The sequence below is a fragment of the Pongo pygmaeus genome, chromosome 5 (genome assembly GCF_028885625.2).
Source record: "Pongo pygmaeus isolate AG05252 chromosome 5, NHGRI_mPonPyg2-v2.0_pri, whole genome shotgun sequence".
NCBI classification, from domain to species: domain Eukaryota; kingdom Metazoa; phylum Chordata; class Mammalia; order Primates; family Hominidae; genus Pongo; species Pongo pygmaeus.
Window position 1 is genome coordinate 42,748,385 of NC_072378.2, and position 72,089 is coordinate 42,820,473.

Consider the following 72,089-nt stretch of genomic DNA (forward strand, 5'->3'; position numbering starts at 1 on the left):
CATCAGGGCTTTCATGTCTTAAACTTGGGATTTGGGGCTAAAATAGGAAGCTTTCCTCTGCACTGAAGGACGTTTAGTAGCATCCCTGGCCTCCACCCACTAGATTCCAGTAGGATTCTCCTTCCTCTCCATCTCCCAGAACACGGCAACTGAAATGTCTCCGGACATTGCCAAATGCCTCTTGGGGCTTGCGGGGTGGGGTGGGTGTGGGGCAAAATCACTCCCAGTTGAGAACCACTGCTTTGTGTTTAGGGAGGCTGAGGTAGGAGGATTGCTTTAGCTCAGGAGGTCAAGGCTACAGTGAGCTGAGATTCTGTCACTGCACTCCATTGCACTCCAGCCTGGGTGGCCGAGTAAGACCTTGTCTTGAAAAACAAAAACAAAAACATATTGAGCATAGTTTTGAAAATGTAATTCACATACTGTTTAAATCCAAATGTATCCTATTTCTCCTGACTTCTTGGACACTGTGTATTTGAAAATCTCTAGTGTCACTATCACGTCTCTTTCCTATGAAACTGCCTAAATGCAAATACTCCATGCTCTGGATACCCCCTAACACCCCCTTCCTCCTCCCAACCCTGGCTTTCCTAGTCTCATTTGTGTCCGTCTCCCCACCAACCCTTCCTCACGTGTTCAACCCACCAGGAGGCACTTGCTCTCCATATGAGTCAGACTGTGCCCCGCTCCGACGAGCACTGCAGGGGTGAGGACCAGAAACCACCAAGCTTGGAGCCCCCAGCAGCCTCCAATGGAGCAATGGCCACACCCAAGAAAATGGACTCGTTTTCATCACCAGAGAGTTCATCCATCCCACTCACCAAAGCCTCATTTGAATGCACAGGCTGCCTCAGTCCCCAGAGTGGGCTACACCAAATACAGAAATGGGTCAAAGAGATACCAAATCTAAAAGACTTGGAAAGACCAACAACTCAACAGAAACATGGACAGACTATGAATCAAAAGAAAATACAAATGAATCTTAAACTTGTGAGAAGATGTTCAACCATACTCATAAAAGAAATACAAATTAAAACTGAGATACCAATTTTCATCCATCAGATTGGCAAAGATAAAAAAGTCTGATAACTTACTGGTAACTCATCAATGAATGAGACATCCTCACCAACACAGTGGTGAGGATGTCTCATTCATTGATGGTTTTGGTGTAAATTGCTACAGCCTCCTTGAAAGGATACTTAGTATGTCTATCAATATCACAAATGTAGAGAGGCTTTTACCAGCAATTCCACTTCTAGGAATTTATCCTACAGACATACTCCTATACATGCAAAATAAAACATATACAAGGATACTCACTGCAGTATGATTTATGACAAAAGATTGGAAATAACTACAATATCCACCATTTGGAGAGTTGCTTTAATAACTTATGATTCTTCTGTAAAATGGAATGTTATGCAGCTATAACAAAGAATAAAGGAAAAAATGTTCTAAAAGAATGAGGGCATCCTCTATGTCATAATATGGAATAATTTTCAGTGTATATTGCTAGGTAAGACAAGCTACAGAATAACATGAACAGTATGCCAACAGTTGTTGAAAAATAGTACATATTCATATACACGTTTATATGCATAGGTTATCTTTGAAAAGATACCCCAAAAACTAATAAAAGTGGTTACCTATAGAGAGGAAAAATGGGTAGCTGGGGGCAGAAAGAATTATTTAACCCACTTTAGACTCTTCATAACTTGCAAATTTTATATCATGTACACACCTCAACTATTAAATCAATCAATAGGAAGCAAGCAAAAAGAAAAAGTTTCTAAGTACCTGATCTAGTTCTACCAACACCACGTGTGCATGCATGCAACACACATTACGGTCAGCTACAATTTTAAATCCTCTATTCCTATAAGTATCCATACGCGTCAGTTCAAATGTCTCAGGGTTTTTTTTTTTTTATTTGTTCATTTTGTCTTTTGGGTTTTTGTGGTTTTTTTTTTTTTTGAGACAGGGTCTCACTCTGTCGCCCAGGCTGTAGTGCAGTGGCATGATCTCAGCTCACTGCAGCCTCCATCTCCTGGGCTCAAGCAATTCTCCCACTTCAGCTTCTTGAGTAGCTGGGACTACAGGCATTTGGTACCACGCTCAGCTAGTTTTTTCTATTTTTGGTAAAGACGGGGTTTCACCATGTCCATGCTGCCCAGGCTGGAGTGCAGTGGTGCGATCTTGGCTCACTGCAACCTCCGCCTCCCAGGTTCAAGCGATTCTCCTGCCTTAGCCTCCTGAGTAGCTGGGATTACAGAGTGTGCCACCACGCCCGGCTAATTTTTGTATTTTTAGTAGAGGCGGGGTTTTGCCATGTTGTCCAGGCTGGTCTCAAACTCCTGACCTCAAGTGATCCACCAGCCTTGGCCTCCCAAAGTACTGAGATTACAGGTGTGAGCCACTGCACCCGACCTGGTCCTGGTTTTCTGATTCAAAAGTAGGATGACCAACACAACAAGAATACACAAGGAGCTCACCAGCTTCTCTTCTTAACAGGGCTTTGAAAATGTTCTTCCTCAAAATTACCTTCCATCTGAAGCTACCATCATCTGAAAAATGTACAGTCACTGACACTGGGGCCACCACCACCCTGAAGTTACGTGGACAGGCAGGCAGAACCCTTTAGAAGGTGCACTGCGATAACAACTGCCAGGGACGCAGGGACACTCACACTTTCAATAATGCCTCCAAGTACTACCAGCTGAGACTGTGCATCACAAAGTGACCTGGACCCTGAAACCTATCGGGAGTGGCAAGCACCTCTAGAAGCCACCTGAGAATCCTCCCTGCAGCTCTGCCTGTGGCAGTGTTTTAATGGTGTATTACTCAAAGACACCACTGACATCACTTTTAAACCTACCCCACCACCACTGCCACTTCATCATAAAATAACCCTTATATTTTAAGCTGTAAATCAACATTTGTCAAGTTCTAAATTGGGCTACAGCAATATTTATTCATCAAAGAATAAATCTTCTCTGCACAGTCATAAAACTGCCTAATAATTTAATATGCTATCATTCTTACCTGAAACTTGTCAAAAAGTGGCCTGAAAGAGGTATGTGTTTTACAGTTGACTGGCGGTAAGCCTATAGTTTATCAAATAGTTCACAGTTTTAATTCTCTATATGGGGGGAAATGGCACACAGAACATATCCTATGCAGAATAACAATTCAGAGATTCATTAACCTCTGTTTTGAGATAGAAAAAAAGCAGATTCTGACCAGGTGCGGTGGCTCACGCCTATAATCCCTGCACTTTGGGAGGCCAAGGTGGGCGAATCACCTGAGGTTGGGAGTTTGAGGCCAATGTGGCGAAACTCTGTCTTTACTAAAAATACAGTGTCAGGCACTGTATTTTTAGTAGAGACGGGGTTTTGCCATGTTATCAGTTCAAATGTCTCAGGTTCTGACATACAGTGACTGTATTTTTAGTAAAGACTAGTAAAGTGCCTGGTGGCAGGTGCCTGTAGTCCCAGTTACTCGGGGACTGAGGCGGGAGAATCGCTTGAAACCAAGAGGCAGAGGGTGCAGTGAGCCAAGATCACACCACTGCACTCCAGCCTGGGTAACATAGCGAGACCCTGTTTCAAAAAAAAAAAAAAAGAAAGAAAAGAAAGAAAGAAAGAAAGAAAAAAGCAGATTCCCTAAAGAGGACCAACGACTCCCCCCCAATGGGTAGAATAGATAGAAAAGCAAAAAAAGCCCAAATTGTAGCACTTGGCTTGGAGTGTGGACAAAAGGCACTGGATTAGAGAATTAATGTTAGGGGACAGGTCTGTGTAGCAACAAGACATGATGGAGAAATGTTAGAAGGAAAAGGTGGAAACACCTCTAAGCTGCAAAATTATCACAGATGGATCAAGAGGCCAACTCCTGGGACCATTCTGGATCTTTGGTTGGGAAGCTCTCTGGGGCTGGGGGTTGCATTTCAGCAGAAGGATGTTCTTCTCACAGCCCAGTGCTGAGACACTGCTCTCTCTGAGGATGAGATGGGCAGCAACTAAGCTCTTAGGTCAAGATTTCACAACTATTGACATTCAGGCTGATCATTCTTTGTTGGAGAGGGGGTTCCTGTACATGTAGGATGTTTAGCAGCATCCCTGGCCTTTACCTATCACTTGCCAGCATCCCCTACCATCATCACCACCATCCCCAATTATGACACCCAAAAATGTCTGCAGACATTGCCAAATGTCCCCTGAAGGCAAAAACCACCCCAACTTGAGAACTACTGTCCTAGATGAATTAAGTCTAAATTTTTATTTATTTTGGGGATTTAAAAAATTTTTTGCTGTTGTTTTATACACAGGATCTAAGAATTAAGTCTAATTTAACAAAGGTGGGCCACTGGGGGTAAACCCACTCTGCCCCAACAAATGTAATCTATTTCCTTTTCACTGCCTTTTCTCAGAAGTTTCAAAATACAAATCTAAGGAAATGCAGAAACTAGAACATCAATATTTAGCTCACACGCTGCGAACTTCTCACTAGCGAAGTCCAAGCCTGCTTAAGGGCCGAGAAGCTCCAGCCAGACTTAGCTTTCTTTCCTTCTTTCTCTGTTCTGTAGCCCCTCCAACATATCCCCTACCTACCAGCCTTTACCTTTTACTATTAAGTTACCCCCCATGTCCTTTACGTTTTTCCACAACCTTGTGGTTTACTCTGGCACAAGAACATCTTTCAGGCTGGCATGCACTGGTGGTTAATGACAAGGTGGTTTTCTAAGCCACAAACTCTATTAATTTTATGTTCAAATGCACTCGCTCTGTTCATGGGTGAGTGTGGGAGGCAACGCCTCCCCAGTGCTGAACACTGAATTCATTATAGTACTTCAATAATCAAACAAAGATAGTGAATCACTTTTTAATTGGGGGGAAAAAAGCCAATTTCATATGTTCACATTCGGGGCCACATTTCCCACAAGAATTTTTACATCAGTAAACCAAGATGCTACCTTTTTTTTTTTTTTTTTTTTTTTTTGAGACAGGGTCTGGCTCTGTCATATAGGCAAGAGTGCAGTGGTGCAATCTCAGCTCACTGCAACTTCTGCCTCCCAGTCCCAAGCCATCCTCCCATCTCAGCCTCCCAAGTAGCTGGAATCACAGGTACATGCCACCACGCTTGGCTAAGTTTTACATTTTTAGTAAAGACAGAGTCTCACTTTGTTGCCCAGGCTGGCGATCTTCCCGCCTCCACCTCCCAAAGTGCTGGGATTACAGGCATAAGCCACTGCACCCAGCCCAAGACACTGCATTTACCATGAAAGATGCTAGCCAGCGAAGCTGCCTGGCTAACAGGGCATCAAAACCAATTGGGAGATAAGAGAACCTGGAGTGAACTCAAATAAATGTTGTTAAAAGATGCAGTTTTGATTTCATTGTCGTTTTTTTTTTAGGCAACTTTATTCAGGCAGTACTGGAACAGGATGGGAAAACGAATGTGAAGTTGGGTTCGAATTATTTTTCATCTGTTTTTAATCATCTATTACGCAGGTAGATGATGCCCAACCTTCAAAACCAGAAGAGCAGGAAAAATATGAGCTCAGCACACTTACACAGTCTCAACTCAGTGCTGGCTGGCCTGGCATCAAGTCCACACAGTTGCCGCCAACCACAGTCAAGTTGGTACAGCTTCCATAAAAAGCTGAAAATCAGACTGCCACGAGATCTGCCTGAAAGCTCTCCGTACATTCCCCCAAGTTTTATCCACCTGAAAAATGCCACTTACCACCACCTAGCACACCTTTAAACAGCTTGGTGGCACTGCCAGAGTAAGACACCTAAGGCTTGGGTTTTTCAGAAGGTGAGGATTCCATTAGTAAGTTGATTAGAACTCCCAGAATTAGCCCAGGAGTGTCAAACAGCCATGAGAGGCAATTGGCTTGGTTTTTAAAAATCGTTTCAGTCTCATGGACTATGTGTTCCATTCACTGTGTACAACTTCACTGAATTAGCAGACAGTCCAGCTTATGGCTTCCATGCCTCCACCAAACAAGATTAGAGAAAAAAACCAAACCAAACAAAACAGAAATGAAACCACAGGAAGGCAGGCAGGTATCTAAGTCATGGGCCCCAGTGTGGATCAGTTTGGATGCACTGTGTGCCTACAGGGTCTTGCAGGTGAAAACAGCCTCTGTTACTGAATCCTTCCACCAAGACTGGAACCTAGACACTCAGAGCAGGCCTTAAACACAATCTGAGAATGACAAAGCCAAAATACCATGGACATAAGATAGAATTGGAGAGAGGGGGTACTTAAAAAAGAAAAAAATCAAGACAAACCATAAGCTTTTCTTTAAAATAGCCCACTCCCTGGTGCACTATTCCAGTAGATACAGTTGACACTGAAATCTGCAAGGCTGTGGCACAGGCAAGAAGCGAGGTACCTCTGTGTGTCAGTGGCCAGTCTGCCTATCCATCAGCAAAGCTGGAGGATTCCTGGTCAGGATGTGCCCTGGACAAGGGAAACCTGGCCCTAGAGAGACAGTCTATTGCCAGGCTACAGACCGTACCCCAAGCCCAGCCCTCTCAGAAACTGATGCCAGTGAAGGCAACGTGGGAGACGCAGGCTGTGACAAGAGTGAACTAAGAGGCAGGACACTGCTCCATCACTTCGGGTCACTGCTGGAGGTCCCCATTGTCCATCTCTCCATTGGCATCCCTTAGTGTTAAATAAGACCGGACTAGTGACCCAGTACGGAGCCTCTGAACCCCAAAGAATGTGCCCAGCAAGCATGGGCTCACCATTCCTGTTTTCATTCTTTTATTATTAATATTATCCAGCCGTCATTGATTAAGCACCTATAATGCCTTCCCTCCCAACTTCAAACGCTTGATAGGAAGGTAAAATGAGGCAATTGAGGTGAAGCCCACACAAACACATAGCTCTTATCATTAGCACAGCTATTATTGTGAGCTCAAACCCACTCAAAGCCCCTACAGAACTAACTCAACCTGAGCTGAGTGAGCTAAAATATCCCAAGAGGGAGTGCCTATCAGAAGCTTCATTTCTCAGGACCACGTTTGCTCTTCAAACGAAAAGCTAGTTGTCCAAAGGAACAATCTCTCTCTCCATCTGGCCAGCCAGTGACTTGTCCCTTGTATGTGTGAAATGTGCCTTCCCCGACAGGAGGCATTTTAAGCTTGACGGGGTTTTGTTAAAGTTAATATACGTGGGCCCTTTACAATCCTGGAAACTAATTATTGAATCGCCTCTCTCTCCTTCTTCAAGTAATCAGGTGGAAATGAAAAACGGAGGTAGAAGCAGAGAAAGAAAAAGTGTCGGGGGAGAATTCTACTTTCCCCACATCTTCGAGTATAAGAGCTAATCTAGTCCTACAAACGAAGATATACAAGAGGCACAATTTAAATAACTTTCCCAGCCTTTAATTAAGCAAAGTAGAGTGAAAGGATCAACAGCCTCTGACATGAATTTGCATACCTTTTGCCAAGTTCTGTGTGTGTGGAGGGGGAGTTACATCTTCCCTAAACTTGTTTCACACTCACTACTCATTCTCTCCACAGGCCTCGTAAGAGGCACAACCATTTAAAACAAACAAGAGCTTCTAACCCAACCATTTGAGAGAGCTATGTGATTTTAAAAAGAAAAAAAAGGTCAACAGCGTTCTGAGTACATATCGCAAGCTTTGTTCTACTCGCTTCCCCACTTCCTGTTGCTTCCTCACCTCGTAACTTTTTATTTTTGAAGCCTATGCGTTCGCACTGGTATCACTGTAAGGTTTCAGTGGGAGGCCGTCGGAGACACCAGGATGAGGAGGCTCTGTACTGTTCTGAGACACACAGGACCATACGAAAGACAGAAATCACAACCGCCCGGCCCTCAGGAAAGTACAGCCAAAATTTCACCGCTCCCGTCAACACTGGGGGTGCTAGGAAAACAGTTGTGGGCGAGCTTTACTTTGTGGGGAGCGCACTGTGTGGGCAATGGTCACTTAACCACTAGTTAGTACCAAGTGGCTTACAGCTGGGGGCAAGGGGAAAAAACACTTGACACCCACAGACCAAGAAATACATGAGCCAGCTCTGCAGGTTACTCGGGCCTCTCCAAACACCTGCCCAAGCGTCGCACTCCAGGGAGGGATCACCACTGGGAAAAGGAACTGAAAGACTGAAATGCTTTGTGAGTGGGACCCTGTATTACCTCCAGCTTAGAACAGAGGTCAGAACAAAAGGGGGACATGGACACCATTTGGCCAGACCCTTCCTGTTACAGAGGACACCAGGACCAAGAGCTGTTATCACAAAGCTAATTTACTCACAGGAGACCAGGTACTGGATCCCAGTTCTCCCATCTCCCAGAACAGGGCTTTTCAAGATCTTCTCAAATGAACATGGAGCAGGTGCTCAATAAATGTTGGCTCAGCTACACTGGACTGCAATGCATGGGGGGCGAAGAGTGCAACCCTAAAATACTTTTTGTCTGATACCAGGAGGTCCCATCTTCCAGAAGATGTTTTGGGGGTTAAAGTAGCCTGTCCTCATAATCTACTCTGGCTCTTAAATGCCTAGGGTTAAGGACTGCCCTTCAACAGGTCCCTAAGCTAGATTGCTGCACCCATCTGCCATTATTTCCCAGCCGGGGGGAACAATTCTGGGAGACAGGGTGATGTTGCACAAGTCACAGGGCAGGGAATGAAAAGCTGGGCTCCAGCCTCTGGTGAACAGTCTCAGCTGATGGCCTCAGGGAGTCCTCCTGCCCACCCCCCACCGCCCCCATGCCTTCCTGCATCCACGTGTACCCTTTGAACACGATCTCTAAGAAGCCGCTGGTCCTGTGGGCCTCGGATCCTAAGAGCCTGTACTCTCCTATCTGCTGGCCACCACAGAGCTCATTCTTCTGCCCCCACCTTCACCCTCAGCCTTCTCGCCTACTCTACCTGCCTAGAACATCTGTGGGCCTTCAGAACATGGAGCAGTGGGCTGGAGGGTTCTATGTACATTTGTACCTAATTTGAGTTTACCATGAGCTCTCAATGTTGTCTTCTGGAATCCTCCCCACAGAGTAAAGCTTTGCTCCCAAAATAAAATAAAACTTAAAATGTGATGAAGGCCTGTATGTGCAAGGTGCTTGGCCAGGGTCAGGCTGGGCTGTGTCTCAAGGACTGGGAAAAAGACATCCAGAGTTGGAATCCAAACAGCCAAAGCCCAGCCTCACCCCATCAGCCTCTATCTCCTTCCCATGACTGATTTTCTTCGCAGACCTCATCGACACCTGACATTGTAGTAGATGTGTACATGTTTACTTATTATCTGTCTTGCTCATTGGAAGGAATGCTCCATGAGGGCAGGCGCTGGCTTTGTCTATCCTGGCAGCCAGGGCAGCACCCGGCACATGGCAGGGGTGTGATGCCTGCTAAATGAATGAAGAAATGAATGAGTGAATGAATGAGCAGTCGATCCTGGATGTGCCTCAATCATGACCAAGTCACATAACATCTTTAAGTTTCCTTATTTATAAAACAAGGATAATAATGTATTCTTTATGTGACTGGAGTGAGCATTAAACAAGAAAATGATCATAAGAGCATTTAGGACGTACCTGGGACACAGCAAACTATCGATAAACGTTAGCTATTACTTGTTAGCCATTATTATTATAGTCACTGATGGAAACATAGAGAAATAAAGCCTCTTTATTATACCCTGGGCAGTTTTTAGGCTAATAACCGAAATTCTGTGTGTGTAAGACCTATCCAGAAAGGATCATTAAGAGAGGCCTGAGCCATGGGCCTGCATAGATACTGTGGGTCCCTCAGAGCATCAGTCTTAGCAGAAAATCTTTTCATGTCCCTGAAAGTGATAAGCTCATTTGCACAAAGCCTGCTTTATGGGTCTCTGATAGCCATCATCCCAGCAATTAAAGTCTTCAAATACCTACTTCCTGCCCTCAAGAGCTTACAGTCCAGCTGGGGGAAATGAGACATTAACATATGAAAGGCGACCTATAAATTCAAACTCAAGACAACATATGTCAAATGTCAAATGAGTACACTGGAGACGAAGTCCTGAGAAACGCTGGTAAGGAGAATGTTTAACAAGCAGCTCACACACACACACACACACACACACACACACACACACACACACACAGCAGTTGTCAATTTCCATGGTATAAATACTCCCACTATGGCGTTTCAAGCTGCCGATGCGAGGGCCACTGGACGTGGAGTTGGGAAGAGACATGCACAGTTAACTCCCACGAGCTGGTGCAAGCCAGCTTCCACACACATCGCCGGTCTAGGGCCTATTGTCAATAATCTCTCAAACAGGTCAAGGGCTGTGGGCCAAGTGGTCAGTGCTAACAACCAGCATCTTTGTAGTACTTCAGGTTACGAAGCACATCAGAGGTCATTACTGTATTTCATCCTCACCACCTGGCCAGAAAGGCATTCCTGCCCTCATTTTGCAGATAAATAAACTGGGTTTCAAAAAAGTACCACAGATTTTTCACTGTCATTCTGCAAGTGAGTGACATTGTCAGGGCTTGAACCAGTATCTTCTGGGGCAGCCGAGGCCTCTCATCATCCCCTCTGCCCCTGAGAAGGAGGGCTTCTCAGAGAAGTGGTTGAAGGACGATGAGAAGTAAGTAAAGGGCAGAACGGAGATTCAGGAGAGGTACAGCGCTTACGCAGATGGTGAATTCCCTGCAGAGCGCAAAGGTCACGGGAGTGTGCAAGGCCTGGCAAAACCTGAAACTAATGCAACCATTTAGTTCAGTGTGCTTCACCAGAGAATGTCTTTCCTAAAACAGTGACCTAGCTATTAAAATCTGCATTCCCAAATCCACTGCAGCATTAGGTGAATGAGCAAAAGAAATGGAAGGCAATTTAGATGACTAAATATAGGGGAGCTGGTTAAATAAGTTATAGAACTTCCGCATAATAGAACGCTGTGCCACCACAGAAAGTCAGGTTTTAAAAGAGCAGTGTACAACTAGGAAATCCTCACAATAGAGTTTTTAAAGCACATTACATAACAATATGTGCAGTATGATTCCAGTTCTGTAAAAATGAACAAGCAGGCAAACTCTCCAATGTATATATGCAGGAAAAAAAAAAAAAAAGAAAAAAGACTGGGATGTAAACTTCCAAATCCTCACACTGGTTTCTTCCAGAAAGATGGATGTTTTTATTTTCTTCTCTATGATTTCCTATATGTTCTAACTTATTCTGTTAACAGGTTGCTTTATGATCATAAAACAGTAAACGGACCAGATTTTTAAATCTGGATTTTCAAAGCCTGAGAAGACTACAAAGAATCAGTGAGGTGATGCCCAGGAAGACACCCCTCTAGGGTGAAGGTCCAGGTGCTCAGGCCTCTGATGCTTTCCCCATATACTCCAAAGAGACAAGCCAGGTCACCCCCAAACTCCAACTCTCCCCCCACAACACAATAACAACAGCACATCCCTCCATACCATCCCCGTGCCTCCTCCGTCAGCAGGCTATCCTGTCTACACCCTCCCCTGATCAATGCCCACCTTGGTGGGGGGCAAGGCTTGGAAGGCACAGCAGAGAAGCCAGGCACAGCCAGTAATTCATGAGCACCCTCCATGTGCTGTGCAGTAAGCCAGGGCTTCACATACGGGACTGCAGATGTACACATTCATTCTAATACCTAGTCATTGCTTCCAACACTTTCCAGAGAAGAGACCGAAGTTCAGAAACAATATCCAGGCTCACTCAGCCAGCGAGTGTCCAGGATTGGGAATAAAAACCAAGTCTAACCAGAATTGGTCTATAGATGCTTAAGAGGCTTGCCCAACAACTGCACTTGGCCATTAGGAAATGCAAAATAATAATAATATAGCAATACTAATGCAAAAAACATTTCAATTCAACTTTTCATTTATACTCAGGCTGAAAGTGAAATGTACCACCAGTCCCGATTTGAGAATATAAAAAAAACAGATATTTAATCGTTTTAAAGGAAAGAAAAGGAAAGGGGGGGGAAAACCTCAGCTCTGCGCTCAACCCTCATTCAGTGAAGTAAAAATAAAAACCCAACCTCCCCCCCAACACATTGTGCTTTAATGAAAGCACCAAGCCAATCTTCTTCACTACCGCCCACCACAGCCCACTTCGTTTAAATTTAGGCACCCACCAGGCAAACTGTACCCAGCCGCATTCTCTGAAATGAAGTCATAAAATTCTCATCTGTAACACCGGCACTTGTTCCCAGGAAAACAAGACAGGTGGGGTAGACAGGGCCGGCATCCTTCTGGGGAGTCCAGGCTGTGCCTCAAAAGAGCCCTTTGCAAAGAGTTGGTTCCGTGACCAGGCTCAGCCCACATGGGGCTGTGTGACCTTGTGACAGCCAACTTCCCCTCTACAAAGTCAGGGTGGACTAACTAAAAGGAGCGCTAAGGCCCATCTAAATGTACAGCTCTATGGCTACAGCCCAGATTCCCCACCCACCTCCCAACACCCAGAGAATGATCAGCAACCCAAGATGGGGGTAGAGCAGGGCTAAATTTGTTTGTGTGACCTGGGGCTGCTGTCATTCTTAAGATCTGGCTCTTGCAGTATTCAGTTCTCAGGAAATGTCTGGCAACAGGAGGGGAACAGAGGATTGAGCCCGCCGGAAGGCTTTGGCAATGAAGGCTCTGTGGCCACCCTTTGGTCCCATTCAGGCAAGATCGGAGAGATTTTGCCCACTCGGACTCAACAAACTCTGAGTCCCTGATGCCATACCTGGCTTGTAAGTGTGACTGGGTCAGAGAAGAGACCAAAGAGAGAAGCTACTAGCTAATGAAAACTCTCCTCAGTTTTCTGGATGAAACTGAGGCTTGAGGGGCCTACAAGCTAGCTGGATTTTTCTTCCAACAACCTAGTCCATGGATTTTTTTCCAAGGTTCTCTTCCAGTGTTTCATGAGCGTATCTAAGTCCTTACAGTAGGTCCATAATCACCCCTCAAGCAGAGGAATGAGACACCCTAGAAAAGGGGAATACAATTACCATTCACAGCTCAAGGAGAAGCACGGCCTTAACAAATGCATAGCTCACATCTCTGTACTACAGATGCCATCAAACTACCTCACGCTCACTGAGACCTGTGGATTGACCACACTGTTCAACCAACATGTGATTCCAATTCCTGCAATCAGTGGACGAGCAACTGCCATCTGATCAATGGTCATGCACACGTGTATGTGTGCACACACACAATTCTGGTCTTCCCCAGGCCCTGCCCCCCTTCACACCTGGAATGTCCCAGGCAGGTCTGTTCCCAGTTCGTCATCTTCTGAGTCACCCTCTAAGGACTCCATCAGAATCCAGTAGAAAATCAGAAAGGGTCAGAAAAAGGAGATGTAGAGGAAACTGGAGGGAAACTGATGGCCTCTGCGCTCTGAAGCTCTCATATGTGTGACTTTACTATCCAGCTTCAGGAGCTGAGAAATAAACCTCCCAGACCTCTCCCCTTGCTCCGAATGACTGAAACAAGAACCCCAAATCTGGGCCCCCACCCGTCCTCCCACCATGGCCAACTCAAAGCCAGAACGCCCCACCCTCCAAAGGTAGTACTTTGAAGGCAAATAGAAGTGAGATATGCATATTACACTAATTTACACAGTGCTAAATTTACCCAGCCCATCTTCCCAAGAGAGGGAAATGATAGAGAATAATAAATATTTTTTATTGTAAAAGTAAATACAGTACTTTTATAGTAAAATACTTTTATTGTAAAAGTATGGCTGATGCAGGTAGTAGAGAAGATCATGAACTCTGAAATCAGGATCTGGATTCAAATATAGACCCTCTCACTTAGTAGCTGTGTGACCTCAGGCAAGTTACTCAACCTCTTTGAGATTTCTTGTCTGTACAGGGTGTATTATAAGAGAGAACATATATAACTTGGGATTTATTCATTCGTTTCCACAATGAAACCCACAAACTGTTTTCCTCAGCTGCCTGGGATGGTGGGAGGAGAATTACAAGTACCCCAAGAACTAGAAGGACCCAGACTTCAGAAGCAGAGTAAGAACGACAAGACAGGCACATCAGTCCCCTACACTATCTAGGCCCCTGTACACACCCATACACATACCCTGCAGGAGGCGCTGCGGCCCTCACCCACAAACCCCCTTGGGCCACCCTTGCAGACAAGGAGCACTGCAGAAATGATCTAGGCATCTGGTTTTCAAACTTTTTTTAGCAGCAGAATCACAGACCCCAATATAGAGAACAGAGATAAAAGGCAAGATGCTCTCAGAGCAGTGGATTCTAAGATTAACTGATCTGCAGCCCTGGAAGAAACTTACAAACTAAAATTACACTGTAACAGAGAAGGGGGAGAAAGAAAGGAGAGGAAGGAGACAGAGGGCATCATCGGAGTATGGAGACAAGAAATTCGATGTGTAACTGGGTTGGGACCTCATGAGGATTACACCTCATTTGTGAGACAAAAACCAACAGCCTCAGGCACTTTCCCCAGAAAGTATTCTCTATACAAACCCCTGGTTAGAGGGGTCAAATGACAGGACACAGGCACTGTCGGGATGTACTGTAGAATGACAATATTATATCATTGATTAATATTGATTAAGATATTATTCAATATTGAATTACTGATTAAGATTCAAACACTCACCCTACTCCCTGAATGGCTTTCACCTGCCTGACAAAATCCCCTATGTCCCAAGACATCTTCTGGGAAAATAGATACAAAATGCCCAACGCCTTTGCCCCAGGAAATGCCACCTCCTATTCAGCCACCACTCCTCACCTCACTCATCCTCGTTGTTTGTCTTTTCAGGTTTCATGGACAGCATTTGTTTTCCAATTAAAACCCCACTCTATTAAACAGAAGGACACCCAGCCAATAGTGCCAGCTCAGAAGCTTGTCTCCATCAGAAGTGCATTAACAACCCACTCAAGCGAAGTGTATGACTTGCTAGTTTGGGCAGGTCATAGGTCAGAAGATACCTGCTCTTAGAGAAATAATATATACAGCAATCATCTGATAAACCAGCCAAAGACCAACATTACAGAGGAGTGGCACTGTGAAGGGTCCTCCAGAAAGCATGGCCAAAATAGAATATTCCTTCCGCTCATCACAGAAAGTCTGAGTGATGTGAGTTAAGACAGCAAAATATTTTCACAAGCTTTCCTGCTGGTCAGAAGCCAACTCCACTTTGCAACCTGAATCCTATATTATTATTTGGGAATGACTGCTTAGCATCAGTGATTCCCAAGAAGAAGGTGATAAGTCAGTAGGATGGGAAGGGCAGGGGCCCTGAAGTCAGAGTCCTGAGTGCAAATCCCAGCTCCAGCACTTGCTAGCTGTGTGCCCTTGATTAGACGATGTATACGGACTGGATAAACGTACACAAAATATTCAATAAATACCAGCCCTCTCCTAATGCCCTCCTTCTATCTCCAACCCTATCCCCAAAGTGAAGCAGGTCTGAACATTTTGCAAAACCATTATAGGGCATGTACCATTTAAACCCAGGACAGAATCACCTCTGAGTTTGTGCAGTATGGTAATAAGGAATCCAGAGTGTGGCCATCACATGCCCTTGGTCCTTATTTTCCTAAGCACCTTTCCATAATTTGCCCAGTGCCAAAATTCTATTCATCCTTCAAAACTCAGATCCAATGCCATCTTTGCATCTCTCAACAAAAATTAACCCCCCGCTTCCACTACTCCATTTTGCCTGTATGCTTATTACAGTGCTTACTTTGTTCTCCTTGGTATTACAGTGATGTTATGGTTCTGCCCCTCCAACTCCAAAGAAAAGACTCTCCAGAAGTGAGATCTTGTCTCTCTCATTCCCCAAACCTTCTGGGCCTGGCACATTGCCTTGTGCATGGCAGATCAAGAAAGATTTTGGATGAACGGGTGAATAAATGGATAGATGGATGGATGGGTGGTCGGATGGACGAATGTATGGGGAAGGAATCCATTCAAGATTGTCCTGACACCATGTAAAATGCATGATCAAAGCAATTCTGTAGTGAGAGCTCATCTTAAGTAAGCCAATGAAACTACAAGGAGATCATGCACTGCTAGGGAGATCATCCCACAGATAACACCAATGCTCTGGGGAGCGGCAGATATACTGGCCTGGAACCTACATTGTGCAGGCCTGATTCAAGCCCTGATCCAGTGTGTACTTCAATCAATTCCCATTCCCTCTATGGGCCTCAGTTTCTCCATCTCACCTCCTGCCACCTGGAAAACTCATGGAGAGACTTAACCAGATGGAAGGAAGTCAGGCAGCATGGAGAGAAAATGCTACATAGTCCCCAGGGTCCAGTTTTATTTTCTAAATGGTTTTGTTGTTTGGTGACTTTTAAAAAGAAAACTCCAATGGAAGAGAAATGAAACAGAATGTACAGAATTTTTAAAAAATAAAACAAAAATCAGAAGAAAGTAGGTCCCTCCCATAGGTTTCTCATTAAACCAATACTGTAGTCAAATTATAGTAATGAGCTGGAGTTATCATTCGCTTTACAGACAAAAACATACTAAACCTAAAATGACCAAAGAGAAAGTATAGGCCCCATCCCACTAAATTCCACCCCAGAGCTCCCCTGACAGTGAAATCATTCCCAACTACCAAGCGAGGGACCTAGGTGTCTTCAGGTATCTGCTTGCATGAAAGGAAGAGGCCCTCCTGAATGGAAGCCAACACCCAAATGCCAGCACACAACCAGGAAAGAACCCAGACCTTGGAGTGGCTGCAGTGCTGGGGTCCCTAGCCAATGCAGTCCTGGTGTAGCTTTGTATCTAAAACACTGGAGCAAGCAAGTTCTTCCAGTTTTAAGGCTTTAGAAAAGTCACATGCATTGCTGTAGTCTGTTCCAGGCCTAATGCTGATTAGAAGTAACCAGAACTTGACCATGGGGACGGAGAGGGAGGAGGGAGGAGAGAAGACCTCCAGTGAGTCATTGAGACTAGAACTGTGGCATTCTGAACATGTCTAGTAGTAACTGAATGCTCTGGGAACAGAGGTCAGCTTCTCTACCCTAGTTCTGATTCCCATCCATACCCCATGGTTAGATCCTCTATGGTGTGGTAGTGAATGGAGAAAGTCACTTTTGTTGCTCACCATTAATCCACACTCTTTCTGTTCTCCAAGAGGGTCCCACAGAACCCTCAAATAGATGGAATTCTTGTATTACAGCATTCTGGTATTCCAGGAGTCAGTGTGAGGCTGTGGAAAGAACATGCTCTTTGGAATCAGAATTGTGTTAGAATCCTGATTGTCACTCAATGGAATGCACCCCAGAGGAAAACCTGCTTTTACTGGATCCAGTCGTCTCCAAAGAGGAGTCACAGGACCTGCATCTTTTGTGTGGAGAAAAATACTCCTGGTCCCAGTCACAGACCATAACCCTAACCTCAGCTAGCTACACCCTAAACTCAGCACCACTACTACACAATGGAGAGCCAAGCACGGGGGTCTCGTACGGCTCCATGTGATACAACCCAAATGACAGCTGATGACAGCTGCGCAGCCCAGCACGCAAACACATGCCAAGAAGGAGGAGTAAGGCAGCTAGAGAATAACAAATATAACTATCCTGTGGGGTGGGGTGGGGGCAGCAGTTTCACCCCGTCTCATTGTGAGGGGCTTTCCTTTGGCACTTCATTCATTCACAATTGCTTGACACTGGCTTGCTTATTGGGGGTATGCCTGGGGATGCAGTTGCAAACAAAACGCAACCTTCCCCCAACCCCAATCACCCACCACCAGCAGGGCCCATGCCCTTAGAAGGGCAGTAAACACTGGCTGGAGGAACAGCAGCATCCTTGTGAGACTGTGGGTTCCGGAAGCAAGGGGGCTCCACTCTAGGACAATCACCTCCCCACAAAGCTGGGGATGGGAGAAGACGAGGACTCACAGAGAAGACACCAGCAATAAAAAAGGAGGCAGGCGTAAGGGGTGTCCAGCCATGGCAACCATTATCCTGAATGTCCCCAAAGTCCCAATGTCAAATAGTCTGTCACCACCACCCCCATAAACACTGGCTGTGTCCTAGACAGCACCACATTTCAGAATCTCAAATAGATGTTCTTGACAGGTCTTGCTCCCAAGGAAGACACAAGATTGTCTAGGAGACCCAAGTCCCAACTGGGGCCTTGGAAAGGACAGAATTCAGCACCTCCTCTGCTTCACTGGCCACAGAAAGGTGGAGGGGTGTGAACTAAACTGCAGGGGCCCCTGGCCATCCTCCCAATGCACCAGAAAAGCACGGCCCTGTCAAAGCATCTGGGGCCAATCATTTGAGAAGCCTTCGAAGAGGAGGGCACAGGCCACAGAGGGTGGGAAGGGCAGATATTCTATGGGGGCCAGCAGCAAATACCTCAGTGGAGAGGCAGCAACCAGCCAAATGAGTACAGAGGCCAATCTGAGATACTGAATTAATTACCATAAAAAACCAGGCCGTCAACTACCAGTTACCCAGATGGACTATCTCAACACCCTTCTTTTCACCAAAGGCTCCCTCCACCATCCGTGCTCTCAAAATAAAAGATTCAAAACACTTCTCATCATTACAATTACCACCTTTTCAGCCCTACTATGCTGTAGGCCTACACTAGGTACTTTAAATATCTCATCAAATCCTTAAAACCACCCAGTTGAGGAAAATTGTTATTATCCCCATTCTACAGATGAGGTAACTGAGGCCGAGAGGCTACATAACTTAACCAGAGCTCCAAGGCACAGATAAGCATACAGACACGCACAAAAAGATTTTATCCGCCTCACCAGATTTGAAACTCCATGAGACCCCCAGGCCCTGCCACAGAGCCTGCTTGCAGAGAACCTAGCTCCCAGCTTGGTGCCAGCGTGTACGGGGCACTCCGTGGGTACCTCTCTAGCCACTTACCACTCTCCACATCCTGCCCGACCCCGCCCCACCTGCAAGAGGGAACATGCTGTGCCTAGGAGTCTTGTCTTTTCAGTTCTTCACAACTGAGTTCATCCCCAACGACTGAAATGCCTCAAGCCCTGTGTACCACTGGAGACCAAATGGAATTTCACGGATTCATTTCTTGAAAAGAAAACCATCACCTGCAGGCAGAGCAGCCAACTACATTTCTACTTAAGGAAAAAGGTCTTGGGCTTTGAGGCATTCCTCTCAGCGACCGAAAATGAAGAAATAAGAGTGGGTCCTTTTATTAAAAATTAATATTTTACATAAAAACAAAACAGACGCAACATAAACCTCTAGTCTAGAAGCAAGTAAACACCAATTTGCACAGACTTCTTTAGTTGGCTCCAAAATGTGCCTTCCACTGTTTGGAGACCAAAGTTAACTTCCAGTAGTAAATTTAGGAATGAAGAAGTTAAGATGGCTATGGACCCTCACCCAAGACCTCGGTACTACTTGGGACCACAAAAAGGATTTTCTGTGTCTTTTTAGACCCCTGAGGCTGGGTTGCCTGTATTGCAGAGGGCCCTGTCAGTCCCAACTGGCATGCATCTGCCGGGCATCTGAAAGCTTTACAGTAAACGGTGACTCATCTATTGCAGCCACCATAGGTACCGCTAATGTAATAAGCCAAAGTTTGTTCCATCCACATGAAAGAGAAACACTGGGTGCAGGGCTGTGAGTCTGACTCAAACTGAGACCCCTGTTCACCGCTACTCGTCAGCATCTAGCTGCAACTCAAACTGTAATTACCCAGCTCTTAGGGACTGAAGGCAGGGGGAAGGGGGGTTTCTAAGGAAGGGTCACATCCATAAACACAGAACTCACTTCTTATAAGTCATTTCTTTTGTTATTGTTGTTTATTTGGTTATTACCAAATATCTACCCTTCTGAATTCTTATAAAGTCATTTCTTATCAAGCTAAGTCTCCCCATGTGGTCACTTATTCAACAAATATTAACGGAGCACCTACTATATCAGACACTATGCTAAGTGCCAGATACACAAAGGTGAGCAAAACAAGATCGAATGCTGCCTTCATGGAGATTCTAAGTCCGGACCAGCTGCTTTACATACCTTTTCTCATTTAATAGATCCATCTTACAGATGGGAAAACTGACGCTAGGAGAGGTCAGGGAAGTCACCCAGGGTCGCACATTAATTAAGTGGGGAGCCTGGACTCACACCCGCTTCTGTGGCACCCTGAAGCTGAGGCTCTCAGCCATCAAGTTGCTGACAAAGAGAGAGGAGCGAGGTCCAGTCCCTGTTCTGAGGAAGCTGGTGCCTAGATAGGACAGGGACAATGAAGAAAGTATTGGGGTGAAAAAAAGAAAGTACTGGGGTGCTTGCAGAAAGGGAGAGGCTCACGAGACAGAGACAGCAAACCTCAGCTGGGGTAGATTCTGGACATCTTCCCCAAAAGAGGCCATGAAACTGGGAGGGAAATAAGGCCCCAAAAAGCAGGTAAAAACGAGGCTGGTGCTAGGTTGTCTCCCAAAAATTCATGGCCACCTGGAACCTTAGAATGTGATTTTATTTGGAAATAGGGTCTTTGCAGACATCATTAGTTAAGATGAGGTTAAACTCATCTTAAGCTCACCTAATCCAATGACTGGTGCCCTTATTTATAAAAAGAGAAAATAGCGACACACACACACACACACACACACTCACGGAGAATGCCACGTGACAATGGAGACAGGGATTGCAGTGATGTTGCTACAAGCCAAGAAACACCCAGGATCGCCAGCAGCCACCAGGAGCCAGGAGAGAGGCACGGAGCAGTTTCTCCCTCAGAGCCCCTGGACGGAACCAACCTTGCCAACACCTTGATTTCAAACTTCCAGAACTGCAAGAGCAGACATTTCTGTTGCTTTGAGTCATCCAGTCTGTAGTACTTTGTTTCAGCAGCCCTAGAAAGCTAAGACAAGGCAAGGTCCAGGCAGGCTGTGCACACTGTGTTAAGGAGTTTGTACTCCACCCTGCAGGTGTGGGGCAGATTGTAAGCAGCAGAATGGGATACATTCCAGAGCGCATTTTGTAATTGGAGCTTATATCCTTCAAATCTATGGTCTCCAGTCCGAGAGCTGTTAGTGTCCTCCAGGGCTTCATTGTCCACTGTCAATGCTTTCCCTCCCACATTCTTCTTGCTGGGCTCATCCGCACTGACAGATTTGAAATTCCATGAGACCCCCAGGCCCTGCCACAGAGCCCGCTTGCAGAGAACCTAGCTCCCAACTTGGTGCCAGGCATGTATGGGGCACTCCATGGGTGCCTCTCCAGCCACTCACCACTCTGCCCGACCCCACCCCACCTGCAAGAGGGAACATGCTGTGCCTGGGAGTCTTGAGTACTAGACTCAAGTACTAGAATCTGTTTGCAGATGGTGCCCGACTCCAGCCAGGACATTCTTCTGAGCAGATGCCTCTAACTGTAGTTCTCATGGGTTTCTCAAGCTCAACATGTCAAAAGGTAATCTCAGCTCAACATCCTTCACCTTATTTCTCTTGGGTTCCTCCTCATCTTTGTCAGTGGTGCCACCAAGCATCCAGTAACATGCTAAAAGCTGAGGGTCACCGTAGACTCCCATGCACACCTCCACAGCCAGGGAACTACAAAATTATCTCTCTATTCTAGTCCCACTTTTTCACTCCATAGCATAATTCTAATCATTTCCTCTCTGGATTCTTGCTGTGGCCACATGATGCATTTTCATTCCTCTAAGACTCCCCCTTTTCTCCCCTACCCCCACCCCAATCCAGCCATCTTGAATGTGAAGTCAATGCTGACTCCAAGAAGCGCCACTTTCAGAAAAGCTACCTCCAGCCCCACTGCACCCAGCCTGAGGGCCTCTGGTGATTCATAGGCCTTAACCCTGTCAGGAGCCCCACCCAACCTCATTTCCTTATCCTCTCACCCCGGCAGGATACTCTCCTCCTGCCTCTTGATCCTACCCTCTAACTGCTCTCTGCTTCCTATCAGTGCTAAGCAAGTGCAGAATCCAAGGCCCTAAGGAGCTAATACCTCAGGGCTGCTGCTTTCTCTTACCAGGAAACTCTCACTTTGGGTTTTCTTTGTATTCATCAAAAGTGGAGAACAGTTCTCATTTGCAGGACTAAGAGAATTCCTCTTGCCTAAGGGTGGGACAGGGAGATTGAAGGGTCACTAAAAGTTTTACGTATTTAGTCAAAGCTAATATACCCACCCCCGGGCTACAGTCAGCAGATAGGCCAGTTTCTCAGGGGGCTGGATAGTGTTCAAAGTTGCAGACCAGTGTTACAGCAACCACCACTTACAGCTGTGCTCCAAAACTCTGAGTATTATTTAATCTTCACAGTAAACCTACCAAACTAGGTGCTGTTATCACTGCCACTTTATAGACAGAAAAGTGAGGCATTAAGGGGTTAAGTACTCTGACTCAAAGTCTTACAACTGGGAAGGGAAAAGGCAGAATTAAGGACCATCCCAGCTGTGTTCCAGTGAGGTCACTTACAAGGAAGGGAGGGAATTTGGTTCACACAGCCTTAAGATGCGAGGCCCCAGCACACAGGGTTATACTGATGTGTGCTCAGGGATGCAGACAGAATTTGAATCTCCTCCTGTGGGACTCTCTAGGCCTCCATTTCCTTATCTGAAAAACAAGAATGATTAGCCCCACCAAGAAGAGTTATTGGGAGGATTTAAATGAGATAATGTATGTTAAATTACAAAGCAAAATGCCTGGCACATAGAAGGTGCTTAATAAAGGTAAGCTGCTTCAAACTCAAAATAGATGGGTCTGGCGCAGTGGCTCACACCTGTAATCCCAGCACTTTGGGAAGCCGAAGTGGGCGGATCATCCAAGGTCAGGAATTCAAGACCAGCCTGGCCAACATGATGAAACCTTGTCTCTCAAACAAATACAAAAATTAGCCAGGCATGGTGATGCACATCTGTAGTCCCAGCTACTTGGGAGGCTGAGGTGGGAGGACTGCTTGAGCCTGGGAGGTGGACATTGCAGTGAGCTGCGATCACACCATTGCTTTCTAGCCTGGGCAACAGAGCCAGACCTTGTCTCAAAAAAAAAAAAAAAAAAAAAAGGGAAGGGGCAGAAGATTGAGACAGAGACAAGCAGGCAGAGGGGGAAGCAACTACCTGCCCCTGTGGAGTACAGGGAAAGTGTTACTGACCCACCATGCAACAAAGCCCATGACACAGAAGTACCGTCGTTTCCAAGGGGCATGAATCCTTTGTGATCACAAAAATAACAAGAGCAGCAGCTAATGTGTACGGAAGACCTGGAAAGTTCCAAGCACTTTCCAGATACAACTCAGTTAGTCCTCCTCATATCCCTAGGAGGTAAGTTAGTCATCCTCATTTTACAGAGGAAGAAACTGAGGCTCAGAAAATTTGGCTGACTTGGTCACAGTTATGGAGGCTGGCAGCTGTAAAGCTAGGACCTGGCCCCAGGTGACTAACTCCAGGTCCCACATCCTATCAACTGCTTCCCGAAAATCAGTCAGACCCCCTTCCTGGTTCCTGACCTTCCTCTTCCCTCTTCATCTCAGAATCTTCTTGCCCTTCACCCTCTTCTCTTCTGCCCCTCTCCTCACTCCACGGAAGAAGATGAACTCTGGCCAGTGCCCATGACTCCTCTTGTTGAAAGGGCATTGGTACAGAGGAAGAACCACAGGCAGAGCAGGCAGAGGCCTCCGTCCTGGACCCAAGTCAGCCCAGAAAGGAGCTCACACCTCAGTCCCTGCACACCCCAGTTGTCTCAGCTCACAGGTTGCAATCAGGCTCCAATGAGGTAACAGACCTGGGTATGTCCAGTATATCCTGGACGACTGCTCAAATCTACCTAATGTCTTCTGGAACCTTCCTCAACAAATGCCGCCTCTCTCAGGCATCCCCCATACTGCATCTTGCCCAGTCACTAGCCCCTTGCCCTGAGTGGCCCCAATGTCCCTCGTCTTAAAAACAGCATCCCTGGCCTTGCTGCCTTCTCATGACACTCACCCCCCACCACCCTCCTCCCCGGCCTTTGCAGGGATTTGTGTAACCACTCCCTCTGGATGTACAAGCTCCCCAAAGGCAGGGACAATAATCCACATTCCCTATGGGATCCTGCATTGTGTCTGTTTTGGCATGCATCCAGGAGAAACCTTGACAAATAATAACTGAAAAGCACAAAGAACATTTAAGCATGACATCTTAGGTCACTCTCACAACAAACCAGGGAGACACAGAGGTTATTCCCATTTCAACATGAGGAAACTGGGGCTTGGGCTAAGAAGCTCAAGGTCATCTAGCTCCCAAGTAAAGGAGCTCAACACTAGAATTCATTAGTTATGCCCCAAAGTGTCCTAAACATACCAGATAAGTGGCTGGCCTCCTTTCCTTCCTGCTTTTTCCACAAACCAGGCTTACAAAAAGTTTCAACTGCATGGTAAATCTAAGTCTGCTCAACAAAACGCTCTCTTTAAGTCTCTGTCTTCTCCCTTAGGCCACGTCTCCAGATCTGAAATGGAAAGGGCACATATTTATTTGCTGGGGGCTGCAGTCTCTTTTCACCGTTATTCGCAATGACTCTGTTGGCTGCCCTGTTCGGGGCTGTGTTTGTCTGTCTGCCCGTCTCTGTTGTCACGCTAGTACTGGATCTGCTCCCAAACTACAGACATTCTGCAGAGATGGGACAAAATGAGGGAGAGGGGGCAAGGGACTCCAGGACTCCATAAAACGGTCTCGACAAAGAGAATGCTTGCTCAGAAGCCAAGAACTCCTGTGATCTAATTTGTGGGTGTCACCATTACCTCCTCTCAGGGTGGAGACTGGGAGCTTGAGAAGAGATGTGACTTGTCCAAAACCACATGGTAACATAGTGACTTAAATCCAGCTCCATGTGGATGACTTCCCAGTGCCGTCTCTCCACCGCAACGCATTTCCTCTTTTTACTACAGAATTTCCCCCTCCTTTCTTCTTTTAAAAACCAACATTCCATGACATATTTACAATTTTACAGAGAAAAAAAAACCTAATCAAAAGTACATCAAATAAGCCCTATACCTGTCCAGATTCTTATGGACGTGTGCGCACAGGTATTTACCAGGTCATCATCAGCACAGGTAAGTGATTCCATATTCTTGTCCCACTTAACCTTGCTCTGCCTATCTCGTATCAAGTGTTTTAAGTTCTCCACTGTATTGTTTTCATAGCATTTGCCTAACTATTCCCTAATTACCTGCATTTGGTAAAGAAAAAAAGAAAAGAAAAGAAAGTGAAACACCTTTGTATCTCTCAGTTTATGATCCAGGCTTCATACAAAATGATGTGCTCCTATGCCTGGGTTATTTCACCCATATAGTCTAAGTATTTGCCTTAAAGATCTTCATCAGTTCTGTGCTTAACTTTGATAACATGTCTTATCCATTGGTTTATTACAACTGTTTCCCTCTTCCATTAACTTCGCTATATATATATGTGTGTATATATGTGTGTGTGTATATGTGTGTGTGTGTGTGTGTGTGTGTATATATATATATATTTTTTTTTTTTTTTTTTTTTTGAGAGAGAGTCTCACTCTGTTGCCCAGGCTGGAATGCAGTGGTGCGATCTCGGCTCACTGCAACCTCTGCCTCCCGGGTTTAAGTGATTTTCCTGCCTCAGCCTCCCGAGTAGCTGGGATTACAGACACGTGCCAACACACCCGGCTAATTTTGTATTTTTAGTAGAGATGGGTTTTAGCCCTGTTGGCCAGGCTGATCTCCAACTCCTGACTTCAGGTGATCCACCCACCTTGGTCTCCCAAAGTGCTGGGATTACAGGCATGAGCCACCGTACCCTGACATCCTTTAACATGATTTTATTATTTTTATCTTATAGATTTTATTCCTTTATAGTTGAACACATCTCATTCCATTAATGATCATTTTTACGGAATTTTCAAACACATTTGCTCTCGAGGATAAAAATACCACCTGCTTCCTCTGAGTTTTAAGAGTTTGTAAAACTAACTTTTTAATACATCTAAAATTTATAACATATGATGTGAGATATAAATCTGAGTTCATTTTCTCCACATTGTTATCTAGTTTTTCCCAAGAGCTATTTACTGTAAAATTATTTCTTTCACTATTGTTTGCCTCTCCAAATTTGTCATATATAAATGTCTTCCAGGTCAGGCATGGTGGCTCATACCTGTAATCCCAACAATTCGGGAGGCTGAAGCAGGATGATCATTTGAGCCCAGGAATTCAAGACCATCCCAGGCAACATGACAAAACCCTGTCTCTACAAAAAATTAGCTGGGCATGGTGGTGCATGCCTGTAGTCCCAGCTACTCAAGAGGCTGAGGTGGGAAGATTGCCTGAGCCCAGGAAGTTGAGGCTGCAGTGAGCCGTGATCACGCCACTGCACTCCAGCCTGGGTGCAGTGAGACCCCGTCTCAAAATAAATAAATAAATGTCTTCCATTCATTTAGATCTATTTATTGTACTGCTCTTCCATTTTCCTGCTTTATCCTACTATTGTACAATTTTAATAACTACTGCTTGCCTGCCTTGTTTGCTTAGACAAGTCCTGCTCCTAAAGATTTTCAAAACATCCTTTGATACGCATGTCCACCAATTTTTCCTGATTATTATTATAATTATCATGTCCCTGCATTATGAAGTATTTCATTGGGATTTTAAATGCCAAAAGGGCATGAAATCTAGGCATAAACTTTGGAATGCTGACCCTTTAATGCTTTAATTTCTGATCAGAAGCAGCCATCTAGGATTTTGTAATTTTCTTTGAATAGAAATTGTGTCATTTGCAAACAGCGATATTTTTATCTCTTCCTTCCCTATACCAATCCCTCTAGTTTCTCTTTGTTCCTATATTGTTATGACAAGCATCTGTTAAACTATGTTAAATAAGAGTAGAGATAAGGGGCATTTTGGTTTAGTTCCTGTTTTTCAGGGCACACTTCTAGTATTTCCCCACTCAGTATCTGCAGCCCCTGTGTAAGGATTGCTACATGGTTATACACAAGAAGGCTCTTTATCCTACATAGGGGTAAATCCCCCAATACACCTATTTTTTACTCTTCTGATGCTTTATAATACACATGTAATTATTTCCAGTATTTTTCTACATCCACGGAGACCAAATTCATTCATCCATCAAATATTTGTTGACTGACTGTATTTTAGGCACCATGCTGAATAATAGGTATTCCAATTTTTATAATTTCTTTCTATTAATATTGGTCTCTCTGTGTTGAATCAGACTTATATTCCTGAGATGAGCCTGGCCTGGTAATTTTTCAAGACTCTTTTTTTGAGACAGGGTCTCATTCTGTCACCCAAGCTGGAGTGCTGTGGCACGATCAGGGCTCACAGGGTCTCAGCCTCTGGGGCTCAAGCAATCCTCCCACCATGCAATTCCTCCCAAGTAGCTGGAATCACAGGTATGCACCACTGTGCCTGGCTGATTTTTTTTTTAACTCTCTGTAGAGATGGGGTCTCACTATATTGCCCAGGCTAGTCTAGAACTCCTGGGCTCAAGCAATCCTCCCCTGTCAGGCTCCCAAAGTGCTGGGATTATGGGCATGAGCCGCTGCACCCGATCTCAAGACTCATTTTTTAAAGAGCCCATTCAGTGACCATAAAATTCATCTGGAAAAATTAATAAAAAATACTGAAATATCAACCTCCAAAACCCAAATCAAACATCACCTCCTCTGTGAAGCCTTCCCAAACCTCACCTTTATTTTTTTACCCTCGCCTTTCTGAAGTAGAGGTGGAGGCTCTACAGTCCCCCCTCCCTCCATCACCACATTCATTTATCACAGGGACTGTAATGCAATCAATCAATGGCCATGTGTCTGATTCCCCTCAGGATTCAGTGCCCTAAGGACAGAGACGTGGTATATCACCAGGGCTAACTACTATGGCTACTGGATGGTAGATGTGCAATAAACATTTCCTAGTTAGGTCATTCACCTATTTATTTATTCCACTGACGACTTTTGCAGCTGTGTGTTTACATGAAATTGATCTGTAATTTCCTTCTTGGGATGAGGAGGGCATGGACAAGCCCACTCAGTTCCAAGCACATACAGAGAAGCTGTGGTCCAGTGGGCAGGCCTCCTGTCTGGAGAGATGCTGGCAATCTCCAGCTGGCTAGGCTCACAGGGACTGTGGGGAAGGGAACAGCCTAGAACAAAATTATGAATAGTCCCAACAAGTGGGCAAAGCTCTATGATGGGGGAAGTCAGGATGGGCAACCCTCTGCAACTCAGGCATCAGGACATCTATTGAAGGTTACTAAGGCTCCATCCATCTGGCTGGATTGGGCAAGACTCCAACCCCTGGGAGTAGGACTAGTGATGCCAGCTACTAGTTATCAATAAACACTGTCTACCAGTTCTATGACCACCCTGTCAGGTATATTCTATTGCTCCTGTCTCATACATAAAGAAATTGAGGCCCGGGAGGGTTAAGTAATTTACCCAGAGTCACACAGCCAGTAAGCAGATGAGCTAGAATTCAAACCAATGTCTCCCCACCACACCTGGTTATCACTAACAAAAGGACAGGACAGGGTCTCGGTCCCAATTTGGGACTTGGATATCAGGCACGTTAGCAGAAAAGGAACTAACACAGAAGCCTCTTAGAAGAACTGAGACTCAGAGAAGGAAACGGGACACAGGAACGAGGCAGAAGGCCCTGCCATGTCAAAGCCAGAATAGTGTCTGAGCCCAGAATCCTAGCCAGAAGGGATCTGAGTCTCCGTTTCCTCAGACCAGACATGACTATAAGAGTTGAGGGCAGGGCTTGGCTGAAGGAAATAACCCATGGAGCTGCCCTCACCAGAGACGAGGCAGGCAGGGTCTGGATGGGTGTGCACCACTCAGCCCAACAGACCCCAAGGAGAACCAATGTGTAGTGACACAGGCTTCCCACCACGGGCAACATCAGCTGCACTCAGAACACTCAGAATGGGAGGGAGGCTGTGGAACATGGAGAATCTGACTTTGAATAAATGTCTGAAAATCTTGGCCTTTGGTTTTCTTATCTGTAAATGAACACGGCTGGACCAGATGGCTTCTGCAGACACTGTGGATTCTGTTTTTCATTTGGGGATTCTTTGCCTTAACCACACCAATTATTTGAATTTTTTTTTTAATCTTTTTTTTTTTTGAGACGGAGTTTTGCTCTTGTTGCCCAGGCTGGAGTGCAATGGTGCGATCTCGGCTCACCACAACCTCCACCTCCCAGGTTCAAACGATTCTCCTGCCTCAGCCTCCCAAGTAGCTGGGATTACAGGCATGCGCCACCATGCCTGGCTAATTTTGGTATTTTTAGTAGAGACAGGGTTTCTCCATGTTAGTCAGGCTGGTCTCGAACTCCTGATCTCAGATGATCCGCCCACTTCGGCCTCCCAAAGTGCTGGGATTACAGGCGTGAGCCACCGCGCCCAGCCTAAAGAAATCTTTAAAAATATTTTCTGGTGCTCTACATGTTCAGAGAAATTTCTCTAGTAATGAACTATAGAAATGATTCCTGAAAGTACAGTCTTAACAGCACCATTTAAATCAGGGGTCCTATGTATGGTCATAACTAGCTAGGCTTTAGGAGGCTTGCAGCTCACACAGGCGAAATAAAAACTACGAGTTTGGTGTACATGAATACAAAATTGGGGAATGTTTCTGAAGAGAAAGTCCATGGCTTCCATCATATTCCCAAAGAAGTCTATCAGCCACCAAAAATGTTAAGAACAACTAACAACTAACTGATCCAAATGGACCTACAAAGTCAGCTCAGTGGTGGGGCATGATGGTTCATGCCTGTAATCCCAGCACTTTGGGAAGCTGAGGCAGGAGGATCACTTGAGGCCAGGAGTTCAAGATCAGCCTGGGAAACATGGTGAGATGCTTGTCTCTACAAAAAAAAAAAAAAAAAATTAATTAAAAAAAATTAGCCAGACATGACTGCCATGTGTCTGTCATCCCAGCTACTAGGGAGGCTGAGGTGGGAGGATCACTTGAACCCAGAAGTCTGAAGCTGTGAGGAGTCTGGGTCAGTGAACTATGGCTGTGCCATTGTACTCCAATCTGGGTGACAGGGTGGGGCCCTGTGTCAAAAATAATTAAAAATAAAAGAAAACAACTCAGCTAAATCAGTGGAGGCTAGGACAGCAATGCTTAGCCAAAGTAGTCAGGTCAACCAACCAAATGTGCCCAAAGAAATTTTGTAGCCACAAACCCTCTTCTACCCTCTCAGACCATCTAGAAAGAATAAGGCCACTAATGAAGCCAAAAAAAGTGATTAGGTGGGTCAGGGCATCTCATCTTCACCACTTCAATAGAAAACAGGATGAATTTCATTGCAATAGTTAGAAGTATCATCTTTATAACAGTTGGTGGATTCGTTTAATACTGGATACTTGGGTACTTAGTGCCCTAATATCAGTGGAGGAACAGGTATCATTTTCTCTACTTTCTCACTCCCCAAAGGTAGACCCCACCTGGAGCTGGTTAGAAATGCATCTGGGGCCTCATTTGCACTTGCTGGATCATAATCTGCATTTTTTTTTTTTTTTTTTTTTTTTTTTTGAGATGGAGTCTTACTCTGTCACCAGGCTGGAGTGCAGAGGCGCTATCTCAGCTCACTGCAACCTCCGCCTCTTGGGTTCAAGTGATTCTTCTGCCTCAGCCTCCTGAGTAGCTGGGACTATAGGCGCGCGCCACCATGCCCAGCTAGTTTTTGTATTTTTAGTAGAGACGGGGTTTCACCATGTTGGCCAGGATGGTCTTAATCTCTTGACCTCGTGATCTGCCCACCTCAGCCTCCCAAAGTGTTGGGATTACAGGTGTGGGCCACCGCGGCGGCCCAGAATCTGTGTTTCAACAAGAGCTCTAGACCCAAGGAGCTTCATGTGCACCTTGAAGTTTGAGAAGCACTGCTGCGCTTGCGTTGGCCAAAATTTACGTTAAGAAAAAAATGAAAGATAAAAGAAAAATTAAAAGTGAAAATACAAGTAACAAGAATGTGAGCAAATGTCAGGGAAGAGAAGGAAAGCCAAAAGTGGGCCCTTTGGGGAAAAAAATTTTTCATGAAATTAATAAACCATGGGCCCAATTAATTTCAAAGGAATAAACTGGAAAAGTTAGAAAAGAAACACAAAGACCCAATAAAAGTGCCACTGATACAAGGAATTTTATGTGCAATCTTCAGATAATAACTTTGAAAGACAAAATCAACAGGGTGGTACTTACAAATTTATAAGACACCCAAATGAAAGCAAAAGGAGAGACACAAACTGAGCAGCAACAAATAAGTGAAAAACAACCAAGGGGAAAGCATCTGGACTTAAAGCATCCTTGGAGGGTCTTTCAATAATGTGTAAACATTTTTTAGCCACTTAAATATACAGGCAAAACATTCACACTTTTTTTTAATGCGCCATAAAGCGTAGGCCTCTCTCAACACCACTCTGTCCCCAGAGGGCACCTCTGTTACAAGCCTGGTTCACAGCTTTCAGGTCTCTTTTGCATGAATAAGTGATTCCATCAAAAATATTATACTGTCAAAAATATGATATCATTTTGTGTGTTTTCTTTTTTCAAAAATAGTGTCACCCTGTACTATCACTCTGCAACTTGCTTTTTTCACTCAAAATTACATTTCTGAGATCTAGTCTTACGACTAGTTACTAACTTAATATATTCCTTTTAACTGCTCTTGCAGTGTTTTCCAATTTTTTTGACTGAATCACACAGTAAGGAATACACTTTATATTGCAATCCAGTTCACATTTGTGAATACACAAAACTGAAACAAAAGCTCACCAATTATTCAGCCACATTATGTGCAATGCACTCCATTATCTTCTATTCTTTTGTTTCACACGGTGTCAAAACCCACTAAGGTATTTTATTAACCCACTAAAGGTCTGAACAGCCCAGGTTTTATTTAGCCCATCTCCCACTGATGGATATTTACATTGTTGTCTTCAATTTTTCACGATTACAATAATGTTCAATGAACATTGTACATGTGAGTGTTTCTCTAGGACAGATACCTATTAGCGGAACTGCTGGGTTCTAAGAGATGGGCATTCATAATTTAGATAAATATCACAAATTGCCTTCCAAAGCAATTGTATCCATTTACTCTCACCAGCAATGTATGAAAGTAATTTTTCTTTACACTGTCACCAAATCAGTGTATTATTAACTATTTTGATCTCTTCCAATCTGATAGGTTAAAAATGCCTTCTTATTGCAGCTCTGATTTGTACTTTTTATTATAAGAGGGTTGCGGGTCTTTTCATATATTTAAGAACCTCTTAGAGTTCTTTTCTGCAAATTTCTATCCATGTCCTTTTGCCCATTTTTCAATTAATAACCCTTTTTATTTATTTTTAAGAGCTCTTTGTATATTATGAAAATTAACTCCTTTTATCATATTTTTTCCAAATTATTTTTCTCAGATTATCATGTATCTTTTGACTTTGTTTATGGTGTTACTCTTATGAAGTGGTTCTCATTTTGATGTTGTCAAATATATCAGTCTTTTATGTTATAGCTTCTGGGATTTGTGTCAAACTTAGGAAGGTCTCTCTACTCCAAGATAACAGAAAAATTCTTCTATGGCTTTTACACTTTCATTCTTTATTTAACCATTTGACCTATGTTTGATAGGCTTATTCTGGTCTAAGGCACAAATTAGGGATCCTGCTCTTTCTTATCTCTCAGATAGCTATCTCGTTGTGAAGATCCTATATTTCTCCATACATTTGAAATACTGCCTTTATCACAAAATACACACATGCATACACACACCCTTATTTATTTTGGGCTCACTATTCTGTCCCATCACTTGTTCAGCCAATTAGTACCAAGTGATCTTAGTTATTGTAATTTTTTAAAATGCTTACCAGGTATCAGAGCTAGAACTTTTCTTTTTCATATTTTTCATGCATGCTAATTTTTCCATATGAACTTAGAACCAGCTTTTCTACACCCAAAATAATCCTAGTGGTAATTTTATTATGATCACACTTCACATGTATAGGAAAAGTGACATTTTTATAACACTGACTCTTTCTAGCCAAGATTATATTATCTTTCTCTTTAAGTCTTTTATGCCCATTGGTAGTGCTGAGGTTATATATTAATATAATTTTATTAAGCTTATAACTGGATATTTTATCTCTTGTGTTGCTTATACAAGTGAGATTTTTTTTCTTCCATCATATTTTCTAGCTGGATATTTATGGGGGAGTACTACTGATTTTTGTGCATTAACTATGCACCAAACTACCTTACCGAATTCTCTTGTTTGTCTTTCAGTTTTGCCTTTTCCTTCTAGGTTTTATACCTCTTATCTAATATACCAGCTTATCCCCACCAGAACAAGGTTATATAATTGTGGTGTTTAATCGGGATTTTAATGGGAATGCATCTAGTATTCACCATTTTAATACTAAGCAAAATTTTGGCTACTTGCTTGACAAAAATGTATTTTCCCATGTTGAGGAGGTATCCAATTATTTCTACAGCAGTTTTTATTAGAAACGGATGTGTAACTTTTCATAAACCTTTTCAGCATCTTATTTTCTCCTTAGATCCTTTAATACAATGAATTTTTATTAACAGAAATCCTGAAGTTAACCTATCCTTACCTTTCTGTTCTGGAACTCCCGTGACCATGGAGTTCTTTAAATGGGCTGCTGGGTTCTAATTACGTTATCAGAATGTCGCATCTTCAGTATTCAAAACAGAGACCACTTTGTGGCTCTGTGTGCACACCTGTTTTTTGGTCACATTTTGTTACACTAGCTTCATAAAAAGAATTTAAGCACTCTTTCTCTGCTCTAGGACAATGTAAATAGCATTAGAATCACCTGTACCTTCAATATTTGAAAACATTTACCTGTGAAACCATCTGGTCCTGGGACTATTTTAAGGAATAGCTCTTTGATAACTTTCTCCATTTCTTCTATGGTAATTGGTCTGCTTAAATTTTATTCTATTCTAGTGTCTGGGGTTTTTTTTGTGTGTTTTTTTTAAGAACACATACTTTCATGTTACATAAACTATTTCTAAACATAGAAAAAGATCCTACCAGCATCACTATAAGAAGTAAATATAGCCTCCACCCCAAACCTTACCAGGACAACGCCCAGCCAGCCTGGTTCCTAGCTGCTGCACCCCTCCTCCCTGCCCTTTTTAAGGCCTCATCTTTTCTCACCAACAGATTCACAAAAAAAGAGGACAGACAGGTTTGCAACAAACCAGAAACATACTCCAAAGCAACATGGGGGCTACCCCTGCTGACCCCACCTCCAGTGCCATCAGGGAAGAACTGCTAAAACTCGCCTTACTTTCTCTTATGCAGCCAAATGGCCCATTCACCTCTCAGTGGAGGCCCTTCCAATTTTGTCTGGGCTTCTTTTTCTGAGCCTTCACCAGCCCCTACCCCACGGCTGAAGCCAGCAGCCCACCCCACTCCACTCACTCCAAATACTCTGCCTCCTATGCACAGTATGAAGGGATCCATGTGTATGCCTGTCCACCAGGCACCCGGCAGAGGCTGAGGTACCTGTTATACACCGGTCCTGCCCTCTAAGAGCGTGTCACCTGAGTGAAGGGTGAGGACCTGTCCACAATTAACAATAAGCCCCCCAGGAAACAGCCCAGTATGACAAGGCACTAAACAGTACAGCAGAGTGGTCTAGGGGTATAAAGAGGAGGAACGACTGGCTGGCCAGGAAACCCACATCCAGCAAGAGACAGAGGGCAAGGCTGAAGACTGGCATCTGCCTGGCCAGAGCAGGGGCCAGATAAACCTGGAACACATGGGACCTGGAGCCCCAGTAAGAGGTTTGGACATGACACAGCAGACAACCAGAGCCCCTGGGGGCTCCAGGGAGTAACAGGAAGAAAGTGGTATTTTGGTCACACCCCCCAACAGTCTATGATGCCAGACTTGCATTCAAAGAAATGGCTAGCTGTGCCAAGAACTCGGTGAGCTGCAGAGGGTGAATAAACCACAACCCTGCTCTGATGCCACAAGTGACAATGAACACACACACATACAATTCCAGGCTCTAATGACAGAGAGCAGACTGGAATCATACCACAGCACTAGGGTTTAAATCGTTTATTGCACTACACAATAAAAACCACATTGCCACAAATCTCTAACCTCAGGGGGCATCTGTGCTAGCCCAGCACTTCTCAAACTTGACGTGCACCCAATCACCTGAAGGTCTTGTTAAAACTGCAGATCCTGATTCCACAACCGTGGATGGGACCAGAGGTTGGTTTGTTCGTTCGTTCGTTCTTTCTCTCTCTCATTTCTTTCTTTCTTTCTTTTTCTTTCTCTTTCCTTTTTTTTTTTTTTTTTTTTGAGATGGAGTTTTGCTTTCTTTCCTTTCTTTCTTTCTTTTTTTTTTTTTCGAGATGGAGTTTCACTCTTGTAGCCCCGGCTAGAGTGCAATGGCGTGATCTTGGCTCACTGCAACCTCTGCCTCCTGGGTTCAAGCAATTCTCCTGCCTCAGCCTCCTGAGCAGCTGGGATTACAGGTACATGCCACCATGCCCGACTAATTTTTTGTATTTTCAGTAGACATGGGGTTTCACCATGTTGGCCAGACTGGTCTCGAACTCCTGACATCAGGTGATCCACCCGCCTCAGCCTCCCAAAGTGCTGGGGTTACAGGTGTGAGCCACCGTGCCTGGCCCCGCGTTTATTTCTAAGCAGCTCCCAGGTGAAGATGCTGGTGCAGGGACTGCGCTTTGAGTACTAGATTGTACTAAGGCTCTAGTGGGCTTGCAGGCAGCTGATTAAGGGCATTAACCACAGGCAGAGAGAGAACTGGGGGCTGCCTGTGGCCTGCAGCAGAGCACCCAAACTAATCAACTCATTTTCTATTCAAAAGATTCATGCTGGGGGTTCAGTAACAGGCAGGGCTGCCTTAAAGCCATTAGTAAATGGAAACCACCCCCTGCATTTCACAACTGCTGTCTAATTACCTTCATGTAACCTCTCACAGCGCCCTAAGCCAGCTCTTTCAAGTACTGATGCCACTAATCAAGTCATAAAGCCTTAAAGCATCATATTATTAGCCTTGATAACAGAGTGTAAAACAAACCTGAACAACAATGCATTCACTTCTCCTCCCAGCTGAGGCCATCAGTCAAGCTACGTTACAACCCGGGTCAAAGGAAAATGCACTTAACCAGTGAGAATCCCATATCCAGGATGGCCCATGCCAGAGAAAAGTAGTAGCTTTTTAAACGAACTATTTGAGAAGATTCTGGAAACTGATATGACCTGCCACAATCCCAGAGACTTCTTTCCTGTCTCCATCTCCTTAGATAATTCAAAACCTGGAAGAAGCTTCTACTTCCCACCCCCCCGCCCTGCCCCCCACCCCCCCGCTTCTGCTGAGTCCCCTCTCCTCACTCAGGTCACCTGCTTAGGCACAGAGTGACCGGTTCAGATCAACCCCCGTCACAAACCACAGTGCTCCCCATCATGGCTCGATTCTGAAATCAGGCAGCCTGTGTTTCAAGCGCATGCCTGTGGCCTGCATGTCCGAAGACAGACCTGGACCCCACCTCCATGCGACCCACAAAATTAACCCTCCTACCCATCCCCCCACATGTGACAACAAATTAGGGTTCTAAAGTGCACAGAACCTCAGCACCTTACTATACACTGGGGGGATTCACAAGACACAATCCCTGAACTTGAGAGGCTGCCACAAGAGGAGATATAGCACTCCAAGCTTATGCAGCAACCAAACCTCAAGGTCCCCAGTGGCTGGCACCCACAGATTTGGAGAATGTCCTATACTTGGGCCCACAGTTCTACAGCACATAACTAATGACAACTCCATGGTGGGGATTAGGTCACTGGCTCTGGAAGGAAATAAGGCTGAGGACGTGCCCTGCTCAGGGTAAGCACTCCTGCCGTGGTGTTGACTGGGCAGAATGTGAGGAACAAGTAACCTGTCCTCCAATGGCCACGGGTGAGTAACTCACCTGAGGTTACACACTGGGTGTTAATGCTGAAACCACAGCTCAGGTCCCCCAACTGCCAAGCAGAGGTTCCTTCCACTAAATCACACTCCCTTCACCTCCATTTTGGAATTCCTCAATGAAATTAGCATTAGAAGATTTGTCTTTTATTTGCTCTTTATTCTTCCCACAACCTCAACCAACCTCTAGCACCCTCTTTCTCTTGGGGAAGCAACATGATTTAACCTACCTAGGAGCTGCTCCTGTTCTGCTATCCATGAGACGGGAGGACGGCAAAGCAAAGTCACCTCCCTTCCCAGGACTTAGTTTCTTCTTCCCTAAATGAAGGGGTTAGTGGAGATACTTTCTCAGATCCTTTCCAGCTTTAAGCAGAATCAACAGGCACTTCACTTTGTAGCTAAAAGAGAAGAGAGGCCCCCTAAACTATGGCTCCTGCCTCATCCTGGTCTCTGCAGGGAGGACGGGCTGGTCCAGGCACCTGATAAGAAGCTCCAGTCCACAAAGAACCCATCCACCAATCGCCTCCCGTGGTCCACCCAGAGCTTCCCCAGCCCACACAAGAGGAGGAACAGAATGCTGCCGGCAGCCTCTCAAAAACTTGCCAGGAAGAATTCTTAATTAGAGTTTTTTGTTGCATTGCGGTATTTTATTTTTAATGACTTTTTTAAATTACAGAAATTATAAAGTTAATTCATGCTTATTAGAATCAGAAAACATTTTAACTTTTAAAATCATAAAATAAATGTACATTTGTTACAGAAAAATCAGGAAACTTATTAAAAGAAAATCCCATTTATAAACAAATCTAAATATATTTAATTAAATCATATTTCAATCAAGAATCAAACCCAGGAGTTGGGATTGACTTTAGAGTGACGGTACAGGATGAGTCTTGGATGCTGTCACGTAAGTCATAGGGGGATTACTATGATCCAATCCAATCTCCCACTGAGGTAGAAGAAGGTGGGCAAGAATTCTGCTTCCACTGTCCCTGACAGGGGGCCACCCAGCCTCTGCCCGAACACTTCCCGCTTTTTCAGCCCTTTTCCAGACAGCCCAGGCCATTTTGGAGAACAGCTCCATCCACGTTCTTCCTACAGTAAAAGGTAGTGAATATGCACAGGCTTTTGAGAAAGCTGGGCTCAGGTTCAATTCCAGGCTCAGCCTCTTACATGCTCCATGACCCTGGGAAAGTCATTCAGTCTCTTTGAACTTGAATTTCCTCATCTCTGTAATGGTAACAATAATGCCTACCTCACTGGGTCATTGTGAGATTTCAATGAGTGAATGTATAGAGCGCACCTGGCAAAGTGCCTTCCACAGTAGTCTAAGTGATCAATAAACAGCAGGTATTATTATTAAATGGTAGCTTGGAACAATGGCTTTCAAATTTTTTCCATTCTTACTCTCACTAATTAATTACACTTTATATCATGACCCAGCACATAAAATATCTCCATATACACATAAATATATAAAACTAGACACATATTTTCAAGAAACAAATGCTGACCCATGTTCATCTGGTCCACTAGACTTTTTTTCCCCTACTTTCCTCTTTCCTTTCTATTCATTTCCTTTTTAAAAACTGCTGGTCTTGGCTGGGCACAGTGGCTCGCTCCTGTAATCCTAACACTTCGGGAGGCTGAGGCAGGCGGATTGCCTGAACTCAGGAGTTCAAAACCAGCCTAGACAAAATGGCAAGACCCGTCTCTACTAAAATACAAAAAGTTAGCCAGGCATGGTGGCACATGCCTGTAGTCCCAGCTAATCGGGAGGCTGAGGCAGGAGAACTGCTTGAACCCCAGAAGCAGAGGTTGCAATAAACTGAGATCGTGCAATTACACTCCAGCCTGGGCGACAGAGCAATGCTGTCTCAAAATTAATTAATTAATTAATTAATTAATTAAAATTGCTGGTCTTGATCACTAACTTGATTGCACAACTGACAAATAGATTGCAAATCACAGTTTGAGAAACACTGGCCACGTGTGGTGGCTCACGCCTGTAATCCCAGCACTTTGGGAGGCTGAGGCAGGCGGATCACTTGAGGTCAGGAGTTCGAGACCAACCTGGCCAACATGGTGAAACCCTCTCTCTACTAAAAATACAAAAAAAAATTAGCCAGGCGTGGTGGCATGCACCTGTAGTCCCAGCTACGTGGGAGGCTGAGGCAGGAAGAATCGCTTGAACCCAGGAGACAGAGGTTGCAGTGAGCCGAGATCATGCCACTGCACTCCAGCCTGGGAGAAAGAGTGAGACTCCATCTCATTAAAAAATAAAAATTAAAAAATAAAAAAAATAATAATAAATAAATAAAAGAAAAGAAAAACACTGACTTATACTGAGACCAAATCTCTCCTCCTAGCCAGACACAGTGGCTCACACCTGTAATCCTGGCACTCTGGGAGGCCAAGGCAGGCAGATTGCTTGAGCTCAGGAGTTCAAGAACAGCCTGGCCAACACGACAAAACCCCGTCTCTACAAAAAATACAAAAGTTAGCCAAGTATGGTGGCATATGCCTGTAGTTCCAGCTATTCAGAAGGCTGAGGTGGGAGGATCACTTGTGCCCAGGAGGCGAAGGTTGCAGTGAGCTGAGATCGTACCTGGGCAACAGAGCCAGATCCTGTCTCCAAAAAAAAAATATGAATCTCCTGCCATACCTTCCACCTTTCACTTCTAGCTTTACCTTCTGGAACCATGCAGATCTACTCTGCTCCATCTTCCACCTCAGACTCTCACATATGAAACATTCTTCATTCTCTCAAGCAGTCATTTCATGAGATGGGGCTGCCCAATCCCCCTTCGCTCCATCCCCTTCTGCCCAACTCCTTCCCCTGCACTCTGTGCCCCTTCCATCACTGCCATCCAGGATGGCCGTGATCATCTAGCAGCTGCTCTACTTCTCCCATAGCCTCTCCACAGCCTCAGCTCAAGCAGCCTGGCGTGAGCATCTTTTTTTTTTTTTTTTGAGACGGAGTTTCGCTCTTGTTGCCCAGGCTGGAGTGCAGTGGCACGATCTTGGCTCACCACAACCTCCATCTCCCGGGTTCAAGTGATTCTCCTGCCTCAGCCTCCCGAGTAGCTGGGATTACAGGCATGCGCCACCACGCCTGGCTAATTTTGTATTTTTAGTAGAGACAGGGTTTCTCCATGTTAGTCAGACTGGTCTCGAACTCCCGACCTCAGGTGATCCGCTTGCCTTGGCCTCCCATAGTGCTAGGATTACAGGCATGAGCCACCGTGCCCGGCCATGGGCATCTTTTTGAACCTTCATGCAGGATGCTTTGTCCATCCCCAGAGGAACTCATCTTGGTTTCTTCCAGCCCATCTGTAACTCTACTCGGAAAGCTGGTTCTCTCATACAAATGTGTTCCTTCTTTGTCCTTCCACAAATTAGGATGCCATGGAGCTCATCAAATAAGAAGAGCGAAAGTGAGGAAGAGTTTCAGCACACATATTTGAGCCAAAACTTACAAGCAGAAAGTGCCCCTTTCTTACTCATTTCTAAACTAGCTCTGCCTGCTAACCCTGGAACCAAACCGAGAAGGCCCCACCACCCAGCCACATCTATGTCCCCCTTACGGTGAAAGCAGCCCCGAGACAAGGAATCGCACACCTGGCTGCAAACGCAGCCTTTCAGAGCTGAGATCTCCCAGCACCACTTTGCATGGGCAGGAAACCATAGATATCAGATGCAGCCACAGTTTCCCATATCCTATCTGCATTTGTAGTGATCAAAAAATACATTCGTGGTAATAAGAAAAAATAAAATAAAATGCACACATATGCACCTATATCATACTCCAATTGCTAACATTTTGTAATTTGGGTTATTTAAAAAAAAAAAGTTTCCAAAGCAATGACAAAAATGTCTACTCTGCCTTCAAAACCCAAGCTGACTCCTCCTTGATCCCATCTGTATCATTGTACTTGGGAAGCTTGTCACAAACACATTTAAGGGAGTGGTTCTCATAAGAGGAAACTTCGAAAACCTGCCCCCCAACATTTATGGCTTTCTTAGATCATCTGCATCCCTAAACAATGTAGTTTTAAGTTTTTATTGACCTTAAAATGTAATAAAAAGATATCATGCTGTATGGAATATTCAAAGTCTTGTTTTTCTAAATTCAAAATTATATTACTAAAATTCACTCAAACCATTACATGTAGATGTTGTTCATTCATTTTGCTGCTGTATAACAATCTACCACATGACAACAATGTATGTACCCATTCTCCAGCTGATGGGCATTTGGGTTTCCAGTGTTTTGCCATTATGAAGAGTGCTACTAGGAATATTCTTAGTATACGTCATGTATACATGCTGCCCACGTAAGCAAGTTTCTCACAATGATTATATACCTAGAAGTGGAAATGCCAGGACATGCTGTATGTGAATGTACAATGTTACAAGACACAGGTTGAACATCCCTAAGCTGAAAACTTGAAAACTTGAAATGTTCCAAAATCCTAAATTTCTTGAATGCCAACATGACAACACAAGTGGAAAATTCTACACTTGACCTCAATCACATGACATGTTGCATCAACTGAAGTCAAAGCTTTGTTTCATGCATAAAATTATTTTATGCATTTGTTTACATATAACAAGGGCATTATACTATCTCAAATATTCCAAAATCCAAAAAAAATCCAAAATCTGAAATACTTCAGTCCCAAGAATTTTGGATAAGGGATCCTCAATCTGTACTACCAAACTGTTTTCCAAAGCAGCTGCATCAAGTTACATGCCTACCAGCAGCTCCTAAATGACCATAATGTCCCATCTCCTCTTCAATGCTTGCTACTGCACAGCTTCTTCACGTTTGCCCATCGAACGGGGAAGAAATGGAATCTCATTGTGATTTGTATTCTCTGATTACTAATGAAATTAAGTGTCTCATCATAAAAGGAGATCCTCTCCCAACCTAACTCCCTACACTTTTCTTTCATAGCTCATATCGTCGTCCATAATTAAACATTTGTGGGATTATTTGATGAAAACCCATCACTATTTTCTTCACCACTGCATACTGTACAAGTGGCACAAAGTAGAGCCTCTGTGTATCTGCTGAATTAAAGAATGCACAAGTAACCCAGTATATGAGACTATTCAGTTAGTCTTCAAGCTCTGACCTGATTTTATTAAAAGCCCGGGCTCATAACTCAGGGTCTGACCTCCTCAGCTGAGTTATCATGGGGATAAAAGTGACGAGGTACCTCCTAACCTGGACTGAAGAGACGGAAGGGCCCAGAGAGGATGGGAGCAAAGTCCACTCTGGAACTGGGGCGATTAGCCATGCTTCCTCAAAAACAATAACAGTGAAAAAACAACTGCTCTTATGAATTGCAAGCTAATCATGGGTCACATACTTCACACTGACTAATAAGAGCTACCATTTACACAGTGTGCTGTCACTTACTGGATTATTCATCTGACCCTCACAACATCTCTATGGAATGAATATGACAGCTCCCCCCACCCCCCAACATTTTACAGCAAAGAAAACTGAGGCTCAGAGAGGCTAAGAAAGTGCCCAGTCACAGAGCACATAAAGAGCAAACCCAGAGTCAGAGTCAAATCAAGTCCAGTGTGGCCCCAGAGCCCACGCCCCTTTCACATACCTAAACCGACATGGCCCCCTGGGCATTTTTTTTTTTTTTTTTTTTTTTTTTGAGATGGAGTCTCGCACTGTCGTCAGGGCTGGAATGCAATGGTGCGATCTCGGCTCACTGCAACCTCCGCCTCCCAGGTTCAAGCAATTCTCCTGCTTCAGCCTCCCGAGTAGCTGGGATTACAGGTGCCAGCCACCATGCCCAGCTAATTTTTTGTATTTTTAGTAGAGACGGGGTTTCACTATGTTGGCCAGGCTGGTCTCGAACTCCTGACCTCGTGATCCGCCCACCTCGGCCTCCCAAAGTGCTGGGATTACAGGCGTGAGCCAGTGCCCCGTCGGCCCCCTGGGCTTTTTATCTTCTCTGCATGGGGCTGCTTTTCCTCCCCACCTGCCCCCACAAACCTCCCCAGGTTCCAAGTTTTGCTCCACATCCCACAAAGACTTTCCCTGCACGTGGGGAGCAGTGCTCTGGAATACAAGGTCACCCTCCAGTCTGTCCCTTACATTTGCACTGACATACTTACCTGACACTTCCCTGGCTGCAAGATGCTAGGTGTCACCCAGCAAGTTGGCAAGGGGACATCGTCCAGGCTCATCTCTCCTAGGGTTCTCCCAAGTCAACGGTTTCCCCTTCAGTTCTGCAGAAACCAATCCCTTTCCAACTCTGAAAGGGTTTTACTGCAAACTGGAAGCAAACATCTAGCAAATGCCTACTACACACCGGGCACATGACATGTCTTAACTTAGCAAGAAATACTATGTAGCCACTAAAATTATATAATCCAGACCAACACATGTAAATATACATGAAATTCTGTGAAGTGAAAAGAAAGCAACTCAAAAATAGTACCTACATGCCAAATATGAGTAAACACATTACCCCCACCCAGACACCAGTGGGTAATATAAATAGAAATGGGTGTTCACTAGAATGTTTCTTCAGTAAAGTTACCTAGATTTCCAATGTCCCCCAGGAGCTACTTGTCAACTATTTGTAACAGATGTGGTTTCAAAGCAATGCTACAAATAATTATTCCCAAAAAGAATGAAAACTCCATGTGGGTCATGATCACATCTATTTTGTTCATAGCTGTCTCTCTAACGAAGAGGTTGAAGCTGTCAGATCAGGGATCAGCAAATATGGCCTGCTGCTAAACCTGGCCAAACACCTGGTTTTGTGAATAAAGTATGATTGGAACACAGACACGCTCATTCATTTACGAGTGATCTGTGACTGCTTTTGTGCTACAGCAGCAAAGTTGAGTAGTTAGGACAGAGATACAGCCCACAAAGTAAAAATATCTACTCTCTAGCCCTTTATAGAAAGTTTCCCAATCTTTGATATAATGCTTAGCCTGGAATTCTGCATATACTGGAATAATACTTATTGAATTAATAAATTCACTTACGAATGTATTATATACATTTAAAACCTTATATCAAATTATTATAGGTTTATTTACTTCAATTAACGTAAACCAAGGTAATATGTAAGAACTAAGGGCTGGGCGCAGTGACTCACGCCTATAATCCTAGCACTTTGGGAGGCTGAGATGGGAGGATCACTTGAGGCCAGAAGCTCGAGACCAGCCTGGTCCACATAGCAAGAACCCATCTCTATAAAAAATACATAAATAAATTTGTTTTAAAAAAAGAACTAAGGCTTATTCACCTAGGGCACATAAATGCTTAGCAAATGAGAAATACGTTATTTGGTTTATTGTTTGTTAAATTTTGATAGAGACAAGGTCTCACTCTACCACCCAGCTGAAATTCAATGATGCAATCATAGCTCACTGCAGCCTCAAACACCTGGGCTCAAGAAATTCTCCCACTTCAGCCTCCCAAGTAGCTAGGACTATAGGTGTGCACCACCACGCCCAGCTAACTTTTTTGTAGAGACAGGATCTCACTATGTTGCTCAGGCTGGTTTTGAACTCCTGGACTCAAGGGATCCTCATGCCTCCATCTTCCAAAGCACTGGGATTACAGGTGTGAGCCACCTTGCCCTGCCTTACCTTTTTTTTTTTCGAGACGAGGTCTCATTCTGTCACCCAGGCTGGAGTGTGGTAGTATGCCATCTCAGCTCACTGCAGCCTCCACCTGCCAGGCTCAAGCAATCTTCCCACCTCAGCCTCCCGAGTAGCTGGGACTACTGGTGTGTGCCACCACACCCGGCTAATCTCTGTATTTTTTGTAGAGACAAGGTCTTCCTATGTTGCCCAGGCTGGTCTTGAACTCCTAGGCTCAAATGATCCTCCCGCCCCAGCCTCCCAAACTGTTGGGATTACAGGCATGAGCCACCACACCTAGCACATTCTTTTTATATATTAAAAAAAAAAATCAGACTCTTGACACCGTCATTAGGAGGTATGTATACCTTGAACAGTTTCTTCCATGAAAGAGATAAGATTACACCAAGTCATATACACCCAGAGCTAGGGTAAGTATCACGCAGCCACTGCTTGCAGTGGGAAACAGCTGGTAGGAGCTTGGCATGACATCTAGGGCCAGAAATAAGAATCAAGTCTGGGTAACCAGTCAACATGCTGTAATAATCCCCAAGTGGGGCTCAAAGTAGGATTTTGGCCTCCTGAGCCTTATATTCTAAGCAACTAAGCTACAGGCCCAGACTGACTAAGGTGAAATCATTTCATTTATTTTCTATGTAACTTCTGGTAGGGACAATGCATTGGAAAACAATTGTAGGCTCAATGATTTTCCCCTTAATTTATCAGTACCATCTGCATTATAATGTAACTGAATATTTTTAGTTCTGCAGACTTGATTATTCAGAGGCTGATCATTCAGCTGTTGGCTTTTTGAAGCTCATTATGGCCCGAGTACCCGAAGACAGGAGAGAGGAAATGAAAGGAGGTGAAACTCAAATCAGTGGGCGTTGCTACTTTATTAGCAGATGAGACACCAAGATTGGGGTGGAGGGGGTGCGAGAGGGTGAAACCCCAGGTCTCCAGAGCTGAGGCTCTCTTCAGGCAGCTTTTATCAGACTCACACATCTTACATCACAGCACACTGACAGTCTGTCAATAATTCTGTGAGACTGGCCTATCCCTATAGTGATCCAAGACTATCACTAAGCTCCCTTCCTTTGTTCATATGGAAAAACCAAAACTCCAAAGGAGATTAACAGTTGAAGCCTTGAGGCCTAGAACCAACCCTTGGCCTGCAGAAGTCAGAGGACAGGTCAGCCCTGACTCCGAAAAGCCTGAGGATGGATTCATTTAGGGAAATGTTTAGAAAAGAATGCTGGGAGGAATCTAAGCCACTTCCTCATGGAGCCCTGCCTCCCTCTCCCTCCCTTCTAGACATTAATTATTCCCAGCAGGCCTTCCCACTTCCCAGGAACCCACAGATAGAGAAGTCCAATACACTGGCTCTGAGCCCTGGGTCACACCCAAGGTCCCCTGGCACTGTCCCTCTCGCAGCAGGCTGAGCTGTGGTTGGAGACTTGACTCCGGTCCCAGGCCCACAGGCCCTTCAACCCCATCTGTGCCCAGCAGGCGCTGGGTGAATGTTACTGAACAAATGAATGAAAGCCACTCATTATTTTAAGTAAAAACTAAGTCACACCCAAGGAGGACCACACTCCTAATTTCTCTAGTGACATTATTCCTCCAGCTGAGCCATGCAAAATGCACCTCACTTCTCTCTCCTTTCTTCTCCAGTCTGCTTCCTTTTTTCTTCCATCCTGAGCACTGGTGTCTGGAGAAACCCCCTATTCTGGGAAGGTAGCATTCTCTTCTCTGGCTGACAACAGACTTTCCCGTGGATGGACCCTGCAAGGTCTGGGAAGCCCTACTCACCTCAACCCAGTAGGCTCCGGGCCGTCCTAAGTGAACCAACCACAGGAGAAAACCACGGAGGGGGGGAAATGGAAGGAAGCACCCCCTGCTACCGCCTCCTCTCACTTTCCCCGGGGCCTTAGCTCTGTCAGATTTTGAAGCATAATGAGTTTTGTTTCATAACAGTCTTAAATGAACTGGAAGGGGGAAGGGGATGACAATGATAAAAATCTTAATTAAAAAAAATTCCTACAGGCAAAGAGATTATCCAGATCCTGAGATGTGATAAAAGTCTGTTGAGCTGGGGGCCCTCCCAAGCCCCCAAGGACACAGCACTGGACATACATTTACGGAGCACCTACTGTGTGCTGGGCACTCTTCCAAGGGCTTCGGATGCAGCAGTGAGCAAACCCATTCTAGGAGAGGGAGGACAGGCAACAAAGATAATGAACAAGCAAACTACAGAGGACGGGAAAAGGCTGAAGTGTTTTGGGAGAAAAGGAACAACAGAGCAGGTAAAGGGGATGGGTCATTCAGGCGAAGGTGTGGCGTGGTGCTAACTGGAGAGGTGAGGAAAGCCCTGTTGAGAAAGAGACAGACTTCTGAGCCAAGACTTGAAAGAGGGCCGGGAGGGAGCAAAGCAGATGAGTATCTAGGTTCTGAAAGAGCAACCCCAGCAGAGAGGACGGCTGTGCAAAGGCCCTGAGGCAAGCACATACCAGGTGTGGAGCTGGAGAGGAGGAATGAGGAGGAGAGCTGTAGAAAGACAGGGCCTCAGGGGGGCTCCGGACTACTGTATGGACTCTGGCTTGTACTGCTTGGTGGGGGCTGCTGATGGGTTGTAAGCAGGAGAGAGACAGGTTTCCTTATCATTCTCTGCCACCCCATCCCATCATTCTTCCTGGTAATCTCCCTTGATATCATTTAATAAATATGGCTCAAAGCCCTCTCAGACTTCTGGTGATGAGTTATAAACTCAAACAATCTTAAGAAAACCGGCAAGTCCCATACCTACTGCCCCCCAAAATCAGTATTAGACCATCTTTCCTCACTCCAAAAAGCAAGGAGTTGAATCTTTTTTCTATTAAGAGCTGCTGACCAAGAGAAGAAATAGAAAATGTTAATTAATAAACCAGGCGCTATGGCTCATGCCTGTAATCCCAGCACTTTGGGAGGCCAAGATGGGTGGATCACTTGAAGTCAGGAGCTTGAGACCAGCCTGGACAACATGGTGAAACCCCCTTTCTACTAAAAATACAAAAATTAGCCAGTCATTGGCTGGGCGCGGTGGCTCACGCCTGTAATCCCAGCACTTTGGGAGGCCAAGGTGGGTGGATCACGAGGTCAGGAGATCGAGACCATCCTGGCCAACATGGTGAAACCCCGTCTCTACTAAAATACAAAAAATTAGCCGGGCATGGTGGTGCATGCCTATACTCCCAGCTACTTGGGAGGCTGAGCAGGGGAATCGCTCGAACCCAGGAGGCGGAGGTTGCAGTGAGCCAAGATTGTGCCACTGTACTCCAGCCTGGCGACAGAGCAAGACTCCATCTCAAAAAAAAAAAAAAAAAAAAAAATTAGCCAGGTGTTGTGGCAGGCACCTGAATCCCAGCTACTCGGGAGGCTGAGGCACAAGAATGGCTTGAACCTGTGAGGTGGAGGTTGCTTCAAGCTGAGATTGTGCCACTGCACTCCAGCCTGGGTGACAGAGCAAGACTCAGTCTCAAAAAAAAAAAAAAAAAAAAGAAAAGAAAAGAAAAGAAAATGTTAAACAATAACTAAAGACAAGGGAAGAGTAATTTCATTCAGCGAATTTTTTCTTGAGAGTGCAAAAGCTAAAAAGCTTGTTTCTAGACTAAAAATGGAAAAAATTTATTCAATAAATAGAAGACATTTTAAAATACAGGCTACTTAACATATATATAACTAGCAATTAATAGAAAGGAGGAAAGCGAGAGATGGATAAAAAAGGGAAGGTGGGTAGGTAGAAAGATAAGAATGGAAAATAGAATGAAAAATACAGAGAGGAAAATGGAGATATATGTGGAAAAGTACAGAAGGCTCCAAACAAAGAGGCAGAAAGAAAAAGGAACTGAAGTTCCACAGGGTCTGAGGTTTCTTGCTCTTCATTCACTCCCCGCAGTTTATTAGGTCCAAAGCACCAGCTTAATCCTTTCATTCCCTACTGCCCTGTGGCTGCCCTGATACTCCAATTAGTGGGCCCTCTATTTACACCTCTTTATCCTTACGCTAAGTAGAACTGGAGGAAGGGAGGGAAGAGACAGATTAAATTACTCTTCCTCTCAAAACTGGAAAGGTAGTGGCCCAACCAACACTAGCTGGTCAAGCCAGAGGTGGCAACAGAAATTCCCTTGTCACTAAATACACACCAGGGACCCCCCACCCCGCCCCCCACCCCACAACAGATACAATATAAGCCACTAGGCAACCTTACCTTCTCAAGATATAAAGTGAGCCGCCATGTCTGAAACCAGGTCCCAAATGCACCTTCTGTCAATGGAACCTTCTGTCCCAAATTGTCCCCACCTTCATGTCCATCCGCCCACCCGATGAGAAAGAAAAAAAGGCCCAACTAACAGAAGATTGAGGAAGCCCTGAAATAAGCTAAAATGGTTAGAAAGAAAGTAATAATAAATGAGAGCGATGAGCTTATGGTAGTATAGTATAGCAGTTAACAGTACAGGCTCTCGGGTCAGAATGCACGGCTCAGCTCTGCCACTGACAACTGTACCGTGGGCAAGTGACCTATTCCCTCATGCCTCAGATTCCTCTTCTTGAAAAAGAGGACCAGTAATAATACCTGTGTCCTAGGGCTCTTGGGAGAATTAAAGTCAGTATTATACAGCATGTAAAAGAATGTCTGGCACGTGGTGAGCATTATATGAATATTTCTCAAGAAATAAAAATACTTTTTAAAAAGGAAAGCTTCTTTCTGAACCATCCAAGAGAGAAAAGGTCTATAGTTTTATTTTTGTACATGCTATATGCATAAAAACAATCACTACTGATTAGTATTTTCAACTCTGATCATTTCTACTCCACACTTTTAAAATATGAATAAAATGCTTTGGCAAAAATATACAAAGACATTTGTGGCAGTATTATTCATAAAACAAACTGTAGGAAATGACCTAAGTATCTGACAATCGAAGAAAATGTGAGTAGATCATAAAAGCCATATCAGGGAGCTTGTGCAAATATTAAAAATCACATGACGGGCCAGGCACAGCGGCTCACACCTGTAATCCCAGCACTCTGGGAGGTCGAGGAGGGTGGATAACTTGAGGTCAGGAGTTTGAGACCAGCCTGGCTAATATGGTGAAACTCTGTTCCTACTAAAAATACAAAAATTAGCCAGGCGTGGTGGCAGACGCCTGTAGTCCCAGCTACTTAGGAGGCTGAAGCAGGAGAATCGCTTGAACCCAGGAGGCGGAGGTTGCAGTGAGCAGAGATCACACCACTGCACTCCAACCTGGGAGACAAAGCAAGACTCTGTCTCAAAAAAAAAAAAAAAAAAAAAAAAGTCACCTAAAGAAGAATTTTTAAAGACATGGAAAATACCTCTAATGTTAAATAATAAAGGATACAAAATCAGACTTCACTTTCAGGTATTATGGGGCAGTGAATATTAAACTAGTCCTCTGGTACAGAACAGCTACATAAGATAGATAAAATACAAGATAATTATAATAATAACATTTTGAAGGTGTGGAAATACAACAAGGCAGTTAGGACTTGAGGGACCAGGCTCCTAGAGGAAAGGGAGGTGCAGTGAGGTGAGCCATGTATTAGTAGCTACTGTTTTCCCTCGGGACACTTGCTAATTTGGTGCAAGGAACACAGAGGTAAAACAGAAAGCAGTAAATGAAAGCTTTCAGCAGCTTTCTCCCTGGGCTGAAAAGACAAAAACTGGAGTTCAGGGCTATGAAAATATCCAAGATTTAAGAGACCAAGATACCAGAAAAAAAAGTGAACCCCAAAGAAATGAGTCCAATGTTCTGTAAGCGATTTCTCCTCAAGGCACTGACACACACCTAAGTCTTCTGTATACAGAGCTAAAACCTAGGAATCCAAACAGAAAAAAAAAGCTATTAAAACACTAGCACATTAAGCAGAGCTTTGGTAGTTTTACAGTGGCAAACAGACGAAACTCTGAAATCAGGGCCTACCAAGGCCTCCTTGTACCATTGTACAAGTAAGGGCAAATAACAAATACACCAGCCTTAACTAAGCCTGTACATTTTCCATGGTAAAATGCCCAGCACTCAAACAACAATCACCAAGCATGTCAGGAAATAGGACCAAACCAAGAAAAATATACAATCAATAAAAACAAACCACAGAAGCTATCCAAATATTGAAGTTGTCAGCCAGAACTTTAAAATTACAAGGGCCAGGCATGGTGGCTCACATTCATAATCCCAGCACTTTGGGAGGCCAAGGCAGGAGGATCACTTGAGGTCAGGAGTTCAAGACCGGCCTGGGTAACAGAGCAAGACCCCTTCTCTACAAAAAAAATTTTTTTTAATTATCCAGGCATGATGGAGCACACCTATAGTCCCAGCTACGGGAGGCTGAGGCAGGAGGATCACTTGGGCCCATGAGTTTGAGGCTGCAGTGAGCCAAGTTTGTGCCACTGTACTCCAGCTTAGGCAACAGAGTGAGCAAGACCCTGTCTCTGTTTTTCAAAAAAGAGAGAACTGAATAGATGGGCTTGACAACAAAAAGGAATAGTAGAAGAAATGACTGGTGTTGTGGAAGATGGGTCAGTAGAAAAAAATATATAAAGGCACAGAAAATACAGAAATGAGTTCCAGAGACATGTAGGATACCATTAAAGGGTCTAACATATGTGCAGGAGTCTGAGAAGGGGAGGAGAGGATTAAAGGGCAAAAGCAATATTGGAAGAGAATGCTTCAAGAATTTTCTAAAACTGACCAAAAACCCAGAGCCACGATTTACAGAAGTACTCCAAACTCCACAGGGGATCCATATAAAGAGAACCACACCTATGTACATGATAGTAAAATTGCTAAAAAAAAAAATTTTAGTAAAATTGCTAAAAGTAACAGATATGTTACTTTCAGAAGAACCACAATAAAACTGACAGATGACTTTTTAACAGAAATGAAGAAAGCCAGAAGACAATGGAATGACATTTCCAAAGGACCGAAAGAAAATAAAACAAGCCCAAAGTCTATATCCAGGGGGAAGAAATCTCTCAAATATGAAAGTGAATAAAAGTCATTTTCAGACAAACAAAAACTGGAAGAACTGGAACACCAGTGGACACCCTCTACCACACACAGACAGACACACACACACACACACACACACACATCTAATAGGAGTTATTCAGGTAGAAAGAAATTAAGCTGAGAGAGAAGCATGCTTATATGGAAAGAAATGAAGAACAGCAAAAAGAGTAAGTATGTGGATTAATCTAAATTATTATTGTCTATATAAAACAATGGGCCAGGTGTGCTGGCTCATGCTTGTAATCCCAGCACTTTGGGAGGCCAAGGTGGGCAGATAACCTGAGGTCAGGAGTTCAAGACCAGCCTGGCCAACATGGTGAAACCCCATCTCAACTAAAAGTACAGAAAAGTTAGCTGGGCATGGTGGCGGGTGCCTGTAATCCCAGCTACTTCAGGAGGCTGAGGCAGGAGAATCGCTTGAACCCATTTGGCAGAGGTTGCAGTGAGCTGAGATTGACTGCACCACTGCACTCCAGCCTGGGCAAAAACAGCAAAACTCTGTCTCAAAAAAAAAAAAAAAAGAAAGAAAGAAAGAAAGAAAGAAAATCAAACAAACAAACAAAAAAATGTCTTCTGGGGTTTAATAGAGAGAGAATGAAAATACACAAGACTTCAAAAGGCATAAGGGAGGTAAAAAGAGCCTAAGTGTTGTAGGTGGCCTGAATTGTCCAGAAAATGGCTAAAACATTAATTAAGGGTAAGCTCTTTAAAAGTTTTCGTATTTTTTGAGGAGACATGGACGGCATGTATACAGAGCCGGGTGCATCTACTCAAAAAATACAAAAACTTAGCTAGGCATGGTGGTACACTCCTGTAGTGCCAGCTACTCAGGAGGCTGAGGCAGGAGGATTGCTTGAGCCCGGGAGGTCGAAGCTATAGGGAGCTGTGATCACGCCACTGCACTCCAGCCTGGGTGACAGAGTAATACTCCTTTCTAGGAATTTACCCCCCAAAAAGAATCTAAGATGAACTTAAATATTTACGTACGAGGACATTTATCAAAGTATTATTTATAATAGTTAAAAAATGATAAATAAGGTAAATTCCTAATAATAGGGACTAGTTAAATAAGTTATGGAGGCCAGGCACGGTGGCTCACACCTGTAATCCCAGCACTTTGGGAAGCTGAGGCAGGCGGATCATGAGGTCAAGAGATCGAGATCATCCTGGCCAACATAGTGAAACCCCGTCTCTACTGAAAAAAAAAATACAAAAGTTAGCTGGGCATGGTGGGGGGCACCTGTAATCCCAACTACTCAGGAGGCTGAGGCAGGAGAATCATTTGAACCCGGGAGGCAGAGGTTGCAGTGAGCTGAGATTGTGCCACTGCACTCCAGCCCAGGTGACAGTGCGAGACTCCATCTCAAAAATAAATAAATAAATAAATAAGTTATGGGACCCAGTGCCCCGTACACAGTAGGCATTCCATAAATATCTGTTGAACATAGAGTACATATGAAAGGATAATAAGCGTCTGGGCGCAGTGGCTCACGCCTGTAATTCCAGCACTTTGGGAGGTCAAGGCAGGTGGATCACGAGGTCAGGAGATCCTGGCTAACACGGTGAAACCCCGTCTCCACTAAAAATACAAAAAAATTAGCTGGGCATGGTGGCAGGTGCCTGTAATCCCAGCTACTTGGGAGGCTGAGGCAGGAGAATGGTGAGAACCCAGGAGGCGGAGCTTGCAGGGAGACAAGATCGCACCACTGCACTCCAGCCTGGGTGACCAGAGCAAGACTCCGTCTCAAAAAAAATGATAATACGCAACTATTTTTTTAAGTTTCAAAAAAATATTTAATTAGTAAGTATTAAATCACATTCAAAAGAACCCTAACATGATTCTGAAAGCATAATATAATAGCTAATATGTATTAAGAACTTACTATCTGCTAGGCACAGCCCCAGATGTTTTACATGTATTGTCTCACTTCATTTCACTCAGGCCTATTGTTATTTAAAGTGAATGAAGGATCCTGGATTCAAATCCAGGCAGTCTGACTGCAGTGCTTGAATTCTTAATCACTAGACTTTACTGCCTAGAAAAAATACTTGAAGGAAATACATTAAAATGTTAACAGGGAGGAATTAAAGCCCATTTTTATTTTCTTCCTTATCTGTGTCAGTATTTTCCAAATTCTCTATAATCACTATGAATTACTTGCAATCTCCCTCTACAAAAAAAAAAAAATATATATATATATATATATACACACACACACATATGAACTACTTTCACTTACCATTTATACAATTTCAGTGAAAAAGTCTTAACGCTAACAAAGCTTTCAATTATGTCTGCTCCAGGCCTTAGAAGCAGGAGACTGTGGTGTAAATCTGAGGCAGAACATTCTGACCAGGAAAGGCTGATGAGCCTGATCCAGAGACCACAGAGCCCATGACTTCCATTCCACAAATATGTCACCATTATCTTGCTTAGCAAGTGTGGATTTTTACACACATTCCGCTAGTTAATCTTCCTAATAACCAAGTAGACGTGACCACCTCAGGAAACGGAGGTTCAGGAAGGCAAAGTGACCCTCCTAAGGACACACAAGGGCACTCCAGCTCTGGTTGGAGGTCCTCCCACTTGCAGCCCAGCCACCAACGGTTCCCCCAAATCATGTGGAATAATTTGGGGCAGACCTGAGCGCACATTCAGCCCCAAACACTTCTGGGAGCTAACAATGTGTGTGAACCACACACCCATCGTGCCCAAAGCCCAGGGATGGCACTGAGATCCCACCCTCACAGAGTTTCACCCCCTCAGAAAATGATTATGCAGAAGAGTAAAGAATATGGCTTCACAGTTCTCAAAGCACTTTTGCATTTTTTTAAATCTCATTTTACTCTCAAAATAAACCTTTTCAGTCAGTAAAACAAAGGTACTGAGAGGACATGGAAAATGAGGCTCCAAGAGTTAGACTGCTATCCATGAATAGCCCTAGAGGGTTGGCGTGGTATTCCTTCCACCATATTATCATAGTCATATTTTTGAAGGAAACTCAAGCCATGCTGTCTGGTAAGGCGAAATGGGAGGTAGGATAAGCAAGGGGGGAAAGAACCTGCTTTTACAGTCACCCAGGTCTGAGTTCCTGAGTCTGAATCCCTGCCCTGCAATTTACTAGCCATATGACCTTGAACGAGCTTCTGAATTTCTTTGTGCCTCCATTTCCCCATCTGTATAATAAGGATAAGAATGCCTTCCTCATGCAGTTGTTCTGAGGGTTAAATGGGGTAACAGACCTAAAATGATGATGTGCGTCTGCACTTACTGGGCAGCTGTTATTTATTTATTTATTTAATTTATTAATTAATTTATTTATTTTTGAGACGGAGTCTTACTCTGTCGCCCAGGTTCGAGTGCAATGGCGTGATCTCAGCTCACTGCAATCTTCGCCTCCCAGGTTCAAGCGATTCTCCTACCCCAGACTCCCAAGCAGCTGGGATTACAGGTACCCGCCACCACACCTCGCTAATTTTTGTATTTTTAGTAGAGATGGGGTTTCACTATGTTGGCCAGGCTGGTCTCGAACTCCTGACCTCAAGTGATCCACCCGCCTTGGCCTCCCAAAGTGCTGGGATTACAAGAGTGAGCCACTGTGAGCAGCTGCAGCTGTTACTTTTTAAAATGTATCCTGTCCCCCAACATATACAAGGTGAGGTCACCATGGCCAGAGCACATTGCCTCACCTTCCTAAAGAAAACAATCCCCCTGGCTGGGCGTGGTGGCTCACACCTGTAATCCCAGCACTTTGGGAGGCCGAGGCAGGCGGACCACCTGAGGTCAGGAGTTCGAGACCAGCCTGGGCAATATGGCAAATCCCCGCCGCTACTAAAAATACAATAATTAGCCAGGTGTGGTGGTATACACCTGTAGTCCCAGCTACTTGGGAGGCTGAGGCAGGAGAATTGCTTGAATCTGGGAGGTGGAGGTTGCAGTCAGCTGAGATCACACCACTGCACTCCAGCCTGGGCAACAGAGCGAGACTCTGTGTCAAAAAAAAAGAAAAAGAAAAGAAAAGAAAAAGAAAAAAAGAAAAAATAACCCCCTTGTGCTTTTCCAAATTCTGCCATCCTGGTTAAGACTAGATTCATATCAGCTACTTGCCTTTTTAAAACTCTTTCCTAGTTTTTAAATTTAAGCCCCAAAAGTGTCCTCACAGAAGGAGCAGGTACGAGTTGAGGAGGACAGAAGGCTGAGACCCCAGGCTCTGTGTTCTGTGCTTCTGTGCAGATTAGATCAGAGGGTTTAGATATGGGAGCACACAGCATACGGCCTGCCCTGAAGGGAATCACACAGGTGAGCACAGGATGGGAGGGGAGGGGAAGGAGGGCAGCCCACCAACAGAGTGGAGAGTAGAAAGGGAGTGTCACAGAGTACATGGCCAGGGGCCTCAAGGAAGAAAAGGGGACAGACACAGAAGTGAAAATGCCTCTTAGAAACTGAAAAAGAGCAGGCAAGATGGAGAGAGCAATGGCAGGCCATGCTGTAGAAAGATGGCAATGCTTCTCCTTCAACATCACTGCCACTTGCCCCTGTGTTTCCAACACTTTCCTAAGTGGTCTCCTGGCCTGCAGACTCAACCCCTCCAGACTGGACTCCATTCTGCCACACATATTTCCTAACTCCAAAACCTTCAGTGACTCCCCTACTGCCTACAGGGTCAGGACTACACTCCGTAACGTGACATCGGGTTCTCCCTGCCCAATCCGTGCTCACTTCTCCAGCCTCATCATCTGGCAACTGTCTCTGAGACAGTACGTGCCAGGCTCCAGGATGGGTGCTGGGGACACAATAAATAAGACATGGTATACCCTTAAGAAGCTGAAAGCCGGCTGGACGCAGTGGCGGGCACCTGTAATCCCAGCTACTCAGGAGGCTGAGGCAGGAGAATCACTTTAACCTGGGAGGCGGAGGCTGCAGTGAGCTGAGATCGCACTGCTGCACTCCAGCCTGGGCGACAGAGCAAGACTCTGTCTCAAAAAGAAATCAATAGATAAATAAATAAGATTCCAAAACAAACAAACAAACAAAGGGACTCCCAGGGCGCCCTGGCCCATTCCGCCATGTGAGGACCCGGTAAGAAGATGACCATCTAAGACCAAATCTGCCCCTGCCTTGTTCTTGGACCGCCTGGCCTTCTGAACTGTTAGAAATAAAAGTTTGTTGTCTGAGCCACTCAGTCTATTACATTATTGTTATAGTAGCCCAAACAAAGACAGAGGGATAAGCTTAGCTGCTCCAGGCAGTATGTCCTGTGAACTTCTTCAGAAATTCTGCCTTTTTCTGGTGGGCATCACTGTGTGTCGTTATTTCCATGTTCACATGACGGTGCTTCACTAGACTCTGAGCTCCTCTTATTTGTCCTGGCATTTCCAGCCACTGGGACAATCCTAATATATGGCAGGCACTCAATAAATGCTTGATGAACAAGTTGTCAGCAAAGCCACCCACCACGGCCTGGCAGGGATGGGGGCAGGGCACTCATCTCTTCTAACAAGGCTATGAGACCCTTGACCTTCCTTAGAATAACAGCTCACTCCAGGAACTCAGGAAAGATTCTCTTAAAACATCCTGAGCACTCTACCCATAGCTGTCAACGGCAGGCCTCATTTGCAGCTCTAGATATTTTGCTGAGGTTCTTAGAGTCTAGAGGTCTGTACATAGCAAGTATACAGTGACTAGGCAATTTCTAAAGGCAGCATAGTCTAAGGATCAGGAGCCAGTCTTTGGAGCGGGTCCTGAGTTTGGATACCAGCTCCGCCACGCAGCACCTGTCCTTAAACAAGTTGCTAAAACCCCCCGAGCCTCAGTTTCCTCAAGTGTGAAGTGGACATCACATCTGCTTCTTACAATTGTAGGAGAATGAAATGACTAAAATATCCACACAAGGCCAGGCACATAGTAAGCTTTCTATAAATAGCAGTTACTACTACTAAAGCGATCTGGAGCCCTAATGCTGATACCCCATGGCCTGTGCAAATTCCTGAGCCCCTAAATAGGCTCTTCTTGGTGTGCTCTGGGAGGTAAAAGATACCCAATCTCTGACTCACAATATGTTGCCAAAATTCTCCTCAAATTGCCAAGAGAAAATGTATTTTAATTCCCTCTAACTTTAAAAATTAAACGGTTCTTACAGCATTTTGGGGTGCTAGGGGTGAGCAAGGAGGCCACAAAATCCAACAAGCAGCTTTTAAAAGGTTACAAACTGATTGGAGAAAGAAAGGAGAAGGCAGCTGGAGGGGGTGAGAAGCGGGGATGGAGACAATCCCCTGAGTTTCTGCTATTATTGAATACCCCAACTCTCAAAGTAGCCCGGCTGCCCCCTCCTCCACGTGGGCTAAGCTCTGTTAATGAGAAAGCCGAGCTGTGCCTACATTACCACAATAATGATTTCCCGGTTGCATTTTTACATGCCTGCCGCTTTATCATAGCAGAAGTAGACATATATTTTCAATAAATCCCTTCTCTCCTTTCCCCTCCCCAACTCGAGCTCTCCCAGTAAATGCTGTTCCCTCTGCACCCTCCCCCAACGCAATCCCAACCCTGGAGCACAATGAGTTCCACTAATCAAAACAGAAAGAAAAAGAAAAATGGAAAAATCACAGCTGCTGAAAAACAGCATTTGCTACAAGTCAAAGCCCTCTACATTTTTTCTGCACGCAGCATTTACTTCTTCAAGGACACATCACCCCGCCTCTATCAGAAATCTTACGTAGAGTTGCTCAAAGGGGAAGGAGGAGGGGGTGGGTGAAGAAATCTAATATTCAGTCTCTTTCCTATTTTGACTAAGCCAGCACAGACAGAAATATAGATAAGGCCTTGAATAACTGATTTAACAAAATGTCACTTATTAAAAGGAATGGGGGATGGGACAGCATTTGCATTCGAGAGCTCAGTTAAACCACCCCAGCTAAAGGCTGCAAGGCCAAGGCAAGGCAAGGGGGAAGAAAATATTTCTCAGGTCTGGTCTTCTTCAGTGGCTGCAAGGACTGGGCCTGGTAGCAGAGAAGCCTGGATTTCTCCTTCCACTAAGAACCAATGGGGAGAAAACCAGAGGTTTAAAAAAAAAAAAAAAAAAAGGAAAAACCCAGCTGATTCTTAAGTAAGCATTTTTACAGCACTAACTAGTGTCAGGCTCTGTGCTAGAGGCCGGAGGGTACAGAAATGAGTGATGACCCAGTTCTGCCTTCCCCATGCTCCCAGTCCAGAGGGGTGAAAGACACGTCCCACTGCAAGTATGACAGCAGCAGCCTTATAAACCAAGGGCAGCAGGAGCCCAGGAACAGCCCCTTCTAGCCCACCCACTGCCCTGGCCAGGCCCAGGCACACAGAGTCATCACGAAAGACTTAAGGAATGAGCGTCTGAATTCCATACTGCCTTCCAAAGAAGCTCAGACTCTTCAAAAGGAAAGAGGCCCCTAAATGTCCTTACTTACTGTGGCTCCCCCTGAAAACCCCTCAGCTCACATGTATTCACCCAATTAACAAAGAAAAGCGAACTCAAGCCCCAATACTTCAGAATCAGCCTCATTACTGGTGTCCTTCAGTTGAATTTAAGGGAGCTTGGTATCTCCTATTGTAATGACAACAGAGGGAACTCAAACGACACTCCTATTAAAACTCCTTGGGCATCAACTCCAGCTTTTTTTCTTTTCCTTTAAAAAAAAAAAATCTTTCAAAGGAGTTAGATTGGGGGCAGTTTCCCAAAGACCAAGGGAGGCCCTAGGAGCAGCCTCTGTAATGACAAAGACCCCTAGGGGTCCTCAGGAAGGATTCTTTCTGAGGGAGCAAGCTGTCCAGGGCCCTGTTATCTCCAAAGTCAGAGCCCAGGGGCTAGAGGCCACACCATCTAGAAATGACCACTAGACCACCCAGGTACCTCTGCTGAGGGGCCCCACAGAAGGGACAGAGCTGACAGTAGGACACAGATGGCAAATAGCTGCCCAATTTGTTAAAGTCAAGTCTTGGCCTTCATTATAAGGCAGCCTTAAAGCTTTGTGCTCCAGAATAATGGAGGCACACAATTTAAGTTTTCAAAAATGTCATGCCAAAAACATGCTTAAATCATCTGAGTATTTCCAACTAAGCTCATTGGAGTTGTAAGCCCAAAACACCCAGATGATCTTCCTGGTTTCCACGATCTTTTACATATATTCTGTACCACATTATTTTATTTAATGCTGAATAGTATTAACTATTTCAGAGTGCACAAAATTTGGAAACCATTCAAATTGTGGCATTAAATCAGGGCTTTGGATGCTGGCTGAACAGGTGACTCTTAGTTGATCATTTATTTTTATTTTCCAATTTTATTTCTCGAGCCTCAGTTTCCTCAGCTATAAAATGAGGATATCTACCTTCTCTGGTTGTTGCAGAACACGAATAAGATATGTCAAAGAGGCTTTGGAACTATAAAATTGAGTTATTTCAGTGATGGCCTCCATTTCCTCTCTCTCTGATTTTTCGTTGATTTCTTCCTTCTCTCTATGAAACCAAATTGGTATCAGTTCCACGGTTTTTCAAAATCGACGACACATATTTATTATACAAATACAGGAAGGAGCCCCATTATCCACAGGTGTGGCAAAATCTCAATAATTGCTAAATCTAGGTAATGAGTACAAGAGAGTTCATTATACTAGCCTCTCTGCTTTTGTGTATGTTTAAAGTTTTTTCATAATAAAGATCATTTTTAAATAAATAAATAAAGCTTCACCTTCTTAGGCAGAGGCCAGGAGCCTGATTAGTGAAAAGCACTGGATATCTTTTTAAAATGAGAATTGACTTTCCAGCATACACAGTAAGACTAAGGGCTCATGACTGCATTTAGGTAGATTCAGCTTCATAGCACAATCCTTATTTGCAAAACAAACACTGAATGCAAATGAAGACGGCTAAGACTGTAGAACCTCAGTCGGGTTTCTTGGGGTAGGTTCAAGGTTCTCCTGCACCCAGTTCACAGGATTCTTTGTGGAGCACACCAAGTTTATTTGGCCCTTTGGGTGAGCAGGTCCCAGATTCTGAATATGGGATCAGAATTTGAACCTGCATTGACTGCTGGCACTGCCCAGCCAGCATTTCTGAGGCCAGCCTTCCGACAAGAAGAGCAGTTTCGCTAAAGGATCACAGAGAACTTGAAAACCTAAGGCAGCTACAGGGAACAACAGTGGGAGTGGACAAGGGAAATGTTTCGCTGGCTGTCAGATTTTATATCTGAAAAGGAGACCTGGCTGAAGATCAAGTCGCCTCGCTGCTGTCTCTGTTCTATGCCTCTTACCGTTGACATCGCACTTTCCATACATGATCTGATTCCCCCTCACAACTTGAAGAGGAGAGGTAAAGATGGTACCAGCCCTCTTTTTACAGATGCAGAGAGGCTCAGAGGTCGACTAGTCCAGAGCCTTGGTGTAGAGCTGGATCTCAATCCAGCTCTGACTCTCTCCTTTTCCACCCACCTCCCATGCAGACCCCCTGGCTGGGAACCACCGAGGCTGGTAGTCCATGGGATATTTTTTGTGAGAGACAACCTAAACAACAGGCAGCCTTTGCTTTTTTTTTTCTTTTGAGCTTCTTGCTCAAAACCTATGACAGTACCCACCAACTCTGAACAGGGCTGAAAATCACAGGAGGCTTTTTCTAATCATAGTTTTCAAATAAATTTAATGTGAGGCCCAAATTACTTTAACTGAAGACTCTTTTCTCCAAGCTAAAGAATTCACTCTTTCCTCTGTGCCGCTCAGTAACGCAGTCAAATGTTCAGAAAAATGCAGTACCATTTCTGATGCAGTCTTAACCCTTGAGTCTCTGGCTGGTATCAAGTCCTAAGCCCAAACTCCTTCCCAGGGACAGGACAGCCTCAGCCTGGGGAGGCAGAGCATCTCGGTCCTCCACAGAGTCCCCCGCCTGCCCACTCCTTAGCATCTACCCCCTTATCAGTTTTTCTTCCCTGTCATGATGGAGCAAGTCCCCGAAGTATCCCCCACCCCCTTACAAAGGCCAGATCTTCCCCTCAGACCTTCTCAAGGGCTTTTTGCTCAACTGACCCAACTCGTTTCTCTTGATCAATCACTCCCTCTCCACTGATCTTTCCCATCAGCACACAAATTACCAACCCTTCCAAAAAACCTCTTTCCGTTGTGCACATCCTTCCAGCTCCCACTCCATTTCTCTGCTCCTCGCCTTTCATCGTCAAATTTTGCCAAAGAGTTGACTACACAGGCTGTCCGCAGCTCCTCCCTCACGATCCCCTCCCAACCCTCTCCAGTCGTGGTCCCAGCCAATCCTTCACTCCACTGAAACTGTTCTGCACAAGTCACAGACAGATTCCATTTTGCCAAATTCAGGGCCTGGCACAGTAGCTCACACCTGTAATCCAGCACTTGGGGAGGCCAGGGCAGGTGGATCACCTGAGGTCAGGAGTTTGAGACCAACCTGGCCAACATGGTGAAACCCCGTCTCTACTAAAAATATAAAAACTAGCCAGGCGTGGTGACGCATGCCTGTAGTCCCAGCTACTCGGGAGGCTAAGGCAAGAGAATCACTTGAACATGGGAGGCAGAGGTTGCAGTGAGCCGAGATCACGCCACTGCACTCCAGCCTGGACAACAGAGCAAGACTCCAACTCAAAAAAAAACCAAAAAACGATGAAACAAATCCAATGGTGATTTTTCTGGCCTTATCAGCCTCAGGAAACACTACACACACAGACACACACACACACACAGCACACACCCCCCTTCACACTGCCTGTCCTTCTCTCTCCACGGGCTCCTTAGGGCATTCTGTCCGCTCTCCTGCATTTAAATGCTCTCTCCATGCTGATGGCTCCCACATTTTTATCTCGTGCTAGGTAGTAGATCAGACTACCCTACTTGACATCTCCACTTTGAGTCTAACAGGCACCTCAAACTTAGTGGTGCCCCAACTAAAATATCTTGATTCTGCCCGCCTCCCTTTCCCAATCTTTCTTCATCTCAGGAAACAGCACCACCATCTACTCAACTGCACAAGCCAGAAACCTCGGAGTTCTAGATGCTTCTCCCCACCCCACAGCAGCCCTGCCCATTCTACTCCTAATGAGCATCTCACACCCACCCACTCCTCTCCATGCATCTCCTTCGCCTCCTCCTCCACCTGCCTCTTTACTGTGTTCCACCTGCCTCTTTACTGTGCTCTGCCTTTCTCTGCTCTCTTCTCCACCAATGCAATCTTCTTAAAATGTGAATTAGGGGCTGTCGCTTCCCACTCCAAACTTTCTTTTGTTTGTTTTGTTGTTGTTGTTTTTGAGATGAAGTCTCGCTCTGTCACCCAGGCTGAAGTGCAGTGGCACGATCTCCACTCACTGCAACCTCCACCTCCTGGGCTCAAGTGATTCTCCTGCCTCAGCCTCCCAAGTAGCTGGGATCACAGGCATCCGCCACCACGCAGCCTAATTTTGGTATTTTTAGTAAAGACAGTGTTTCACCACGTTGGCCAGGCTGGTCTGGAACTCCTGACCTCAGGCTATCCGCCCCCTTCGGCCTCCCGAAGTGCTAGGATTACAGGTGTGAGCCACCATGCCCAGTCCCACTCCAAACTTTCAATGGCTTCCTACTACACTTCAAATGAAATGTAAACCTTTTCAAAGCCCAGAGAGTCCCGCACAATCATCTCATGCCGCCCTCCCTCCTTCATCTTTGACCACCTGTGCCTCTTTGAGTTCTCCAAAACCAAAGTCCTTCTGCACAGGCTCTCCTCTGCTTCATGTGCTGTCTCCCCCCACCCCCAAACCTCAGAGAGGCCTTTCCAGGCTACTCTAATGAAATCCATCCAAGTCACTGGACTTGTGGTTTCGTCAGAGCACTGATCACAATTGGCAAGCTATATTTCTTTACATGTCTGCCTCTGGACTGTAAGTGAAGTGGTAAGGGTAGGGGTATGGGTAGAGGGAGATGATTATGTCTCTTTTAATTATCAGTATATTTCTGGAGCTTTAACACAGTGCCTGGCAAATAGTAAGTCCTCAATAAGAAGCTGCCACATGTATGAAAGAAACCAGGGCTGCTATGGCATTAAAAAAAACCCTTGTTCCGCGGCCGGGTATGGTGCCTCACGCCTGTCATCCCAGCACTTTGGGAGGCCAAGGTGGGTGGATCACTTGAGGCTAGGAGTTCAAGACCAGCCTGGCCAACATGGTGAAACCTTGTCTCTACTAAAATAAAATTAAAAGTAGCTGGGCATGGTGGTGCACGCCTGTAATCCCAGCTACCTGGGAGGCTGGTGCAGGAGGATCACTTGGACCCGAGAGGCAGAGGCTGCAGTGAGCTGAGATTGAGCCACAGCACTCCAGCCTGAGTGAGAGAGCAAGACACTGTCTCAAAAAGCAAACAAACAAACAAATAAAACCCTAGTTCTTTGAGCTCAGAGTTATCACTGTTATTTAGGCACACGGGTTCTTTGTCCCCTTCCTGCTCTATCAAACATATAAAAAGAAATGTTTATGTTGCTAAACCAAACCCCAACAGCTCAGCATATGCTACCCTATGCCAGCTCATTGTCTTCCATGATGAAAGACCAAGAATCATCTGTTTCTTCAGTAAACCAAATTACTACAAGCAGCTACTCTGAGAACTTAAAATTCTTAGAAAATATCACAGAGGCTTTTTGTTGTGTGTTTTCTTTAGCCCGGAAGAAAAGATTTATTGACAGAGCCCTGGGGTCAAACTCATGTTACTGAGACTATATTATTCCTTAAAAATGCCTACAGCACCCTTGTGGCAACGCATGCCAGTAACTGGAATCCGGCTGTTCTTGTCCTCCTCTCTCCACAACAGAAATCAACTATACGTTAGTTCTCCTTTATTTTATTGGTTTCCCTCCAACATGCAAATTCAGAAATATCATTAATCCACAAGATCCCAGATGATTTTAATCCTCCCTCCTCCCTCAGCAACACAGTTTTATGAGGTCAGAAATAAAATGAGCTGAACTCAACTGCCTTTAGAGTAGGACCACGAGCACTACTTATACCGCCTGGGGTATAAGCCACTTGCCTAGATCCTTACTTTTCTTTTTTGTTGTTGTTGTTTTTGTTGTTTTGAGACAGAGTCTCGCTCTGTCACCCAGGCTGGAGTGCAGTGGCATGATCTCGGCTCACTGCAACCTCTGCCTCCCAGGTTCAAGTGCTTCTCATGCCTCATCCTCCCAAGTAGCTGGGATTACAGACCCCCACCATCATGCCCGGCTAATTTTTGTATTTTTGTAGAGACGGGGTTTCACCATGTTGGCCAGGCTGGTCTTGAACTCCTGACCTCAGGTGATCCGCCTGCCTCAGCCTCCCAAAGTGCTGGGATTACAGGCATGAGCCACCGCGCCCAGCCCTAAATCCTTACTTTTCATGGCAATGTCCAAAGTCAATAAAAACATCAAGAGCTTCTCCCAAAAATGCCCATAGTGAAATACAGAGAATCCTGGTGATAAAAATGATACTATATCATTATTATGAACCTTATCACAAATATTCAGCCAAATCCCAATTACCCACAGAAAGCAGGCAAAGCCACACTGGGCTTTCTGGTCTCCAGCTTCTCCCCAAAGCTATCTCCTCCTGCTGCCTGGGAATAAGAGCTTGGTTAACCTTAGACTTGACCAAGGATTAGACAAGTTAACCAGCTGGCTGGAGAAGAAACTTCTAAGATGAACAGAAATTATTTTTGGTACCTAGGATATGTACATGCTGTACTCTCTGTTAGCGCATAGAATTGGGAATTTTTTGTCCAAGACACTGGCAGATATTTATTCATAAGTATTTCCTTGTGTTTGATGGTCAAGATCACCAGGCCACTCAAGAGTCCCTTCTGGAATACCAAGGATCAAATCCACTTTCTCCATGAGAAGACAAAAACAGAAGTTAATCAGCTCACCCAAGTCCATGAAGCAATTGGCCGTTGGCTCAGGAAGAGACTGTCAAGACCTCTGGAGACCTCACTTACAAGACACAGAATTTCAGAGCCGGAAGGGAACTCACGGATCAAACCACGCACTTTTAAGATAAAAAATCCAAAGCCCAGAAATGGCTAGAAATTGGTAACTTCCCCACCTTTCTTTCCAGTGATGTTTCCCCCAGCCTTGAGCATCAAACTACCTTTAAGTTCTTTGTCACTTTACCAATACTGTAAACTTGAGCCAACTATTGAACACAAGACAATTTTAACACTTCCTGGCTAATCAGCTTCACAGAGAATCCTTACATTTGTCAACAAAAATAACGCTTTCGGTTATTATGACCAACCCACCCATTAAAGAAAGAGAAAAAGAAAATTACAAACAAGCTTTATTTTTTGTGACCACACATTTTATTATACAAGCAGCAAAGAACACTACAGTCTGTCTCCTCTTTTACACTTTAAGTTCCTAACTCAACAAAAACCACAGGCCCAAGCCGGTTATAGGAGGCAAAACTGAGTACTTTCCACACAGTTCATAGAACAACTGTTTTCACAGCAAGCTCACATAAATGCTATGTGATAATAACACATGCCTGCTATGTGGAAGCCTGCTTACCAAGCTGTGAAAAGACCCATGTTTACTATGGAACCTGCAAAATTAATCTTCTCATACAGCAGAAGGGAAATGCTCTTTTTGGGATGTCAAGCTGGCTTCTAAACAATCCTTTGGCGAAAATGGACATGCCTAAAAGGGCGGAGCCCAAAGAGGTGTGTCACTCCGGGTATCAATTCCTATAAATCAGATCCTGACAATCACCACAATATTTTAAAAAGAATGAATTATGATTCATGGGCCTTCAAGCCTTTATTACTGCAAGAACACTCTCGGTAGAAGAGAAAAAAAAAACCTACTGTGACTTGATTAATGGCCAAAGAAAGACAATAAAATAAATCTCATAAATATAAGGAAAAAAACCTGAATGACTGCTCTTGGCTCTGAGGCTAGGCATGTAAATAATTCCACCCTGGAATGAACATACATAAAGATTTTGTTTACCCTTCCAGCAAATACAACAACCAGACTCAGATTTTCATCAGGTAAAAATAATAGCTAATTTGTTTAGCTAATGCCTAGTTAGGAACATTTGATAAGCAGCAATAATATTTAATTCCCAACTAAACTCTCAAACTGCCAAATATCAACCCTCAATCTGGAAATCTGACGACAGTTAGGAAAGAAAAAAAGCACTCTCCATCAGCAATGTGTAGCGAGTTTTTTAAAACCCATTTTTCTCGACCCTGCTAGAACAGAGCCTGTCTACAGAATTGCAGAAAGCTTAACCAACCTCAGTTAACCCCACTGCCTAGTGGCTACTCCCTAACCCTACTAAACGTCTCTGGGTTGGACCCGAGATGCTAAAATTATCCTAACAAAGTTAAAACTCCCAGCATCATCAAGGTAGCTGACAGCCAAGACCTACAACTCTTCTGCAGAAACCAGTAGGCTGAGGACCAAGAAAACAGAGGCAAGGAGAGGCAACGGCTGCTGGTTAACTAGTTAAGCGCTGAGGACTCCTGCTGTTATCCTCTCCAGTCAGTGAGCATCAACACCACACTTCCTATCGCCAAACTCCTTTCTTAAAAGGGTCAGTGATGCAGAAGGTGGGTGCTAACTGGGACAACTTAAAGCTCTCCTCAATGACCTGCTGAAAAGTGCACCTGGACCGGTTTTCAGGAGACATTTTTTAATGAACTCTTTAGCCACTCCAGGGGCGGCCACTCCAGGGGCGGTCATTCCTGAGCACGACTTCCACGCACTTCACAAGACAGACAGCCCAGGCCACGCTGACTTGAAGCCATCCCCTTCAGTACGGGCACTTGCCAAAGCTGCGTCTAGTCTGGGGAAGAGTTTCCACAAAGCTGGCTCTAACAGGCCGGTAGAAGACACACGGAGGAACCAGAAAGCGTTTTCTTGTAACCTAGGGATGGCAGGCGCACATGCTCCAGTCCAGTGCTGGCCAGAGGCTGCCTGCCAGGTGCTCTCGGCCTCCGCCGGTGAATGAGTGGTTTGGTTTGGTTTTTAATATCTGTTTCTTAAGACCACCGGCAGTAACTTCCCAGTCTCCCAAACTGAAGTTGGGGAGTGAAGGAACAGGTTTACCCCCTTACACATTTCTCCCATCTGGGTGGCCACACTAACTTCTTGGGAGTACCCAGCCCCCACAGAGTCCGCAGGCGCGTATACATACACATATGCATCATGTCAAAAACCCCAAAAGGCAGAGTCCTGCGGTTTCTTAGCTGGAGAATGAAACCTTTATAACATCACAACCTCAAATGCAAGCCCACCATCACTACCTTTAAGCCAGGGTTGCCAATTATAGCGCCCACCTCATCCCTCCCCCTTCGCTGGGATGCTGTGCAGCCCAGAGAGGGGAGAGGGGAGAGGGAAGAAGGGAAGAAGGGAAGAAGGGAGAAGGCCCTGCTTGCATAGTGAAAGTAAACGGTGGGGAGACTTCTCCTTCTCTGTCTCCCCACTCTTCCCTCCCCACTCCGCCCCACCCCCGTCTTCTCGAGGAGCATCCCCAAACTAATTTTTAAAAAATGAAACTTAATAAGGTTCTTGCCTACCTTGGCTGTTTCTGCAACAAGTGCATGGGCAATCCGACGAGAAGACCAGTCTCCGCTTGGGGGGTGAGATGGGGGGCGAGCAGAGCTGATGGAGTAATTTCAATATTAATTTATGTCAGCCGCCTTCTCTCAGCGCTACTCACTTACAGTACTGCCCTCAGCCTGTAAACAAATATCGCTCCGCCAGGAAACATACTCCCCAGATGCAAGCCCCTCTCCCCAGCAGAGAACCTGGCCCCTCGCCCCCCGCCCCCGCAAGAGTGTGCTCCCCAACCCAGGGTAGGAAGCTTTGGGTTTCCAAAGCACCAACCCACCACCTCCTCCACCACCCCAGCAAGAAACTTACTCGGTCCGTCTACGCCTCCACCCTCCCTTCAGGAAATCTACTCTCCATATGCATTCAGCCTCCCCGCAGGAAATCTGCTCCCCCCTCCCCCCTTCTATATACATGCACCCCTCCCTCTCCTCCTCCCCATGCGCCCTCCCCGGCCAGAAACTTACTAGTGAGCAAGCGTGCAGGCTCTCCTGATGCTGGAAACTTACTCCCAGATATAGCGCCCGCCAGCCCCCTTTCCCAGCCCTGCTCCCCTTCCTGCCCTCCGCCGCAAGCAACTCCAAACTCTCCGCATCCAGCCGTTCTCCCTCCCCGGTGGAAATTTGCAGCGCCGGGCTGCGCGCGTGCATCCACCCTCCCCTTCAGGAAACTTACTCCCCATCTGCATGCACCGCCTCTCAGCCATCGCTTAGAGGAAAGGGGGTGTGCTGGGGAGACAGAACTACATATGTATCTCTCGCCCCTCCCCCGGTCGCAGCCCACTCGGGGCCGAGCCGCGGTAACCTGGCCTTACCTTTGCATTGCTCCCCATCCTCGCCCCCTCCCTTAGCCCTCCTTATCCGCTCCCCGGTACCCCCCTTTTTTCACCCATTACCCACCCCTAGCAACCGTTCCCAAGCTCCTCTCGGCCTTTTTTTTTTTTTTTAAATCCAGGATGCAAATTCCTCCCGTCAGCAAATCGACTGTCAAATTATTTTCTTGCAAAAGGAGAAAGGCGGGGTGGTGGGGGAGCAGGAGCAAAAAGGGGGGAGGGCGGGGGAAGGGAGGGAGAGGGACCGAGGAGGGGAGAGATATCCCTCCGCAGAGCTGGGTCTGGCCGCGGGCGGGGAAGCAGGAAGTAAGGTGTCCAGCGCCGCGGCCGGCTGGTCGTCCGCCGCGGCCCCCGCCCGCGTCTTCTTTACCCCGGGGCGCAGCGCTCCGGCGGGCGCGGGTCGCCCGGCGCATTGTTCGCAGCCTTCGCGGCGGTGCGCTGCTGACTTTATTTGTGCGCTTTGCGTGTGCGTGAGGTTGCACCTTTTGTAGGCTGGCGAGTCTCTAGACGAGGATGGGACGGGGGACATGGGCCCAGTTACTGCCCTGCGCGAGCGGGACCTGTCAGCCCTGAGGTGCAGCGGACTCTCCGGCGTGGCCGGAAAATCGAGGCCGGGGAGAAGGCAGCGTGGCCGGGAAGCTGCCGCCTTAAACCCGGACCAGTGCAGGATTGCTTCCTGCGTAGCCGTCCCGGTTATTGTAACGCGCTTTGCAAGCTAACGACTGGGGTTTGGGAGGGGGTTTGTTTATTTTTCTAAGGGTCTACAAAGATGCCGAGGTCGAGGCGGGCTGCGAGGAGACGGTCCGCGCCTACCCCCACGGCACCCTGGCCTCGGTGGGGCTGGGAGAGGGCTGGGGCTCTGGAGAGGGGGCTGGAGGTTCGGGAAGCGCGCGTCTCCATCCCTCCGCCCCGATGGGGGCGGGGAAGAGGTGCAGTAGACCGCGCTGGAAGAGCAGATCTCTGGGGAGGGGTCTCCATCGCCGCGGCGGGCGCAGCAGGCCGGGTAGGGAGGTTGCCTAGGAGAGGGGCCGGGCGGCGGAGGGGAGGGGAGGAGAGGGGGCGCGGGTGCCGCCGCCGCGCGCTCTCGCCCCTCCTCGCGCGCCATGACTGGAACGTGGTGCCGGGGAGGAGGGACGGCCGCCGGGGGCCGCCCGGGGCTGCTCGGCATTGGTGCGGAAACCCGAGCCCGGAGTCGCTCCCTCGCGCTGTCTCCTCCTCCTCCTCTGCGGGGGAAACCGCTGCACCCAAACCGGGAGCAGCTGCGAGCAGGGGGCAGGGCGCGGGCTGCAAGGCGAGCCAAAGGTTCAAACCTCGGCGGCGCGGGCGGGGGCGGAGGGCAACAGCAGGACGGCTCCCAGGTCCCGAGAAGGCGTGGCAGTGGTCGGCCCAGGTGTCAGGGAACCTGGCCTGAGACCCCTGCATTTCCAAGCTTCTTTCCTGGTCAGAGGAAACGTAAACCAAAGGTAGTTCAGCTAAACAGACCGCCTCGAGCCGGGTTCGAAGCATCTGTCTCGAGGGCAAGACAGTATTTTTTGCACGACAGAAAATTACACCATCCATTTTTTTCCGTGGGGGAAATCGTTGCGCCCCTTCCCCCAAAATCTCGCGCAAGAAGAATGACCTGCCGCTACCCAGGCCTTCGCCAATGTCCCCCACCCTACCCCCACCCGGGCGCTGGGTGTGGATTGGGCGGAGGGAGGCTATATGGGAGCTTAAAGCATGAGGTCATGGGCGGAGGAGACTGCTGCCAAAAGCACCCGAGGTTTTTGTGTTTTTTGAGGGGTAACGGTTCTCCACCTTCAGCAGTGGAAAGTCCTCCCGCCTACCCTACCAATTCTGGGGCACGTGGACCAGAGAGTCCCTGAAAGAGGAGGGGACCTGGGCTATTTCGCTTAATGAGCGTTTGGCGCGTGCCCAGCCCTTTATGGAGCCCTTCCACATAAGCAAAGAAAGCCGAGGGACAGCGCACAGTGTTGCGGCGACTGGGAAAGGCTTCAGATGCTCGATGTCCCCCGCCCTCTTTCCTCAGTCCTCGGTCGTCTTCCAAGTGGGCTGCGTTCTGCGATAGCTTCCTGTCCCCCCCAACCCATTCCTCCCAAGCGACTAAAACTCCTAATGACATTATTTTAAAGCCTTCAAAACCCTCCTCCATTGCCCTTAGAATAAAGCCAAGTTGTGACTTCGCGTCTACAGACCTCTCCACCCGCCCAGCTCTTCCTCGGGTATTGTAAGCCCCGTCGAGCTTTCTTTGTTCAAGGGGTGGAGGAGGGGGCGCCTAACCTTTCCCCTTCCACCTCTTCTTACTAACTCCTGCTGGACCTTCAAGATTTGACTCAACTGTCAGTAACTTCAAGATGCCTTCCTAAGGGTACACCCAGGTCTCTACCTCAGGGGAAAAGACCTACCCTATGTCTCCTGGCAGCAGCGCTGTGGCCGGAGTTGGCCCCAGTGGCGGCCTTTTTCCAAGCGGAGAAGGAACAGCCAAGCTAAGCTTGACCACCATCACCGCCCAGGGACCTGAGCCGGAGCTGGCTAGGACAAAACTTCAAAACGAGACCTGGGAAAACCGCACCGCCCGGAAAACTCAGCCCCTCCACTTCCCACCCAGCACACATACACACCCTTTTAATCTAAAACTCCTCCCCAGGGCAGATAAGGAACCTATTCGGAGAGTAAGTTAATTGCCCCAGGTCAATATGGAAATTCACAGCCTGTCTTTCCAGCTCGTAAACCAGAAGCTGCAGAGAAGGAGGGATTTGGTATTTGCGGCTACACAGCCAAGGACGCTTTTGTCATCTTCAAAGGACCCCCTACACCCTACACGCTTGGCCTGCTCTGTTCATTGCCAACAGAGAGATGGTAATGCCAGATGGTTAGGTCTGCAGGCCCTGACCTTAGGCAAATTACTTAACCGCTTGGTTCAGTTTCTTTGCCTGTAAAATGGGAATGATAGTATTCATATCATAGTGTTATTGTGAGGTTTAAATGAGTTATTTTATGTAAGGCCTTAG

At 45.5% G+C, this 72,089-nt stretch overlaps 1 long non-coding RNA gene and 1 pseudogene across 1 annotated transcript in view; one reads left to right on the forward strand and one right to left on the reverse strand.

The window, feature by feature from the left end:
• Positions 1 to 29,391: 29,391 nt before the first annotated feature.
• LOC129039647 (small nucleolar RNA U3) lies at positions 29,392 to 29,471 on the reverse strand (annotated as a pseudogene).
• A 39,915-nt stretch (positions 29,472 to 69,386) lies between these two features.
• Positions 69,387 to 72,089, forward strand: part of LOC129039532 (uncharacterized) — a 4,779-nt gene continuing 2,076 nt past the window's right edge. Inside the window, exons 1-3 of the long non-coding RNA XR_008503335.2 lie at positions 69,387 to 69,652; positions 71,240 to 71,305; positions 71,802 to 71,937. This is a non-coding gene — a long non-coding RNA (uncharacterized LOC129039532). The remainder of the gene's footprint in view (positions 69,653 to 71,239; positions 71,306 to 71,801; positions 71,938 to 72,089) is intronic.